The following is a 64946-nucleotide window of genomic DNA, read 5'->3' on the forward strand; positions in this document are numbered from 1 at the left end:
AAGGTATCATCTGTATTAATTTGACTACTGAAGAAAATACAGACACACAACATTGGAGACTGGTCTGTATGTTTTCAACGTATATTAAAATTTACTCCCAAGTTTTGTGGGGTGAAGATTAAATAACAAAATGTCTTATTTGTGTAGTGCTTTTCATCTTGGAGGGTTCTTACCCAGACTTCTACCTGGGAAACTGCACTTTACCACTAAAGTCGTACATTTCAATTAGAGCACATACAGACTCTTTGTGGTAAGAATTAATGAATGCTTCACAAGTAGGGCAGGAAGTAAAAGCAGAAGTACCCTCAATTGTCAGAAAAGGGCAGATTCTGATTTTTTCAGCTCTAAGTCCTTTTTTGATTTCTATGGATGTTGTGTAGATAAGAATCAAATGCAAATTGCAGTCTAAATCACAATTGCTCCAGCTGAAATTTTTGCAGTGGGGTAAGCGTACTGTTCTTACAGAAAGTGCGTCCTTATTGAGATCTATAACTGCTATGAATTTTCAAACATTTTGGGGTTTCTGACGCCTTACAGAGGTCACTTGTGTCTTCAGATCCCAAAGATGAATGTAAACCTAGACAGAAAGATACCCTTTATTAGGAATGGTTCCTAACATAGAATCTGCTCCAAGGTGTTCTCTGAAGGTCCTCTGTCCTCTACCTCGACCTTCTTAGCTGGTAGCACTATTTTTAATTTGTTAGAATCATGGGTTACCAGAAGTAACAATTTCTTCATTACTTTGGGTTGTTGGTTTTAGTCAGGGAAAACTTGAGAAATTTGTCTTGGATTAGATGAACTGCACTTTGTAAGGTAGTTGAATAACATTTGCATGACTTTCTTATTGTTTATGTAGATAAAAGACCTTAAGCAAGAAAATGATCACCTTAATCAAGTGGTCTTATCCCTGAGACAAAGATCTCAAGTGAGCAGCGAGGCAAGAGTAAAAGATATTGAAAAAGAGAACAAGATCCTTCACGAAACAGTTACAGAGGCTAGTAGCAAACTGAGCAAGGTGGAATTTGAGAAGAAGCAGTTGCAAAAGGATTTTGACCAGGTTAAAGAAAAAGTGGAAAGAAAAATGGAAAAAGAGCTCCATCGGCTGGAGAGGGAGAATGAGCAGCTCACAAAGAAGGCAGCAGCAATGAAAATAGTGACAGAAAAAGTGCAAGTTCTCGAGCAGGAGAATGGGGATCTGGAAGTAGAAAATAGGAAGCTGAGAAAATCCCTGGACACATTGCAGAATATTTCCATTCGGCTTGGGGACCTGGAAAGGGACAACAAGCAATTGGATGAAGAAAATCTGGAGCTTAGGAGAGTGGTGGAGACCATGAGATTTACCAGCACAAAAATGGCACAAATAGAAGCAGAAAATAAAGAATTGGAGAGAGAGAAAGAGGACTTAAGAAAGAATGTGGAGATGTTAAAAGCAATGAGCAAGAAATCAGAGAGGCTGGAGCTAAGCTATCAGAGTGTCAACTCTGAAAACCAGAGACTTCAGCAGATTGTGGAGAACAGCAGCAAAAAGATCCAGGAGTTAGAAAAAGAAGTACAGGGAATGGAGAGTGAAAATCGAGTCCTCCAAAGAAACCTTGAGGAGCTAAAGATTTCTGCCAAACGGCTAGAGAGGTTAGAAAAGGAGAACAAAGCCCTAGAACAAGAAATGTCTCAGCTTGAGAAAGACAGAAAAATGCTAGAGAAAGAAACAAAACGGCTTTGGCAGCAAGTAGAGCTGAAAGATGCTATTTTGGATGATAGTACGGTAAAGTTGGCAGTTGCTGAGAAAGAAAACAAGACACTAGAAAAGGAAATTGCTCGATTCAGAGATTCATCTAATAAACTGAAGGAATTTGAAAAGGACAATAAAGATCTCATAAAGCAAGTTACAATTGATAAAAGAACACTAGCTACATTGAGAGAGGTAAGCAAAATACTACTACTGGTTTGAATACGATTCTGTTTTTTATCTCAGCTCTGTGAAGTACCAAAGGGAGACATCCGTCCCATGACTTTTTAATACATGAGCTAGGAGATCTTCATAGCCTTACCACCCATCACTGAGTAGTGTTCCCTTGGAAAGTGGAACCTGCCAAAAGCTGCAATCTAACGCTTTGTGTCCACAAAGACAATGTCTCCAAACGACATCTTTTTTTCATGCAGAATAGGATTTTAACACAGCTCCCACGTGGTAGCTGTAAACTAAAGACTTTGATGCTTCTCTAACACTGTGACCACAGAATTGTTTGCTAACATGAGAGCTCTGGCAGGGGAGATTGACTCTTAAGCCTAGAAGTTAGAGCACTTGTTGAAGACACATTAATACTCCTGTTCTAAAACAGACTTAGCTAAGACAAGAACTATCCCAGATGACCAACCTAACCCTTTTAATAACAGCTCCACCAAGGTTTTGCTTTACAACTACCTACAGTTTTTTTCCCCAAAAGCTTTCCTGCAGAGTGAGAGCGTGCTAAGCAGCTCTGTTGTTAAGCAGCTGATCTCTTGCAGCACTTCTTTCCACTGCAGAATGCAGTAATGGCACTTTTCCCAGTAACGATCTTTTAAAAATACACAATTAGCATTAGGACATTGGCAAACTGATGTGTGTGCCAGAACCTGACACTCTTAAAAGTGGCCTATGAGCAGATTCACGTTATTGCATCTTGCTCTCATTGCCTGCCCCAGCTGCTCTTGTCCTGCCAGAAACAGGATTTCTTGTGAAAGAGCATTCAAAGGAAAACAGTCAATGCTGCAGTAGTAGTGAAATAAATAAGTTTAACAAGACAAATGCAGTAAGCAATTACTTGAAGATTTAGTTTTATTTTAGTTTTTGAAGCATTAGTGTAATTTTGAGGAGGAAAATAAGTTTATCAGAAACATTTGAAACAGTCTCAAGTTGTGTAGCAATCCAGCTTTCCTTAATAATGAACAAAATAATAGCATTTCAGAGAAGGCTTCTTTTTAATCTTTCCCTTCGCAGACTTCTGCAAATTTCCAGTGGTGCAGACCTGTACAGAAGTGTATCTTCTTTTCCTTAGTTCCTTTCTATAGATTCTGCAGAAAGAGTTCATGGATGTTGACACTGACCTTAACCTTACCTTTTTTTCTCTTGCCATATGAATGGATATGGCTAAATTTCTGATATTGGAGAACTATAGAATACTTACAGTTTATGTTTAACAAAGTTAAACATAACTTTTTTTAGTTATGTTTAAAGACTAAACATAGTCTTTATTATTTATTTTATTCTTGCCTCTGTTTGATATCCAGGATAATTTTTTTTTCTTACTTGAAGCACTTCAGTAACTTTGCTGTTCTTTCTTCTTGCCTTGTTTAAGAAAAGTTTTGAGCCGAAACGTGAGCAATATAGTTCTCTATGGTACATTTGCATTTCAGAGAATTTTGAATGGTAGGAATCTTTGAACTTGGCTATGCACAAAAAATGATTTGTCCTTTTTAAACATGCAGGCTGGTATTATGTCTTCTCAGACCATTTCCACACAGACCACTTTACTGGCATAACACCAAAGCATTGTCCCAATATACCTTCTAGTACAACTCCATCAAATCTCCTCCTCATGTGACTTCCTTGTCTGGTTCACTTAAGTTTTTTCCAAAGAAACCAGAATGAACCAGAATGGGCCAGTAGATACCAGAATAAGTGTCCAAACTCTCTAGTCTCCAGAACTGTCCTGTCTTTTACGCGACAATGTGATTATGCTTTTTTAATTTTGGCAGTAATTTACCATATGTTAGAAACTCAAGAGTCAATAGTGAAAATGCGCTATTACAAGTCCCTTGGTAATAACGTGTTAACCATACTATCTCAGGAACCTTTCATGCTGAAGTCTTGTCTCTCCTCTGTGTGTACGCCAGTGTTGGCTGGGCTCTTCAGCAGGGCTTTTTGTCCTAGCTGAGAGGTGGGAACTCGCTCTGCTGGTGTCCCCTGGCCTGCAGACATCCCTTCTGTGGCTCAAGGGCAGGATGTGTCCTGGCCTGCAGACATCCCTCTTTTGGCAGGCAGGCAGGATGCCAGCGTTGGCAGAAGTAATTCAGTACAGTGAGTGAGACAAAGGCCAGAAGAAGCATTCTTCAGATTTATTCCAAGTAAACTATAAATAAAAGCAATCAGTTTAATTCTGCAGTCAGCTGTCACTGATGAAGAATTTTAGCTGACCTTCTTGGAACTAGGATTTTATCCAATGACTTTTTCAGTATTTAAAAAAAAAAATCAATAGTGCTGGGTAATTATCACCACCCTTGCACAGCAACTAATCATGTTAGTGCTGTTACAGGATTTGGTCCTGGAGAAGCTGAAGAGTCAACAGTTGTCTAGTGAGCTGGACAAACTGAGCCAGGAACTGGAGAAGATAGGATTGAACAAAGAACTGCTGCTACAGGATGACAACGGCAATGGCGACATGTAAGGAAACTGAGCTCTCTTAGTCGTTCTTTTGATGCTGCAGGCTTTTTCCTCAGCCTAACTCAAGCCCTTTGCCTTTCTTTTTGGTTCTTATCTGTCTCACTCCAATTACCCTTACCGATTTTGGACATAAAGTGTATCTTTCCATAGCAAACTTGGCAGTATACTGCAAGTTCTGCAAAACTTTTTCTTGGATGGAAGGAAGAAATGCCATTTTCTCTCTCCATGCTAGCCTGTGTTACTACAGTCCCCCTCTGCTCCCCAGTAGGGTAGCTGGGCAGGTATTTCAGTCTGTATTCCTTCTCATACTCTTGTTACAAGTAAGAATAGTGTCTATTAAACAGCGTCTGTCGTTACTCCTACCACCTTTTAATATAAACATAGATGTTGCCTAAGAAATTCCTGATGGCAAGGAATTCCTTTGCAAGTCCTATAGTAATGAACAATGAAACCCCAACAGCCCATATGTATATAGGCCTCTTGGTAAGACCTAATTAGAGAAACATAGTCATCTCATAGCAGTCTTCAGAATCTTCTGCAGATTTTTCTCCTTGTCAAGAATGTGCAAAAGAGCCATGAGAAGAAATTTCTGTAGTGTAATTAGTGTAATTACTTTCTTTTAAGTTATGTGGCTCTTAGATATTTCTGTAGAATCATGCTGGCATTACCTCTATACTGGATTTTTCAAAAGCAGATTCCCCAGCTATAATGTATCAGTAGCAATCTGTGGCAGTAGGGGAAATCATTTTCCTGAAGAAACAAACACATATAGTGTAACACGTGATGAGATTTGAAATGGGTGAAGTCTCCTATATAGATGGTGGCTTGTTATCCTAGTGGCAGACATTGGAAAACTATTCACATGTCTTTCAGAAAAATCAAGATTCTGGAGAGCAAAACTGAATCGGCACTAAAAACAACACTAGCTCTGAAAGAAGAAAAGATTGTAATGCTGGAAGCTCAAGTGAAAGACTCTCTGAACTTGAACCAGCAATTACAGAATGATCTAAATATGGTAAGAGGTTAACTGAGTTTTAATTGTTCACACTGTGGTTCTCCACATTCACATTTCTTTTTTTTTACTGGACAAAAGCAAGTTATCTCTACTTCTGTGACACACCCACACCCCCCCCCCAAAAAAAAAGCAAAAAAAAACCCCAAAAAAGGGAAAAAACCAAACCAAAAAAAACCAAAAAAACCCCACAACATAGAAACAAACCCCGGCAAAAAAAAAAACACAAACTTTTTTGACTGGACTACTTTCTCTTGTCCCTTTCTATATAATGGCACCAATTTCAGAAAAATTGCTGGGTTGGGAGCACGGTGGGAGGGGTTTTTACATAACCACTATTTGCAGATCTCTGTTTTCCCATGTTTTTTTTTCATTGCCATGGTCTTGTTTTTCTGCCTTGTTTAATGAAGGCATAGGCTGAAGAAGTCTGCAATTGAAACATCTCACCTAAGAACGGCCTGTTTGTTAGGTGACAGCGAACTTGTGTCACGGGGCACCTGACTGGAGGCCAAGAGACATGGATTTCTCTGTGTCTCAGCTTCCCCATCTGTGAAGTGAGGGTAATGGTTCCTGAATCCCTTCAAGTCCCTACAGTGCAAGAGAGGAACTGCATATCCCATTGTTAATAATATAAAATCCCATTGTTAAACCAGTGTTGAAGGTTGTTGCTTGTTGGCTTTGCAGGTAAAGAAGGACTTTGATGCACTTAAGCAGACTCAACAGGATGGGCAGTATGCTCAGAAGTCACCAAGATATGCTGCAGAGAAACTCATTCCCAACCACCAAATGAATGAGAATTTGGAAACGGGGCACCGAGAAGCTACCATGGAGCTGCTGAAACTGAAGGACAGGGCGATTGAACTGGAAAGGAATGTAAGCCTTCTCCTATTTCCTGTTATCTCTTGATCTTGCCTTGCAATTGTGAGTGAGTTGCTGGGAACTGGATTTTTGATCTTATAGGAATCTGATAGGTTTTCTGGAGCACTGAAGTCTACCAAATTCATTGGGTATCTCTTAGGACCGCATGGGACTTTAATGCTACATATGTCTTGTATAACATCATTGCAGGGATTAATCCTATGTATAACATCTGTCCTACCTTCATTTAATGCTGTGAATAGTTTGCTTTTGCACATTTGCTGTAGAATGACCATCACTAATTGGTTCTCATCTTTGATAGGACTCCATGTGATCAGGACAGCTGTTTCATTTCTTCCTGTTACCCCTTCAATGCTATCTCTCTTTCAGAATGCAGCTCTGAATACTGAGAAGCAGCTGCTTAAAGAACAGCTGAAGCATTTGGAAACACAGAATATTTCCTTCAACAATCAGATTCTTACACTACAGAAGCAAAACATCTTCCTTCAGGAGCACAACACTGCCCTGCAGACGCAGACAGCCAAACTCCAGGTCAGGACAACCTTGCACCTCTGTTGCCAGGAGACTGGATTTGATTATAGTGTGGAGATGATGACAGCTAATAAGAAAATGTTTGTATTGGCAGGTCAATGTAGTGATGTAAAGATGAAGCCCATAAGGTGGAGCTTAGTTTGAGGTTGGAATTTGTCTAAGCTAGGAGGGAAATTGGCTCTGTAGCTAATGTTTGGTAGCTATCTTCATTAAGAAGGTAGTTAGTTAGAGAGAAATTTTTTTTTAAATGGCAAAATCCGTATGTGTTGTTCCAGAAGCTGCAATTCTGGAATAAAAGATTTTTACTCTTTTTTTTTCCTGTTAATGCTATGCCTGTGAAGGAGCTTGAAAGAAAGGGGAAGAGGACACAAGTCAGCTCCCAGGAGGCATTGTAGCAATGAGTTCCAATCATAATTTTCATACTTTCAGACAAAATGTTGAAGTTGCCAGTGGAAAACAGATACTCTTAAACATTACTTTAATTTTGAAAAAATAAATTTAGCTTGAGAAAGAGAACGGTTTCAAACAGGACAACATTGGATTAGCTTTAATTTTTTAATGTGAATTTCCCTTTTCAAGCTTTTCCTCTTGCATGCTCACAGATATTTTTGTTCTCTAATTATTTGTCATCTGTAATTGAAATATAGAAGCAGTATATAAAATCAGTGCACTACCTATCAACTGAACTCAGACGTGTTAGGAGTATTGTCCACATACACAGTGGTGCAGTTAATTTTGTTGGGTTTGGGTGAACTTAAGTTTTCATTACTTGCACACAAACATGGGCTAACTTTTGGCTTTGTACATGATTGTCAGAGATGCAGTTGAGTTGCAAGTATTCCAGCTCATCTTGGTCTTCAGGCTCAAGAGCTTCTGATAGTAAAACAATGTTTTTTCAGTTTGGAGGTTATCCTGATATTTTTCAGACCTTGGATAGCATCGCTTTGTATGGTGTGTACTACCAACAATAATACCAAAATGATGCCAAATTGTCCATAGATGTCTTAAGTCTACAAAGCAATGGATACATTCTTTGATAACTCTCTACAGATGTAAGCTGCTACTACACGTTTGTTGTATGTACCAGTAGGTGTAAATAAGTAATGCTTATTTTTTATTTGAGAAACTTTAGGTAGAAAATTCAACCCTCAGCTCCCAGAGTGCTTCACTCATGTCCCAGAATGCTTTACTCCAAAATCAGCAGACAGCCAAGGAGAATGAGAATGAAAATCTACTGAAACAGAAGGAGCAGCTGAAAGCTGAGTATGAGTCCTTGCTTCAGGACCATGAACACCTTGCTTCACTGCATGAACGGCAGTCTGCAGAATATGAAATGCTAATAAACCAGCACAGCTGCCTGAAAACATTACACAAAAACCTGGATCTGGAGCACAAAGGTCTAGGTGAGAGGTACGTTCACTGCTCAAGGGTATGGTGTAGTTGGAATGTGCCTGTGTAACAATTTTGGCCTTAAGTGTTGGTCTCCAATTAGAAACAGAAACTATGAAGTTGTTTCCCTGAAAAAGTGTCTTCTCATTCTTGTTGTCATTAAGAGATTAGATGGAAATATTTGCAAAACTATGAATTTTAGATCTCTAAAGGTGGCAGACCACAGATGACTGGTGATATTTAGCAAACATGGGCTTGGGTCTTGGGGATGCTTTGTCAGAAGTAGCTTAAATGCCTTTGCTACATTTAAGGATGTGTGCTAGAATAACATGCAACCTTGAAAAGATTCTCCCAATTCTACTGTGTGGGGGTATCTTTTCTAGTTAGACAGTAAGGTCTGCAAGTCACCTAGGTAATTACTTATGTGTGAGTTGTGTGTATCTTGAGAAGTTTAAATCATTGAAGATTGTGGCTAGTATCAACCTCATGACAAAGGCAGCTCTCTAAAGGAAGCCGTATTGAGCTAGCTGTGAGGTAGTGATGTATTTATTTTCCTCTAGTTCTCAAAGTCCAAGACTTTTGCTTCAGACCCTTCAATTGAATTGCGAAATCAGAGTAATCTGTTTATTGTTTGGTCTCTAGTCACTGTCACTCTCTGACAATTGTGCATGGATTGAACAATGTATATAATGTACTACTACGTAAATGCCACTCTGCCTATTCCTCAAAACTTTTCTTATACAATTCAGTGATTTTCCTCAAAATATCTGTATTTCGGTTCAGTTTTTTTACAAGACCATGAGTTGTTCAGAGCAACTCAGTGGTGATTTTGAGAGTGGACTAAAAACTGGTGCTAAACTTTTCTTTCCCAAAGACTGAGGAGCTGGCAATGCAATATGCAGTAGGTTTTGATGAAGTACAGAAATAAACCTATTGTGATTAAAATATCCATCATGGCTGTGTGACAGGACAGCTGCTTGACTGTCAACTAAATGTAAGTGATTACACGGACACTGTTCCTGCTTATCAAGTCTCTCTCAGAGTGATTAATGGTTCTTATTGATTCAGGCTTTGCTTAAGATTATCACACTGTGGTGTGTTGAGGCAGTTTGCTGGGTTCTTTCTTTTCTTGATAAGTATCAATTATTAAACAGTTCCAGCCTAAGGAAAAAGTGGTTTTCTAAAAATAGGATATCTCTAGTGATAAGTGCTCAGATCATGATTGTAAACATGAACAATTTGGGCTGTCTTATTGAGAAGTGACTGCCAGTGAAGGATGTTGCAGGGGAGCAGATGGTGGCCTTTTCTATACCCAAAGCAGGTTGATTTTGGCAGTTTTAAGAGTGCACTGTCTTCCTTGACAGATCAGTCTCAAAAGATACTTATCAAGGTCATTTGTCCAAGGACAGCCTGTGTCTCCATTTTGCTGTCAGAAAAAAGAGACGAGCCACTTTTGTGTGTGTGTGTTTTATTTTCCCTCCATCATGTGCTATGTGCAGTTCAGCTGGCTGAGGGAGCAGAGGGGAGAAAGTTAGAAATTCTAACAGCTGTAAGAAAGCTGTTTTCCTCTGCCACTCTGAGCATTTAACTGCTAAGATGAAATATCTCACTTTCAACTTCAACTAGAATGCACCACCTGCTAAATTTTCCCAGAGCAGCTCTGTGCAGCCAAGAAGTTTGCTTGTGCAGTATCTAAGAGATGGGTTTTACTTGACCCAACTCCAAGGTAATTTTTTTTCTCAGTTGGCATCAGCACTGTAGTTGTTATTTAAGGCAGGTTTGCACTCCTGCACAAACTTATGACTGCAGCTGGTCTAGAAAAATCCACAGCAACTTTAGTTAGCTTGTGAACTTGTAACACCATGTACAGCCAAGGTCCCAAAGGTTTGTGTAGCTCAACTCTGATGCATTCTAACCGCAGAATATTTTCTGCACCTGAGCAAACTTCATTAAACCTCCCTTGGCTCTGTCTGCACAGTATTAAGCACTGCAGTGGAGTTTTAGTAATGGGTTGTCTGTAACTGCAGTGAAATAGCCTGTCATAGCCCAGCAAACCACAGACATGTGGTTTTGACTTAGCAAGAAAAGGAGAGTTAGTATGTTAGGAACATTTACCATTAATAGCAGTTTCTTGATTTTTGCAGTGTTTGGCTGATCATCTTGGTGAGCACAGAAAAGCTGGACTCTTTTGCTGCATTTTTAAAATGTCTTTACATATTGTGCATTACTAAGGAGAGGTGGTAACTTACTATCTACAATTAATTAGCAGATCCTTGAGCATTGCTTTGTGGCTTTACTCTGTGGAAGTCTAATCCTGCAGAGACACTGGAAAAACAGAATCCCTGCTGTGGAGGATTACATATTGCAGGGACTCATATTACTATGTTACCAATACTGGCTGGTAATTATTTTTCTAGGTTCCTTTTGCCACATGATTTTTATCATAGCTGAGCATTTTTAAAGTTCTCTCGGTCTCAAATACCTACCCACAGTATTTCTCCTAACAAAGCAGCAGAAAGAGTGAAAGCTAAAAGGAAAAAAGAGGAATATGATTGTTCAATCCCAGGAATGGATTATGTCAGAGCCAAAATGGATTTTATTTGCATGTATAAGAAAATGTTTTTAAAATCCCTCTGTCCAAATGCCTGGTGCTTAAAGAAGTGGAGTGAACATGAGTGTTGAATAGCCTACAGGATGGGTGTCATTGCCCCTGGTGGTAGACCTTGTCAGGTTGCACAAATCCTGCTCAAATGGTAAGACTCCATGCTGAATCTGGACTAGAGGAAAATTTTGCCTGGGGGTTTCATTAGAGCTCCAGAGGTGCAGAGTCACTTGCATTTTTGCAGACAGTTTCTTCTTTCTTACCTTTCACCTAATATCTAGGGGAGCAGCTGTGTCTGCCTCAGGGGTTTTCATGCTAGAAAGCAGCATGTGGAGCTGGGCCAAGCTGGTAAAACTGGACCAGTATACTGCTTCCCTCTAAGTAGCTCTCTTTAAAAAATAGAGGGCTTGGATAAAATTGAACAGAGTAGCCCTATCATACAGAAATGGTAAAAGAAAAAGAGTTTCTGCAGAGGCAGCCATGGTGAGCTCTGCCAAGCTGACTGTGGAGTTTGTCTTCTCAGGCTCTGGACTGGCACACAGTCTGTCTTAGATCTTTCTTGGAATTGGATGCAAAACCTTCCTCTGCTTTCAGGTTCTTCCATTTGTTGTACGGACATTGAATTTGAAATGTCCTGGAGCTGAATGGAGCAAGAAAACAAATAAATAAGGTTAATTAAGCTCCACTGCTGTTACTGGGAATGAATAGCGAAAAGCAGCTTTTGTCTGGGAGACAGGTACTTTTCTGTGTGGCCCTTCAATAGACTGGAATTTGGGACAGGCTGTAATTTGACCCGGGGATGAAGGGAATGGTAACCTGAAAGAAAAACAAGTTGGCAGGAGTCAGTGTATTTGGTGCTCTCAGCTGCTTTTGTTTTTGTTTTGAAGTTTTTGTGACTGCAGCGTAACTGTGCTCTGCATTCATCTCTGTTGGGATGAGAGTCACAGATAGATGATGCTTATTCTCTCTAGTTTTTTCAAGCAATGCTGCATCTTCCACCTGGTTGATGTTTTAAAATTGCTTGGAAAGATGTTCCTCCATGACTGGCACGGGTGTACCTGCCCAGGGTTATTTTGGGGCAAAATCCTTTTACCACAGGCACAGAAAAATGTGCTGATGACTTTGACATTCACTTCAGCAGTGTCCCCAGTGGCTTCTGCTGGGGTGTGTGTGTGGGCACAGACACTGACAGAGGCTACCAGGGCGGGAGGGGAATCTTCTGAGAACAGCTTGCTGTTTTGCAAAATGGTCTCAAGCCACCTTGTTCTTTGCAGTGTTTTCTGGATGCGGGTGGTGTAGCAGCTCAGGGAGGCTGAGCCTGCCTAATCGTTGCCTGTGCCAAGTATGAGGGGAGTTGTTCCACACCTCTGTTATTTTAACATTCCAGAGATCGAAATTAAAGACATAGTAGATGGCATCTGCCCTCTATCTCTACCCATCTCCCTGCCCTGAGTGATTTATGCACAAATTGTATAAACTAAGTAACAGTGGAAGCCTGGATGTGAACACCAGTGTTGCTCTTGGGGTTCTCAGTAGTGAACAAGTAGAGCCACTCAAGCAGTTGGGTCAGGCCCTGCTTAAAGGTGTTTTGCTATCAACTCACTGATACTAACCTCATCATCTGTCTGGAATATGCAGGAGATTATTACCTATGCAGCATGCCATTACCTATGCATATAACCTGACGTGCATTAGGTTGTTACGTAATAAACTGTTGCTCATTCCTACTGCTTTTTTGTTGCTTTTTGGCTGATGCTTTCTGCTTTTATTCAGGTTTTTGAAACCTGCCACTGACAATTATTTGTGAATGGGATTCAAGTTTCATGGTGCAGTTTCTGCTCACCCTGGAGACTCACATGCTTTTTACCAAATAATCAGAATCTGGAATTGAAGTAAGGTTCTGGCAATTGCATTCCAGTTTGCTCCAAAATGCATTTTTTTCTAAAAGCCTCCCTGCTGACTTATAGTCTAAGCTGAATTTGCATGCTTAATGTGGAATTCTTCAACCTACATCAGTTAAATGTTTAACCACACAAATATGTATGAAACTAAGCAGGCAGGAAAAAAAAATTCCTTTCTGGTCATCGTGGTATTATCTTTTAAGACTCTTAAACTAGAGGAAGAAAAATATTTAAATGAAAGCTGAGAGTATGCTGTTCATCTTTTTGCAGATACAACAGTTTAATGAAACACAAGGCAGAATTGGAAGAGTTGGAAATAGTTTTAAAAACGGAGAGAGAGGTTCTGCAACAAGAGAGGAGATCTAATGCGATAACCACTGGGGAAAATCAGAAGCTGAGGGAGGAACTGGACAGGTATGGTTCCCTTGCGAAATTCTTGTATATATCATTAAAAAGTCAGTTATGCAAAACACACAGTTGTTTTGCTGTGTTGCGTTAACTGTAGCTCCAGAGTGCCTTCATTAGTATGTCTGTTAATTTTTCTCAATTTCTGTCTTATTAATTTGATTCTTTTGTTTAACTTTTTTAAGCTTATCAGTTTCATGGACACTTTTCAACACATACTGTTATTCAGTGCTTCAAACATGGTCTGATCCTGGGACTTTTGCTGAGTCAAAATAGGCTTCCACATGTGGTTCAGTTAACAAGTGTTTCTGTAATGACTTCTTTCCAAGCACTTATCTTTAAGTAGAACTACAAATACCCAAACCCACCAATAATATCTAGAGTTGTGTGAAATGGTTCCTACCCAGGTTTTTTCTCTTAAGGAGAACTGTGTTATGTTTTTACACGATATGATTTAGTTCTAGGAGTTACCATTGCTTTTTTATTTTCTCCTGCCCAGAGAAAGCTGCTATTTGTTAATACTCAAAAGAGACTTGATTCTTGTTATTAAAAGTGGGCCCAGTGATTCATATGATCACTGGATAACTGTTAACTAATGTCAAAACCCCTTTTGTGAACTAGCATCCAAATTTTACATAATGCAGCAGTAAAATGTACCCTTCCCTACAACCTTTGTCCCTGCTGGGGTTCTGTCCGTTATAACCAGTTCAGTGCCACTGTTCATACTACAAAGGCATTTTGAGAAATAGTTTGGTACAAATAAGGGTCTGAGGTCATATCAAGTTAAAGCAGTGTCAGATTGAATCATATTTTAAAATTGCATCTTAAGTTCAGTCACAAAAGTTTCATATGCTGTCCCAATTGTAATATGCTTTGGAACACTGCAGAGCTCTGCCAGGGAGGTTTCCTCAAGCTTGCTGTTTTCAACTCCATTTCTCTAGGGACAAAGGAAGATGTTGCAAAATGTTGGTTGCAATGCTGTCAGAGGGCAAGGCTTAACTGATCTGTCAGCAGATACAGAACTTAATCTTTTTTATTTATCTGTTGATTTAATTTTATACCTTTGTGATTTGTAGACATTTTTAGATTTACCAAAAGCTATAAAAGAATGTCACAGTATCGTCTTACAACATTACAATGTTTCACAGTTCAGGACACTTCAATGCTCATATTTCATGCATCATGAAAAAAATTCTGTGAGTGTTCTTTGTGCCAAATAGAGCTGCCTTTATATCCAAATGCTCTTAAGTATATTGTGCCTCAGAAATTTGTGGTGTGTTTCTTAAACATTGAAGAAATAGCAGTTTTATGTTTCATCTATTTTCCTTTCAGTTCTTTTGTAGATTTGAAATATTTTATAATGCTATTACTACTTTCTTAATAAAATTTTATTGTATGCTTAGAATAACAATGTCTTTATGAGTTAGTCTTTGGAACTTAGTGTTTAATTTAGTGACAGCTGCACACTGATGGTGTGGTCTTTGAATGTGAGGTACTTTCTATGAAATGTCCTTCATAAGCCTGCTGGCTTCTTTGTGTTTAGGGTGAATTTCTTGCACAACCAACTAAAAGCAGAATATGAAGGGCTGCATTCACACACTAAAGAGCTGAAAACTTCCTTGAACAACTCTCAGCTGGAGCTGAATCGTTGGCAGGCTCGCTACGATGAGCTGAAAGAACAGCACCAGTCCATGGATATCTCTCTGACCAAGCTGGATAACCACTGTGAGGTGCGTAGCTGTAGGTGGATATACCACTGTCATCTTGTTAGAGAGCTAACATTCATTGTGTGAAGCTTTTGGCACACTATGTGTAGAAGGTCAAGCTATGTGGTCATAATAACACCTCCATATATTTTGAAGTTTATTGATTCATATCCTAGGTTGCTATGCTGTTGTGTTAGCTTGATTATGGTACACTTCCAGGGAAGTCAGATGCAGAGGAGAGATTAATCTCTCTATCTTGTTTAATAGCTGTTGTCCCGTCTAAAGGGAAATCTGGAAGAAGAAAATCATCATCTCCTGAGTCAGATTCAGATGCTGAGCCAGCAGAATCAGATGTTACTGGAGCAGAACATGGAGAACAAGGAGCAGTATCATGAAGAACAGAAACAGTACATGTAAGAAACTAGAGATTTGAATTGTGAAACCTAAAATTGAGTCATCTAGACAAACATAGAATACAAATCGTCTATCAAGAGTAGAAGGACAGGCAGGGAATGATAGGTCTACGTTGTACCTGGCTAGAAAAGGGGATGTTTAGGAAGAGATGTATGTAATGGGGAGAAGCTACAAAATTTCTTTGCATTGCCTTACCGCAAAGTGATGTTCAGGAGATGCCTGGATAAGCATAGCTCTTTTAAAAAAATATAGATGAACCCATATGAAAAACTTAGTTATAAAAGATGGAATGCTAAACCCAGTGGTACTTCTCAAAGGTTTCTGAAGAGCTTGGGAAACAGCTGAGTTGCAACAGAAACTTAGTCTTATAGGAGTCATTTTATATTTAGATTCCTGAAGAATAGCAAATATTCATACTTCTCTAGTTTTTGTCATTTGCATTATAAGAAACACTTCTTTTGATGTTGGTTTTAAGAACGCGAGTGTCAACATACATTGCTGTATCCCCCATGCACAGGGTGACACACTTAAGTGAGATACCCTGTTTAAACATATTGTACCTTTACGAAGAATGCTGTTATCGCTGCAGTGAATTTCTCTTATAGGCATGAAAGAAGGAAGAAAAGTGTTCTTAATCCCAAGAATTTTAGTCTGAGCACCTCAGGGTGATGTGGGAGTTACTGACTGAGGTTTATTTCAGTACTGGATTATATGGTTGAGATGTTAGAAATTGTTTACTGAAATTGGCTGAATACAGTTCAGATATACTCTAAGCATGTTTATCCAGGTGTCTAACAGTTCTGTGTTAGAGGTACATTAGACCTACTACTTGAGTGAAAAAAGATTTGCTAACATCCACTGTGCAGGTTAATAAAATGAGTAAAAAAAAAAAGTGAGATTACATGGCAGTGCTGAAAGTGCTTTGACACTGCTCACAGGAGACCAAAGTAGTCTTAGAAAGATGAAACATTCTTTATTTCTCTAGTTACAACAGAGTAAGCAAAAGAGAAATAAAATACCTAGTTATCACATACACAAGAAGTTCAAACTATGTAAAGATCTTAACCCTTGAGTAATAGTCAGTGACCTGTGAATAAGATTGAACAATCAGAAAATGAATTTTCAAAAAACAAAATAAGATCAATCTTAACACCCACCAAACAAACTCTGCCTGGATCATTAGTGAGTAATCTAGCACCAATCTACTGTTGTTCTTTCACCTTTCATGCTTATTGCACAAAAATCACCCATCAGGATTTTTTTGCTTTTGTATTTGCCCTGTCTGAACAGACAGTGGATGAGCCCAGTAGGATTCTGAAGGTAATGCGATAGGAAGATAATTCGGTCTCTTTCCTCTCTTGGTGGCTTTTGGTCTTCAATTTTTTGATTATGCTTAATTTCATACAGATGGTTCAGAATGTGATTTTCCCCCTGACAGTGATAAATTGAATGCCTTAAGGAGACACAAGGAAAAACTTGAAGAGAAGATAATGGATCAGTACAAGTTTTATGATCCTACTCCAAAAAAGTAAGTCGCATATGGGTTCAGTTCTGCTAGTGTTGTACAGATTTGTGAGGGTGAGAAAGGGGTCTCCATAACTGGAGATAACAGAAATTTCATCTGAAATAAGGACAGTGTCATCTCCACTTCTCTCTTCACTCTAACTCTGCAAGCCATTTCCCTGAAGCAGCAGGTTGTGTTAATACAGAGCACAGTACCTCACATGGGGCTCTCTGTTTTAATACTAGAATCTGAAATAACATTAGTTGGAAAAGAGCCACTTTGCCTTGATGAATGTCATAGAATCATAGAATGGTTTGAATTGGAAGGGACCTTAAAGATCATCTTGTTCCAACCCCCCTGCCATGGGCAGGGACCCCTTACACTAGACCAGCTTGCTCAAAGCCCCAGCCTGGCCTTGAACACTTCCAGGGATGGGGCAGCTACAGCTTCTCTGGGCAACCTGTTCCAGTGCTTCACCAGCCTTATGGTGAAGAATTTCTTCTTTATATGTCATCTTGTCCCTAGCAGGGGAGGAGGGACCCCCAATATGGTGACTAAGCAGCGGTAGGAGCTTCCAGAGCTGCTGTTTCAAAGGGGATAAGCAGTCCATCTGAGAGAAATTACTTAAAAAATTTATATTAAAAACAACAAAAAAAGAGCCAAGCTAATTCTACCAGACGTAGTTCTGACTGATAGCCTTAGCAAAGAGAGGGATTAATCTTTAAAGCAGTTTTCATTTCTTTCCTTCTCAGTCTGTTCCTGTAGTAGAGGTTTTCACACTGTTAAAATGTCTTATGTGGGTCCATATGTGTAGTTTAGATTTCTCGCAGAGGGAATGGTTGTCTTTCTCACATTTCTCATGCTGAAGAAATATTTCTGTAAAATAATTTTTACTTTGGGAGAGAAGTGGATCTCAAGCTCTCTGAAATTCATACTGCATCTTTCCAACCAATTCATGACAGCAAACAAATAAGGATTTAGGATGACTTGATAGCTTTAGCACAGCTGTGGATTTTTTCAGGGAGTATTTCTTGTAGCGTTTTATGAATCCCATTCACAAAACCTGCTTTATCAGGAAAAACCACTGGATTGGAGCCAGAGCCTTAGTCAAACTAATCAAGCCAAAGAAGGAGACTACAAAGGAGCGGTTGAAACCAGCAGCAGAAAGCCCTCCATGGCATTCTGAATTCCCAGAAACAGTAAATTCTCCATCTGCCTCCCAAAAACTGAAACATCAACAGGAGACTCAGGATAGTACCTCTCAAGGTTCAAACTCTATGGAAGAGAGAGAGAACCCTGGGGGTTCTTCAAACAAAGGTAAGGAATGTCCAGCCTAAATTCATGAGCTTAACAGTATTTTTTAAAAGATTTTTTAAAAATTTAATATGTAGGTTATATTAATACTCTATAACATTATGTTTTATATCCCTTTTTTAAGTAAACTAAAAAGTGTTAGTAAGCAAAAAAACCCCTAAACTAAAAAGCTGGGTAAACTAGTACGTGGGAGTTTTTTGTTTAGTTTGGTTTGTTCCTTTTATCTACTTCTTCTCCCTTCAGCTTTTATATATAGTTTCTTGGTTTGTCTGAGGGTATTGCACATTACTGAATAAGTTGGTGGAAATACTTCATTTACTGGGGTTTTGCAACAAAGCAGTTTAAAGTTGGACCGCATAATATTATGGTTCATTAGCCATTATTCTTCAAATGGGTAATAGCTGGTCTTACAGCCACTGCCAGGAGATGGCGTACATGCAAAAGAAATAACATAGAAAATGCTAATTTATTTTAATCTAATTGGTTTGGAGGATGATGCCGTGTTTTGACTTTGAATCAAACTAAGATTTTCTTAATGTAAAATGATGAAATTATTTTTTTAAACACTCTGAGGTGAACATAAGAAAGATGGAATGATTTCTGTTTAGTTAGTTCATACAGTAAATCAGGTGTTCCTAATTATGGGAAATTTAAAAGAAAGCTCCTCAAAATAAATACTCTGTGACTGTTATTAAAGGTTATGTATATCCCAAGCTTTGCTTATTCTATTGAGATCACTTCTGTCAGCTTCTATATATAGATCATTATCGTCCAGAAATACTTTTTCAAGAAGTAATTTTGAAATTAATTCTTAAATGATAATTCCTGTCTTCCCACTGGGGACTGTGGGAAACAGAAGGGGAGCAGCTGAGGATTTCCCATTCTCCATTCTAATTCTTCGAGGTTGTTGATTCACTTGAAATAAAAATGCATGTCTCGGATCATCCATGTGATTCCCAGAAATGTTATGTTTAACATGCATCTAAAGTTCAACCAGGCAATTTGGGCTTGGGTTTCCACAGAACAAGGCTCTCATGGAGTGCCAGAGATAACAGAAAGTCTCTGGGGCTTCACTCGTTTTGATGTTACATGAAACATGCTTATGTTGAGACGATAAGCATCAGTATTAAAGCCTAGAAGATATCTAGGAAATTTTGAGTATGTTATCACCAAGTAACATGCACACCTATTTGATTTTACGTTGTTAAATAAAAACATTTTGGGTAATCTAACAGTAATTTCTTAATAGACTTGCTTATATTTTATCTGTATGCATTAATCTATGCATTAAACTGAGTCAGATTAACTATGCGTTAATCAGTCCTCCAAATGTGTATAAGTCTTTGAGCTTTTTTCATTTTTACTGGTTGTGTAGTCTTTAATCTGTTTTAAAACACTTTAAATTTTATTTATGAGAGTTTATTTTTACTTTTTTTTCTTCTTCTTTTTGGGATACCTGGGTGATAACAATTTAGCTGCGCAGCGCAAAAAGATTGCCTTTTTGAGAAGCAAAATCAAGGATAAAGAAAAGTCTCCTAAGTCTCCATCGAATCATCAGTCTCTCTCTAATCGGCTCCGGTTCTGGTCTTCTTCCGACATCCCATCCTCTCCTAATGAACCTCTTTCTTTCCCGGAATTGGGAGATTTCTAACACCTTCTCTTTAGCATTTATCTTCATTTATTTATGACAAATATTTTAAACCAATAAAAAAAAATCCCACGTGCCTTAAAAGAACACACACCTTGATAGAAACACTCAGCATGCCTTTACAATACTCTAAATACAAGCACAGATTAGTGAACATGGACTTAAGTTTTCCTGTAGAGGATGAATCACTATTGCACACTGTGGATCATTTCTTCAATGCAGCACACTTAGGGGACCTCATGGCATACAGTTTGCGTATGTATATTGGCTGTGGTGCATGTTATAAGTAAGTGAAGTTGCTATGCGCTTTGATATTTTCTTGCAATCACACACTTGCATCGTGTCCAGTTAAAGTGTTGAACTGATTTGCTGTTGCTATGCTTTCTACAGTGTTGTAGTCCTACTAAAATATAAATCTAATATATAAGCAGTCTCAAATCCTGGAGATTTTTCCAATATTCTGTGCTGCTAAATGCTAAAAATGGCAGGTTTTGTAACATCTTTGTCTGCTTTTAAATAGTCTAGCTTTGAGTATAGAGTGGAAGCTACTGGGAAAATTATCCCACACAAAGTGTCTGGACGTTTGCATTCAAACCTGCTGTTTAGAAAGGTTTTACACTTCCAGCTGTGAAAATTCATCTTGAATTGAGCTAAAGTTTCAGTTTCTCCTGCTTCAGTTTTGACAAATTTTTTTGGAAGAAGAAAATAGATTTGTTCTCTTAAGATTTGGAATAACCTTCATCATGGATCCATTGCCCAGCTTCTTATTGCCTGATAGTCACAACCTTGTGGCTTCTGAAACGAATGTGTGGGTCCAGTCCTCACTCTGTGTTAGAGAAACGTATGCAGCCCAGACAATGCACTACAGGGAGCTCAGCAGAGAGGCCAAAAGATCTCATCTCCCTTCTTGCTCTGAGAATTGGCCCTCTGTGGCACAACCAGGGATGCTGGCACAGCAACCTGTTGCTTCCTGTTTGGGAATTTATAGAGAACATTTGTCTCTAGGGCAATTAATAATTCTGGCATCTATGGAAGGTGTTAAGTGCATCTACAAAGTCAATTAGAAATACAGATTTGCATGCCAAACTTTAACCAGTAATTGCCTCTAGAGGCATGCCATAAAATTCAGTTCTGAGAGAAAGTGCCAGCCCTGTGCTATGAAGCCCACGCAGACTGTGGGAGAAAATAGTGTTTCTGAAGTCAACTTCCAGGAGTCATGTAGGATGACATTAACGTGGTCCATTTCTCTAATACAACTTTGCTACTGCTCTGCACTTTGAACTAACCGTCTGTCCATTGTCTTTGCAAGTTGTTTACTTTGACCGCTGCACTCTGTTTTCAGCATTTAGTTACTATTAGTTAAGCAAGTACTCCATAGAAATATATTTATAAAACTAGAATCTTGCATCTCATTAAGAGTGTTTCCTATAGTCAGTGTTTAAATTTTGTTCTATTTTATGTGTGCCTTAAAGTGTTAATTCACATTACAAGAAATCAATTAACCTACCTCATCACTAGGAAAGATGTCTTCAGCTTTCTGAATCTAAATAATATTCTAGGAGGTAGTTCTGTTGTTCTTATGCTGAGATCCCAGGAATTACACTTAAAAATCATTGCACCAGAGCATCATAAAAGCAGCAGAGTTTTAACCTTGTAGAGACTGAGCTCTTACCCCACAGCAAGGATCTAAACCTGAAAGCAATTAGCTTAGTGTGCAGATCATGCTGGATAATTTCCAAATCGGCATTATTTCTTTCTGAATAAGAGCGTGACTACTGTTACTCTTTCCTTATTCTATTCTATTACTGAAGTAAATGCTTATAAAATGTACCTGCAAGGAATAATGTTATGGGAATTTCACACCTTACTTATCTTTTCTGCATTCATGTCTTTTCTCCTTTTCTTTCTCCTTTCACAGTAATTGTTGCATGTATAATACCAGCCCTCCCACTGGCACTAAGCAGCCCTTGGCACTCCCACACTTTACAGAGAGCACACATGATTGAAAAACTGGTGGCAGAAATTTCCTATCCGATACTGAACTATTTGTGGAAGAGCTTGCAAAACTACCTCCTCTGTTGTGCAGTTTCTTTGTGCCTGCTTGTCATGTTTGTATGGGCGGATAAATACAAATCTAATGCTGTTTTTCATTGACTTGTATTTATTTACCTCTCTCTCTCAGTGCTAATGGACCTAAAGCAAAAGAGGAATTCCCATCACGGAGGCAGCAATGATAATGTTGAAATCTCAGCAGGCTCTGTGACAAAACACTGCTGTGAGGAGCTGGGTCCCAGGACTTACTCGACCTCAGCTATTCATCTGCACACTTCCACCCCGATCTCCAGGCTCCAGAGCAGACCAAAAGGTGTGCGATGCATTTGATGTACCAGCTGTTAGTACAAGTCAGGCTACTTCATAGTTCCTGCTTGGGTAAAACATGGCTTCTGCTGGTATTCAAGTACCAAAACAGAGCACTAGTATTTTCACTCCTACTTTATCTGCTTAGTGGTTTAATCAGTCAGATACAGGGTTTCCTCACTCTTGTAATGTCATCAACTTAACAAACCACATTTGGATATCAGTTCTCCCGTGGTTCACAGCAGTGGTTAGAAGATGGCTGCTTTTCCAATGTTGGCTCTATAGAAGCCTCTTGATCACCTCAGTGTTCTACACTGCTAGAATGCATTGGAGACTGACCTGAAGGATTAACTTTCCTGTGTTTAATATTGCCTTTTAAGTTTTGTGTTCCTTTCAGGCTATAATTCAGAAGATAATCTATGTGAACAGTCCCCTGAGGTAGAGTTTGCAAGCACCAGACAGCATGGTAAGGTCGTAGCCTATACAAATGTTCTGAACCTCTACATTAAGACTTGTTTCATTGCATCCACATGAACTGTCCTGGAGCATTTTAGATAAATTAACGTGATAGAATGAGATGTAATAATGCAACACCATTTTGGGAATGTGGTTCTAAGTACTTCTGGTTTTCTGTTGAGAAGCTTTTAATGGACATTTTCCTAAAAAATTTTTTCTAAAACAATGCTGACATTGAGACAAGTTGCCTTGGCCCAGCAACAGATACTTTAATGCATGTCCCACAGATTTGTTGCTGATTTTTCTGGACAGTATTCAATTCCTTCCTTAAGGGAGTGAATCAGCGATAAAATAAATTCGGGGTGGAGAGTGTGGATGTACAACAGGAACACTGGTAGAGCAGCAGCACTGCCTGCTTAGAGGTTTGTGGAAGACTTAATTTCCAGGCTGGTTACCAGCTCCTTCCAAAGAAACAAACTGAGAAAGAGACAGCAACTTGTTGTTAAACTTTTACAGTATTTACATTACTTTGTTTATAGTTGCTGTAAAAGCAAAACTCAAAACATATTTCTTTGTGCAAAAAAAGAGTGAGAAGAACAAGATGTGTCCTGAACAACTTGACTTGAAAAATGAAAATGGTTTTTACTCTGTCCAGACTTCGGCATCCTGTGTATATTACGTCGTTACGTTTTCAAAGTAACTTAGTTGCACAAGTCCTGTTTTCAGAAGGCAGGCTATAGCCAAGTCTTTTAAGAATCAGAGGAACTTAAGATCTGCTTGTTCAATGCTTATTTTGTCTTTTTCAGTGTCCAGGCCAAACAGTTTAGACAGCAGTAGAAATGCTTCCAGCAGTAGTTCACCTCTCAATTTGAAAGGTAAAGCTTTTACAACTGAGTTGTGATAAACGAAGTGAAATTCCATGAAACTGTTTGCAAAATGCTGTTTTCCTTCCAATTAAATTTGAAGACTGTTGTTTTGAAATTGTAACGATTGTGCAATCTGGATATGGCTGACTTGGGAATCAAAACTGCTGGCAAGAAGTATTTTTCTAAGATTGGTTCTGGCAAGGTGTGGCTTGTAAAGCAGGCAGTCTAGTTTTGCATCAGTCTGACTGACATCATAACCTGGGAGGTATCAGGCCACTGTTAGATTCCTTTTACAACAACAGGTCTCTGCTGTTCTTACTCTGTACACAGCTTGTGTATGGAATCAGTATGTGCTCTGGAGATTTGCTGAAATTGTGCATCCTTGAAGGATGCCAGGAGACCTGGTGCTGTGGAAAAATGTACTTCCTGCTTTCCCACTGCCAGGTTCTGGCTCTCAGATCACACACGGTAAAGGCTGGGAGATCTTCCAGTGGCACAGAGGTAGTAAAGAGGCTCTCTTACTATCTGTGTTATTCCTATTCTTTGGACAAGTAGTTGTGCTTGTTTAACACAGAGGCTCAAAGTATGTATTCTAAGACATTTACTAATCCTGATTTTCAAAGTTCTGACTGCCTTGAGTTCTGTGGAAGTAGAAAGTAAGGTCTAACATGCCACCTCTAGTCTGTGTGGAAATGGCCCTGAACAATAAAGTTCCTACCTCAGTGAGAAATCTACCGAGATGAGGGAAGAACAGTGTCTTTAATGATATTTATGCTTCTCCTCAGGTTCCTTAGATCATATCCATGGTAGAACCGAGAGTCTCAGCAGTGAAGATATGGTACCAAGCAGAGAGGCACCAGCCTTGCTCCGAGACACCTATCCCTTTCACTCTGCTTCTGCTGTCTTAAGCCCTAGCAGCAGGCATGAGTCGTCCTCCCACAGAAATGGTTTGATCTCTTATGATATACCTCAGAAGAGTGCTTCATCCCAGTCTTACGCAGGCAGGCAACGGTCTGCCTCACCTGGCAGTGAGATGGTCACTTTGGAAGAGTTCTTGGAAGAAAGCAACAGGCTGTCCCCACCAAGTGTAAGTAAATAGAGCTAGATAGCCTATCTCAGATGTCAAAAAACTGTTCAAAGCTGATTCAGGGGAATGAGGGTATAGGGAAGCAAGGAAAGGCAAGAAGATCCTTGTTCATATCTGTGGAACTTGCAGAGAACCATCAAATCTTGCAAAATGAATGAAACAGTTCCAACAATTAGGGCAAGATTAACTTTCACACAGCACTCTGCTAATTTATTTTGGTGTATCAGCTCTGGCAAGTCAGGCAGATAATTCACTGCAAGTACTATGTGTTGGACTGCTGGGGCTTTTTAGTATAAAACACTTGCAGTTAGTGTTTCGTATTATATCATCAGTTCTCAGCTCCAGTTATTTTTATTTGTGAACTGATTAAGTGTTCTGTGTAATTTTCAACTGCTAAATCTGTAATTAGAAATGAAACCTAACAGTAGTTTTCAATTGAAGTGCAAAAGATGCATTTGTTAAAACTATCTCCTAATCTGAAAATACCATCAGTGTATTTGAGAGAGAATGTTTTTCTCACCAAAGGAAGTTCTCGATGCTTTCACTGTGCTGTGGGTTTGTGTGCTGACTGGCACTGTTCTGTTGGTTCTTGGACTGCAAGAATATGCCGCACGCTGAAGTGCTTTGTCAGAAATTAAGTGTTTGTTTTCTAGATGGCATTTGTCTTTTACTGCTCAGTTATGCTGTACAGTAGTGAGCCGGTACAGTATCAAGCATGTTAATATCTTAACAATTTGCTGATAGTGTAAGTGAACAGATGTTTGTTTCATGAATGCCTTGGTAACAGTATTGAAATCAACAGAGCTGTAACATTTTATGGCATCAGTAAATTCTGGTCCTTGAATTTTCAGAGCAATATTTAAATATACCTCCTATTCCCTCATTATCCTAAATACAATTCTTGGCTTTTAGAAATGTTAAAATTTGATTTTTTTTTTGGTCTGTTGTAACTACTTGACCATGTCTCCATTTTCATTCTTTCTGTCATCCTTGTTCCTTTTCAGCGTCGGCGCAGTTTAAATGAGAGTGAAATGATTTCATTGCACCAATTTCTGTTAGAAGCTGATGCACTCTATCCCTCTTGCTACTCCCTATGTCCTTCCCTCCGTCAGGAACCTTCGCAGTCACTCGAATCCGTCCTCAGTCATTCATGTCCTGACAGCGTGAGGCACAGAACAGGCAGGGGAAATAGGAGATCTGCTTCACTGTATATCCCCAGGGTATCCGTTGTTCGTGCTCTGAAGGCAACAGCTCCCAACTTACCACAGCTTTTGCTAGCATATTAATACCTATAGAAGCATACTATAACTCTTAGCTGTTATTTTAAAAGCTGCCAGATCACTTGCATTAATTGCTCGTAAAGTATTTCCGGTGCTTGTTCATAAACGTGTGTGGTTTTGGAGGACTATTCATTCTGTAATGTTAATACGCATAACAGAAGCTTAAAGTGAAGTTAAAAGTAACCCTAACGCTTTACCGTTTAGTTGAGCATAGAAATCTTCCTGCTGTGCTATTGCCATTGATGGTGTTCACTTCTAGCAAACAAGTTTTGTGACTGGGAGAATTGTTTTGAACGCTAGTGAAATTAATATATTAAGCTTTAACATACTCCCTAGAGAAAAGAAATGAATTTCACGAGCTTGTTTCGGCACGTTTTTTGTGAAGACAGCATGTCCCGTAACTATTCTGTGCATGCCTTGTACTAATAGTCCAATGGCACCTGATTGAATATCACTATTTTTTGATTGCATGGACCATTCCCATGAAATATTCATTGTATATTTTCTTTTACTGCCAGGTTAATTGTCTGACTTGAAATTTGCAAGTTAATTGTGGGCAAGCAATAATTTCTCAATTTTTTTAATACTTTTTTGTACAGTTTGTTACTTTATACACACAGCTTTTAACACGTATAGTATATTGACTGGGAGAGGTGAGGGGGTTCAATGGCGAAGCAGTGAAACTTTCTTTTAATGCTAGCACATCTCCCCAAGGTATTCTCTCCTGTTATATCTCTGAAGTTACTGGAGAGTGTTATCCAGATGAACTGTGTTCTGAAAGATGACAGACCATTATTGATATCTGCTGATACCAATGGCTGTCATTAATATGTTACAGTGACAGTGGCTGATGTGAAAGGAAGCAAAAGAGCTGCTGCCCAGGTTGCAAGTGAGGTGAAATTTTTTAAATTTAAGACAATTAATCTGGCAAACAAGGCTGTCATGATCTAATTATGATGAGCATGTTACTCCTTGATGTGGATTTATACCCACTGTAAACATTTAATTCTTCTGTTCCCCACTTCAAAAATAAAATCTGTGGTTATATTTGGGTTGAATTAAGTGGGAAGGAAGAGTATCTGAACATGAAGCTCTGCATGATTCTTGAAACAGAAAGTGTTGTCATTAATGTGGCATGTGCATATTTTCTCACACCAGGACACCTCCAGTAACAGAGATGACGTGCTCAGTGATTATTTTAGGAAAACAAATGAACCTTCAGCTACTGGAAACCTGCTGATTCAGCCATCCAGGAAGGAGGCGGCTAAGATGTCCACTAGTCTTGTTGCTCCAACTGTAAAGATGACCATCGCCAATGAAGAAGGAACTGGAAACTACATGAAGCCAAACCTCAGACAAGTTGAACCTGAGTCTGTGGCAAACTCCCAAGGGTCGCTTAAGTTTCCTCACACACCCCAGCACCAGCCTGCCAATGGGATGCGGCAGATGGCACAGCCTCAGCAGCCTGGAACCACAAGCAGGAGAAGTACATCACTGAGCAGGGCGTATAGCTTAGCCTCTGCTGACCTCCTCAGAGCCAGTGGGCCGGAGACGTACAGGCAGGAGAGCCCTCAGAAGTCAGCAGCAGACCTGCGTGGAGGCAAAGATGCTGTCAGTCAGAGCACTAGGGCTTCTGTGCCAACAAGCTCCCAGGCAACCTTAAGAGAGAGGCCACAGTCTGCAAAAGTGGCAGGTTCCTTGCAAGGTGCCGATTCCCGCTGTCGGCAGCTTGACACAAGGCGCCTTTCCCTGGCCCCGCCAAAGGATGAGAGGCCGCTCTCCTTCCATCAGTTCTCTGCTTCACCCACTGCATCCACCAGCAATCTGAACGTGCAGCAACAGGAGCGTGTGAACCCTGGGCAACACTACTCACCTGCATCACACGCTCCCTCTAAAGTGAAACCCAAGCCAGCCCCTCGTACTGGGGAGGTGGTCACAGTGGCCCCTGCCAGAGCTGTTTCGAGCATCACTGAGGGAAATACTTCCCTAGGGCAAGGCCAGGGTGATGCCCTACTTACCAAGTGCCAGGGTAAGCTACCAGAAGGCAACTCTGGGGCTATGGAGGAGCCCATGAGAGGAGGCAGCTCCAACAGCCCTCCCAGGTCTCCAGACACCCAGGGGGATCAGCAGACGGTTTGGTATGAGTATGGGTGTGTCTAACCCACGGATGCAGCTAGTAGTATGTGTGTTTGGCATTGCTGATGTCCGGGTAGTATTTGGTTAAACACTGTGCCGGGTCTTAAAAGGCATCACATTCATGCTGCTCTGAGTGTTCTTCAGGTACTGTTTTCTAGTTGGACAAAGTATGATTTAGAGAAACGAGGAGCAAAACCCCAGCCCTTCTTTTAACACTGTTGTGCCTAAAATAAAGTGGAAGCCAGACCTAATCTCACAGCAGGCTTGGCATCTGATTCTCACAGGTGCTAAGTATTTCCCACTCCAGGAGAAGCTTAGCAGGGTCCTCTGTCATTGCTGCACTGTGCACCATTTCTACCTGCATTGAAGAAGAGAGTTTCACAGGTTGTGTGTGTGTGCTGAAACCAGCCCCACCATTGGTAAATAACTTAACCATACTGAAAAGGTCATGTAAAAGTCAAACTTTTCCCTCAAAGAAAGAACCAGACACTTGGCTTAAGTAGCTTAAAGAGAAAGCTGAAGAGCAAAAGTGTGGCTTTAGCCATGGATCTGTTAAAATCAATTGTTCTTGCCACAGCCACATTTTATAGAGGTAACGTGTAGACTTCAAGGGTCACATCTTAACCTTCCCCACTGGGACTGTGTAAACACAGAGAGGCCAGTGTAATTGCCTCACTGCCTTCACTACAGCTGTGGCTCAGTGCATCCTTGACTCTGCAAGCCAAGTGGTGCTGCCTTTTGAAACTTGTTTTATCTTTTATACAAACACTGGAACTGATGCAGCCTTTCAGGGTAGATGCCATTTCAATTGCAAAGATGGCATCTCATGTACAAAAGTGTCTTGTAAGTATGTATATAAGAAGCTCAAGTATTGTATAGGAATGCTGTGTAAATTGTATTATTACATCCTTGTGTGCATGACAGCCCACATCCTAAGTGATATGTGGGATTTTGTCTCTTAGAAATCCTTGTTTATGTCTCCAAGAACTTTGCTCAGTATAGAAAGCAAAATAATTTTGTATACATGTGAAAGAAATACACTTTAAAAAAATCTATTTATGTGCAAAGAAGTTCCTTCTATGTTTCTGTCCGGAGTATCATCAGCTGCTTATGTGTATATGATCAAATGCATACCTTTAATTCTATTTCATGTTTGTAAAGCTGTTTTTCTTGCAATAGACTAAATCCTTAAAAAAAAATACTTGTTTTGCTGGTTCTGATTTTATCTAGTAAAAGCTAAAACTGATTCAGCTGAGCATGTTTTTGTTATCTAGTATGTAGTAATCCTGTTCTGGAAACTACAAAATTGTTTATAATAAAGATCAAAAGAAAATAGAGGCATGTTGTACTTCTTTTTTTTTTTTTTCCTTGGGAAAAAAAATAAACATGCTTCTTGGTACTGGAATGGAGATCTGTCTGCAATAGCTTTGTGTAAGCCTTGGTATTGTTTTCCATCTCTGTGTGGCAGACTTGAGTTTGTTTTTGTAATGTTGCCACAGAAGGCATATCAGAAATTTTTCTGTTTGATTGTAACCTCCTTACTGAAGACTTTTTAAGAGGATTGATCATGCAAATTAAGTGACTTCCAGGTCACTGTAGAATCAGACCATCAGGATTTTATGCTTCTCTGACCACTTCAGACAGTGCAGAGCATGCTGTCAATTTTGACCAAGCTTGCATCTTACAGATTCTACTTCATGCTTAACTCTCAGGATGCCTTGCAAAAGTGAGAAATTATTCATCTTTAAACATGAAGAGAACATCAAAAGGAGCTTTCTACCTTTTCTGCTATTTTAATTGCAAACTCTTGTTTCAGCTCCTTTTTGGAGGCATGTGCTTGATTGTCCTGCAGGCTGGGCTGCCAAGGAGTTGATCTGTGTGTTGTCAGTTACTGTAGATCCGCTTTTGCTATAAGTACTTGCCCAGTCACACCATAGCTGTAATTTTCTGAGTTATTTACAATTATTTACTTTCTCAGGTCTAGTGAGTTTGAATAAAAGTGTACTTAATACTTACATAGTACCTTTCAAGTATGAGATAATTTTAAATACAGATGTTATAACATGGAACAACTGTTGAAGCACACAATGCTGTAGCGCTCGGGCCTTCCTGAGAACATTAAGGAAAATGTTGGTACAGGTGCCTGTCGTGCTGCGGCAGGTGCAGTCATTTTGCAGTCTGCTCAATTCATTGTTTTCAGCTCTTCTTTGATAGATGTGGTGGCTCCCAGGTCGGCATGCTCCCACCATGTGCTGCACCACTAGGTAAGAAACGAGGTGGGCGGGAGAACAAGGCCTGCGCACAGCAAAGGTGCTACTACTCTTAGCTTTTCGGAGGTGCCCAGAACAGTCTCTGGTAGGATAAACAGGTGTTACGGTGTGTCAGAGCTAGCACAGGGAGAGAAGTAAATTGGTTTTAGAGAGAGAGAGAGAGAGTAATAAGCAAATCCTCCCACCTTTGTGCTGGTGGAGCTGAGCAGGTAGAGCTGCCGTGAGGCGCCGGCTTGAGTTGAGGTGGCAGGAGCTGTGGGGAGAGGTTTTTCCGTGAGGGAAAAGTGGAGGGGCCAGAGCAGCCAGACCATTTCAGGCCTCGTGATTCCTTCCAAGAAGAAAATGGGAACTGTGATGAAGTACCGGCTGTTTCCATTTACACAACTTTGAAGGCTACTGCGACCCATCATGCAGGGCTGTGTGTGGGCAGGTGGCCCAGCCCGGCTGTTGAGAGTGCTGGCAGCAAGATGGCGAGCTGCCGGCTGCAGCTGTGCACCAGTACCTGTTGAGCAGCAGGGAAAAGGGACCGCTCTCTGTAGGAGCCCTAGGCTTCAGCACACCGGCTTTTCTTAGTTCTACATGGCAAAGGGCTGTAGGGTACTGATATTTCCTGATATGGGGGGAAGTACATGCTCTCTGAAGATTGCTAATTATGTGTGCTGAATAATGCTGTGTAAGGTTCTGGACATAACACTTCAAGTGACTTTCGGTAATGGAATGCTTCAGTATATGTGCTCATTAATTCTCTAGATCATGTTTTCTATTAAGGGACAGATTTTTGAATGGGATCCCATCCCAAGGAGGCAGCTAAGTTGCTGATAGTTTTCTGAGAAAGCCAAGTGGCTGTGTCTGGCAACAACCATCTCTGCAGCGTGCTCAAACTCTGAAGTCAGTGAAGCTGTTTGACATGAGGAAACAAATTTTGCCTGAAATTGCATGCACTACATGGTGATGGTATTTGCTTGAAGTAAAAGAAATGGCTGCTGTGGAAATTGCTTGCAGGGAGTTGCGTGCTCTGCGTGACAGAGTAACTCCTTACCAAGAAAACTGAAGCTCAGGACCTTTACAGAAGCGCTGTGTCATGGAAACCTTTTTCCTATTAGATATTCTTCAGCTGTTCCTCAAACTTGTGGTTTTGCATTTTTAGATAAAAGGAGGGGGGAAAAAAAGAATCAGTTGTGGTAAGCTTCACCAAAAAATTTTATCCTAACAGTTGCTTCTCCAGAGTTGTTGAATATCAGATCCTGGCAGCACTGGACATGTTCAAGGCAAGGTGGAAAACTTGGGAATGTTTTTACAAATCCCCAGTGCCAGGCAGAATTAACCTGACCTAACAGTGCAGAGTGAAATAGTTTAGTTACTAAAACTAAAGTGAAGTTATCATTATGAAGAGTTGCTAGACTGAAGAAATATAGATCTGCATGGCTGAGTCTCTTGAAAGCTGGTACTAGAGGCTGCCATAAGAACTAAGAGAGAATGGCATCAGCTGGAAAGTGGTGAAAAAAAATTACGATTTAAGAAAGTACTGGCAGGAGTTTAAGGTGACTGGGAGAAGCTATGGCAAGTTTTAGAAAACTAAATGCTGTTTTTCCAGTCACAACAATTTGTTGAAAAGTATGAAGAGAACAGTAGACAACAGAGCTGCTGTTTAGAAGCTTCTCAAGTGGGAAAGTCCTTAAAAGGCTAACTTGGGTCCTAAAGACAGTGAAATGTGGGTTGATGAAGTGTGACACGCAGCTGCGGTTAGTTCAGATTTGGAGGATTGTGAAGAATCCATTAAAGAGTAACATGGATGAATGGGCACTCCAGTGACAGACTACCTGTGCTTACCCCTGCTGAAGCTGTGGAAGGGACAGTTTATTGACTGTTGGGGTTTTTTTGGAGGGTAGTGGTGGGGGAGTGGAATTGGTTTTTACTGAGAACAGAACAATGAAAACATGGTTATTCCACAGAAACTAGGAACCTAAAACATGTCCAAAACAAAACACAGAGTGCCATGGAAACTAATGTCAGCTCTCTCATTCCCAGATGCTGTTCTGATCAGCTGTAGTTAAAATACTTGCATGTTTTTAACCAAAGATATCATAACTGAGGAGTGTGTAGCTCTGATGGTGAAGCTATGGCAAGGTACGCAATGTGCGTCTTGCATACCGGAATGAGGAAAAGCAATAGATCGAAGCATTGGCATTAGCCTGTGAAAAGCTGGTATTGCACAAAGGCAAAACTTGGATCTGTTGGAGGGAGTCCAGAGGAGGCCACGAAGATGATCAGAGGGCTGGAGCACCTCTCCTATGAAGACAGGCTGAGAGAGTCAGAGTTGTTCAGCCTGGAGAAGAGGAGGCTCCAGGGAGACCTTACAGCAGTCTTCCAGTACCTAAAAGGGACCCACAAGAAAGCTGGGGAGGGACTTTTTACAAGGATATGGAGTGATAGGACAAAGGGCAATGGCTTTAACCTGGAAGAGGGAAGATTTAGATTATATATAAGGGAGAAGTTCTTCACTGTGAGGGTGGTGAGGCACTGGACCAGGTTGCCCAGAGAAGCTGTGGATGCCCCTTCCCTTGAAGTGTTCAAGGTTGGATGGGGCTTTGAGCAACCTGGTCTAGTGGAAGGTGGCCCTGCCCATGGCAGCGGAGGATTGGAACTAGATGGTCTTTAAGGTCCCTTCCAGCCAAACCATTCTATGAAAACAGGAGGAGCCCAGCTCCCTCTTCAGCGACTGACACCCTATGGTGTGATCTGAAAGTCATGCTAAAGGAGAGAGTGCTTAGGAAAGGAAAAATTAAGTTATTGATGAGACTCATTGCACCAGGCTCTTATGGAATCAAATAGATTAATATCACAGTGTTTTAATGCTTTTGATTTATGGTATGAGATAATTTATGGGAGAGCTAAACAGCTTCTGCTTTAAGAAAACATCATCAGGTAAAATAGGAGAGGCTCCCCCTCGTCTCCAACATCAGGTGTTGGCTGCCTTTGGATTCAGGATGGAGCTGGGCTACCACACTAGGAACAGTGTGCACCTTTTCCATGTGAAAATCCCTGAAATTTGTGAGTCAAAGATCACTTCACTCACTTGTTCAATAGTTGACATGCTCTGGAAGCATGAGACACATTAATGGCAAATGAAGCACAGTTTGTGTTTGGGAACACACTGCTAAGGACATTAGAGCTTGAGATGGATATTCCAGCTGGAGAAGCACAACTGCCCAGTGGACTGCTCAGGCATCTCTAGAGACTTGTGTTGGAGGGAAGAGGGACTTTTCTGCAAGAAGTAAGAGGGAAAGTATGTATGTGAAGGACCAAAGTGAGCATTTTGTAGTGCTTCTAGTCTGTTTTACCATTCAGCAGGGTATTTTAAAGGTTATGGGATGTAGAAGTCTATGTTCCCTTACTGCTTTAAATATTTCTGGCCAAAATTATCCCGTACTTGTTAAACCCATGGAAAATGCTTCCCTACAAAAAAAAAGATAATTTTTTTCCCTAGTTGTCCAAAACTTGGAAGTTGCATGTGTGTGCATTGTGAGCCCGTAAAATACCTAATCCACAGATTTCTGTGTTTCAGAGCCACTGGTTACCTGAGAATGTTCAGCTGCAGCATCTCGGCCTTCTGCGGAGACGGAAAACTCCCAATCAGTTTGAGAGTGCTCCTGTAGGACCCTTTTGGCTATTTGTGAGTGAAACGAGAAGCAATACTGAGAATTGGGGAAATGTCTGTGAAGGGAAAATCTTGCGGACTTTTTTAAGAACTGGAGTCCTCTGAACAAGGACTGCTTGCTTATAGCAGTGCAAAAGCCTGTCAGAGTTCAAGGAGCATCTGGACGATGCTCTTAGTCCTGTGGTTTAGTGTTAGTCCTACGAGGAGCAGGGAGTTGGACTCGATGATCCTTGTGGGTCCTTCCAACCCAAGACTTTCTATGATTCTGTGAAAAGACAAATGGACAAAACAGGCAGTCACAAGCTGTGGGAGATAGACTTTGTATGGATTTAGTTGGGATTTAACTAAAATTAAGCTGAGGTTGGTAATCTTCAATTTCCTCAGTCTCTTGAGCTTACTTACAGCTTTTTTGGTCCATAAGTAAATAAGACAAAGGGGTAGAATGTTTTAGAGAACTGTATTTACAGCATTGTGTAAGCAGAAGGACTGTACAGCTTAGGTACTCCGTTTCCATTAGACCTTCCAGGTATCTGGTAAAGTTGTTCCTCCTCCATGTAGACTGGTTTTAGATCAGTTAGGGCACAAAAGGTTTAAATCAGCATCTGATGATGGCACCAGTATGTACACTCCAGAATGCAGCTTTGGTGTCTTTGTTGACACAAGGATATCTCTGCTGTTGCTACTTTCTCTTACTTATGTTTCCACATAGTAGTATCTTGCTTCTGGATAGCTGAGTCTTAAAGGAGGTGGGTAACATATGTTTGATGAGGAACAGTGTATTTTTAATGTTTTGGTATACCCTTAAAACCACTTCTTCCAGGAACAACCACACGATGTATTAGCAGAAAACTGCGTGAAATCTGCAAAGGAGCCTTCTTGCTACATCCTGTCCTACAGCTCAGATAGTGCGACCAGCTACCGCCGTCTGGCCAAGCCCACTTTATCTCTAGCATCTTTCCTTCCTTCATGACTTCTCCTCCCCTGCACTAGAGACCTTTCTGTTCTTTAACCCAGAGTGTTATCTTTAACTATTTCCTACCCTTGAGTTCACCTTTTGTACCCTGTTTCCCTCCATGTCTAGTTCCAGCTTTCTCTGCTCTTTCTATGCCCGCTTCCATTGCTGAAGGTTTTAGTCATCTATCAGCCAACTCTCACATTTTGGCCATTTTTTCTTGCTGTTGTCATGTCTTTGTACCTCTCCACCCTTACCAGACTCTCTGCTACGCAGTCACATTCTCAAGTCTTGAGGTCAGTTTGTAGTCCTGATCTCAGTATCTGTTCTCAGTGCCTTCTGATACTTCTTAGCTCTTCATCCACTGTTGTCTCAAACATTCCCCACACTCCCTCGCCTCATCCTTGCTCATCCTGCTTGAACACTTTGCCCAAATACACCAGTGCCATCAGTTCAGTGGGCCTTTCCTCCCTCACATCCCTCCATACTGACACTGCAGTCTGTCTTCTCATTGTGTCTCTTCCCCACATCCTCCTTTAGCTCATTTGTATTTCTCCATTTTACTCTATGTTGATGACAAGTGATGGGCAAGCCTTGAGGCAGGAAATACACTGTGTGCTACAAGCCACTGCAGTTATTTGTGCAGAAGATGCATGTTCACATGAAGTCTAGAGCCAGTCTTGTTTTCAAATTTCAAAATCTACTTGCTAGTTTATGAGATGTCTTTCAAATATTTATTCATCACAAATACAGAATTCTACTATCTGTTGCAGGTTTCTAATACAAGATCGTATAACAATTTCTAAGCTTGTTTGTTGTACATTTTAGGACCAGCAGATATCTTTGATGGTTAAAGTTCTATGAGAATTTGTTAGCCCTTAAAAATACTAATAGGATGATACATGCATTTAAGAAGGTCCATATCACTTTTTGCATATTGAGTCAATATTGTTTGTATTTAGTCCTAAGTATTTTTAACAATATGAGTTTCCACATCATTCTCATTGTTTTAGAATTTCCTTCCTTGCTTGTTTTGGCTGCTTTGTTTGAAAAAAAAAAACTTGAATTCCTCAAACCCAGTGCTATTACCCACATGCAGCTTCCCTGAACACAGATCCTTTTCCTTGTTTATTTAACCAGCCATATCAATGGTAACAGAATCCCATTTGGCAGATCCTGAATTCCCTTCAGTCTCCCACCCTGTCCGATATGAACATGTGCTTGTTTTCTTCTTATGTAATCAGGCAAATGAATGAAAACAGATACTAACAAGACTTTATTGGATCAAATTTCACCCACAAAGTTTTGTGATTAAAATCAAAAGAAATGTTCCTTTCATGTGTTAAATTCTTAACAGCTTGTATGTGTTTAACAGACAGTGTTTATTGGGAAAAAAAAGAGTATACTTACAAGTGAACCTAAGTCTGAAAGTGAGAAGAAAAGCAGAAAGTCAACGAAAGACCCCAGTCTATTGTTTTTAGCACGATATCTTTGTAGCAGTTTTTTACAGGAAAGATCAGTACCTGGAGAACTAAGTACATTCATACATTGACTGACTGTCTACTGTGGTTACTGAAGACCAGGGGCTTTTTTTACCCTTGCAGTATTGGTTCAAGGGCATTTACGCCCTGTCTTCCCCACTGCATCAGGACACTGGCATATGGACCACCTTATGACCACAGTTCTTCTCAAACTGAAATTCCCAGGTCCATGCTAATAGGATGAAGAGCAGCAGCACAGATGTTCAAGTCCACATGGCTAATCATCTTGAAGAGCTCCACTTCCCTGTGACCAACCTTCTTTTCCGTATCTTAATGGAAGTCCATGTATGCGTTCATAGTGGGTCCAGCTGGTTACTTCCAACACATCCATAATCATCCATGGGTATTTCACACAACCAGTAGTTGCAAGACCACACATCAAAACCAGTGTCTCTTTAGTGGCATAATAGCTGGGGAAAGGATTAATTCAGTCTGTTGTTCTGCAGATAGCAAGAACAGAGATATTTTAGCCTGGACTCTGGACTAGCTGTGATTACTACCAATGATTTCACTGCCCCCGCCTCCTAGATTTTGACAAAATTTTTATTCATTCTGGTAGTCTTTGCATAGAAATTCTTGCATTCTCAACTTTCTTTGTGTCTGTGTCTTCATTGTTCAGTACTGTGAATAGAAACAGGCAGGGCTCCTGGACAGCTTTGTAATACTCATATCGTGAGGCCTTTCTCCCTTTATAGGCAAAGGGAAGAGCCAGGTACCTGCAGTTGTATCACAGGGGCTCACTGTAGGACAAGCCAACTCACCCTCTACAGGTCATTAATCCTCTGCAGATGACAACTGCTAATCCACATGTAGAAACTGTACAGTATTAGTAGAGCCCCAAGTTGAGATACATGAAGCCCATTTCTAGTGTGCAAAATGAAGTCTTTGTGCTGAATGTTTGCAGTCTAGGTGCAAAAGATAGTTAAATTTCACTTTCATTATAAATGAAATGTGTTCCCTGCCTCAGGGTGAAGCTGGAGAGTTATATGCTATCTGGCAAAAAAACCCCAAACCGTGGGGATGGCTTGCTGTCCACATCTAGTTTGCTGAGTCTTTGCTGCCCTTCCAGGTTCCTTCCTCTGCTGAGGTGGGCAGAAGTAGGAAATTATGAGCACTTCTTATGAATGTTTTGAAGGAGCTTGGGGAATACCAGCATGGTGAGGACAGAGAATTTCTTGCTGGTTACAAGGTGTGGAAACATTCCTGTGACGAGCTGAGATGGTCTCAGCCTGTGTCACCATGCCAAACTCTAATTTGTGGCAGAAGTTCCCCAGTTTCTCTGAGTTCCCAAAGCTGTTGCCTATCGTTTTTCCACCTTCCAGAAAGTAGCTGCTGAAGGTGCCAACTGAGAGCCAGTTTGGTAACCTCTGAGCTGGGAGAGAGTTTATACCTGCTGAAGGACGGTCTCACAAGGAAGATACCTGGAAAGGAATAAGGTAAGTTGAATTATGAAAGCATCAGTACCCCAAGCTAAATTACCTGGCCCCAGATTGCATTTCTAGTCCTGCCGAGCCTGGCTGACACCCAGCCAGAGTTGTGCTAGTCAATGTGAGATAGAGCTGAGGCACTAACCCACCCTGTCAGCTGAAAGGTGCTGCTCACTGGCAGCAGAGGCTGTGGAAGGGGTCCCCTGCATGTCCTGACTCCATCTCTTCCTCTGTGGGGCGTAACAGTGAATGGGATAAAAGTCTGGTCAAAAGACATTGCTAGCAGAAATGAAAATGAAAGTCTTTTAAATAGTTAAGGAAAGGGTACATCTTCAGAGATTCACCATTTGGAAGGATGGAAGCTCCCAAATAGCCAGCATCACACGTGAGAGACCTCAGGAAGATAATCAAGGTGCTGCCTGTGTGTGACCACAGCCACAGGCCTTGCATATTGTCATGGTATCAGCAGCACTTCTTCAGGCCGGTGCTTTTCATCAGTGCTGGCTTTGTCAAAGCCCTCTCCCGCTGCTGGCTCTTCACCTTTTTTTGTTTCTTGGGGATATGGGCTTCATGCTTTTCTGTTGGCTTGGGAGACAAAGCTGAGTTGTAGGTCTTGTGCTGAGTTTGGGGCAATGGGAACCCTGCAGGGTCTGAAGGGAAGCTGGGAAATCCCATAAAGTCAGACACTGAGAGGGAGGAGAGCAGTTCTAACCCGACAGCTGTCAGCACAGCGGCAAGGGCAGAGACTTCAAGTTTCTTCTGGAGGCGGAAGGGTGGACTGGGTGATCCAGCTTGTTTGTGAGATGTGTGCTAGGCAATGGCATTTTCCACTGGGAACTCTTGAAGCCAAGCTCACTATTTGGGGCACATTCTGGGCATAAATTCTAGGACATTGGTCTATGCATCTTCCCAAAACACCTGGAGCGCAGATCTGAGGACTGTGCTTGTGCCCTGCAGAGTGAAAACTGAGACCTGTGGAAAAGGTTGAAAATAACACATGATACAGTGCAGACCAGGGCAAGAACAGAAACAAGAGAAAATGGTCAGAGAACAGATAAAGCAAGATGCCTGGGCTGCAGTGAAATCTGCAGCAGTGTTCCCTCTTGCACTAGCAGCTGAAACAAGTGAAGCCTTGTGTTGCATATCCACCCATCAGTGCAGTGTAAGAGCTCGATCTGCAAGGGCTCTAGAGATGGTACCAAGATGGAAGGAAGAGCAGTAGCAAGTCCTTGTTTCTCAGCTACGCAAAATGGAAACGTGTGTGTGGATTATCACAGCAAAATAGAGAGAGAGGTTATGTATTTTCCCCCTATCCTCACAAAAATGTGTGCTTGAAAGGATTTAAATCAAACTTCGTAGGAAAGTTGACCCTTATAGGCAAAGCATAGATCAAGTAATTGGAATTAAACGGAGCTATCACTGCTAGAAATCGCCTCCTTTAGAATAGGCTTAGAGAAGGATGCTGATGATAGAAATGAGACCAACATGAGTGAGCAGAGGTCTGGAAAACATGGTCTGTGAAGAAGACTGAAAAAATGGGGTGGTTTAGTCAACAAAAGAAAAGTCTAAGAGGAACAGTATGATTAATCCTCAGACATTTAAATTATTAACATTGAGAAAGGTAGCGATAGAGTGTTTTTCATGTCTATTCACAGAAGGACAAGAAAAAAATAAATTAATTGGAAAGATGGAAGATTAAGATTTTTATATTAATGCAACCTTTTTAAGAACAAGCCTAGCCAGGGGAGGGACACTTTGCTGGAGGAGGGGAAGAACCTTCCTCGATGGCAATTTAACAGAAGAAGCTAAAGCTCTGGAGGAGGTAGTCTAGCTTTCTTTATTGGGCCTCAGAGTAAGGACACAGTCTAGATGACCTCCTTCCTGCTGCATTTCTGTGACATCTGTGACATTCACAGCACCAGTTTAGCTCCATTCGTTTTGAAGCTTGCTGCTCTGGTTCTGACACATGCGAGCCAGGAGCTATTTGATTCAGTGGAGTTACTTAATCATCACACACACTAAAATGATTTGACCAAAGCGAGCGAAAAGCAAGGATTGCCACTTGCACTGAATAATAGCTATTTGCTTTAATAGCTGCTGTATAATTCATGGAGATAAAAGGCTACAAAACCCGTCACTTCTTTTCATTTTTAGAGTTTTAAATACAGCCCAACGTGCAGTTACTGAGTGTGTGTGATAGAGGCTGCGGTGTGCAACAGACACTGTTCTGCCTCCTTGGAAGTGACGAGGCAGGTGACTCAAGCCACCAAATTCCTTTATTTTAGCAACCTGCTTTACAGAATCTGCATGCTGAGACAAGCAAAATAGAATGGCTGGGTGGAAGTAAAGCAAACCAGGATTTTCTAGAGTTTATTTAGCTCTGTAATTTCTTGAAAAGGAGGTTTGTGAAAGTGACTGTTTCTACTCCACTTGCCAGGCCTCATTTACCTGCACCACTGGTCAAGCTCTGACTTTTTAGCACACTATGATAGGCGTATATTGTGTCTGATGACCAAGGCTCTGGCTCTGCTTTCTGGATATTCTGGTCACCTGTATCTAACATCTGTCTTACACACCTTTCAGCACATTTGCAGTTCAGCATGACAGAGAATTGCAGCCAAGGTGGGAACTAGGAAAGGTACTGCCCATGATGTTACTTCCACTGGTGTCTCTGCTTTCCCTGGCATCCAAAGGGGTAATCACTGTCTGTGGATCTTCTCAGGACTTCTTCCCCAACTACAGCCTAGGCCCTGCAGGAGGGGGAATTGCTTTCCCTGCAGCCACAAATGAGACCTGGATACCAAAGCGATCTCTGCCCCGGCAGGCTCTCAGGGAAGGCAAGTAGTCCAATATAATGTCCTGTTGCTCCTTATTAAAGAGTATAAAAGTACATGTAAATACTAAACAAATAATAAATACTAAATGAGCACTAAATTAAACAAACAAACAAAAAAACCCGAACACAACACAAACAACAAAACAGAGGAGGAAGCATTCCAAGTAGCCCTGATAAATTTGATACCAACCCTTTATGTTCTTTAGTATTGCACAGGGTGTTCAGCCGCTGGCTGTGCTCCTGGGAGCCTGTGCCTTGCCTCTTCAGCCAGGTATGATGTCTGCATCTCTGCCATCCTCCAAGCAGCACAGTGAGCCTGCAAAAGACCGTTCTGTGCTTTTTTGCAGCCTTTTCTGGCCATGTTCAAGAATTTCCTATTTTTTTCTGCTGCATCCCTCCCCAGAAACTCAGAGAGGTCCCTTAACCTCAGATAATTTTAGATCTCTGATCTGCCAGAGGCCCTGGCAGAGGAAGGGCTCTGCCATCTGGTAGCCTGTCATACCTGAAAAGCCCTTTGCCTGTGTTTGGAATGAGGAGTTATTTTTGATGCCTGTTCTGACGTTAGCCATGAGTACTTCTGGAGTGTTTCCAGGTTTTGTAAATGTCATTGTATCTTCTCCCTGTTGGGTTTTTTTCCTGTTTTGTTCTGTGCTTATGTCACTCTATTTTCCACCAGGTTGGAAATGGAGAACATGTCTCCGAGTACCCTGCACAAGACTCCTGTTTCCAGATTTACTATCTCTGGCCACCCTTGGAGCACCGTCGCCCCATTACAGTGAGGAGACAAGAACTCTCGTTGGGCAATGTACTGAGCGTGCCGTGTCACTGGTGTCCCTACAGCAGCACAGCAGAGCGCTACATCAGGTGAGTTATGTACCAGTTCAGAGCCTGAACTGGTAACAGCTTTTTTTTCCAGCATCAGTGGTGTAATTTGTGTCTATCTGTTTTTTTAAGAGTGGTGCATTTCAATTTGAATGACAGACACTTTAATACGTATACCATGGTGCACCTTTCACTCCTGTGGGAATACGACTAGTGGCGTGTGTTAGTGGGAGGTCAGCTTTTACATCTGCTACAGTGTTCCTGAATGACCTTGGACAAGGCCTTTGATCTGTTTATGCCTCGGTGGGTCTTGTTGTGTAGACGAGAGAGGAAGGAAACCCTCCCTCACAGCCCTTGCTCTTGCACAGTCAGAGAAAATGCTCCCTTGTGCAGACATTAGCTTCTGCTGTGTTTGGATATAATGAGGATCTGATCTCAGCAAGCACAAGAAACAAGTTACTGTAAATAATACTAATAACAACACTAACATTCTGTATACTTTGTAATACTCCTGCATGAGGCAACATCTGTGTGTGTTTAGCTAAGCTGTAAGCGGCAGTATTTGGGCTTTGCACGAGCTGCTGGGATCATAGTGCAGTTATCTGCTGGTTCGTGTCTGTGACAGTAGGTATGGGTGTGAACACTGCTCTGTGTGCATTGCAATCTCCATATTTAGTGTCTGCTTTTGGCACTCTCATCTCTTTCATTTATGAATGAGTGGGTGAGGGAGTAGAGGGCTGGGCTGACTCCTTCGCAGTTGAACCATAAACAGCACAGGAGCTGAAACACAATCTCCTCCTCCTCCTCCGTCGCTGTGCTGTTTCACCAACAGCCTCACTCACAGCTGGGAGGAGGACAGCCTAACCCAGCAGCCTGAGCAGGAGCTGGGAGAAGGGAAGTTTTGTGCTGTTCACACTACAGGGAACACTTCTTTGCATAAACTCTGCTTACAGGTGAGTTTCATTTTTATCTATTCATTCTTAAAAGCAAGTTAATTTTCCATCATTGAGCCAGGTTATACAAGGTTATGACCCCTGGAAAGGTGGCAGGACAGTTTTTTGGCTAAGTTGTTAAAGCAAAACAATGAGGCAGTCCAAGGACTCAATCAAAGCAATGTGTCTAAAAAAATTCACAACTTCAAAATTAATTTCCTTGGCAAGTTCTTCCAAAAAAGCTTTCTTGAGTTCCACTTCGATGCAAGGAGAGATGAATGTTGATGTTGTATTGATGAAAGGGAGTTGTTAAGATAAACTGAGAAACCATTTCGTGTTTGCAGAGGGGAACCAGAGCAATAGACAGTAGATAAATTCCAGTAGTTATTTTCAGAGAATTTAGTAAGGCTGTAAAAGTTGACTAGGTATTTTGAATGACTAATAAGTGATTTAAATACTTTATTTCCCCTGAGAACAGAAGCCAAAAGTTACACCTAACAGGAAACTGCTAAACCACATACCTTGGTGTGTGTGGGTGCCCCATGTACACCTATATGGATTTGTCTTTGTATCTCGAAAGTATGTCATTGCTATATTTTGCAAACAATAAGCCACTTTTCTTGCTGCTGTTCAGAACCTGACTTGGGAAACTTGAAATGTGAAGGTTTGTTTAGTGAAATTAAATCTATTTTGTCAGAAATGAATCTTTTTTTTTTTAATAGGATTAAAAACCTTTGTTCATTATTGTAGATTGCCTGTGTTACAGGTACATTTTTCTGGTTCTTTACAGTCTTTGTAAAGAAATAAGAAATCATTGAGCGGTGACCTTCATGTGTGCATGGGGAAGGGAGCTAAGAAATAGAGAATTTAGAAGAATATAACAACCTTGTCCTGGTTTTTTCTGTTCAGAACACATGCAGGTATTTCTTAATAAAAATTTAAGGAAACCTAACACTAAGGAAAAATGGCTACGCGTAGGCTCATAAGACATGACACTGTCATTGCGAACATTACGGGACTTTCTGAGCAGTCTGTTAATCAGCTCACTCTGTGACTTTTTCCACATTAGCATCCTGTGTTCACACTGGCTCCAGAAGAGTACAGTGTCTGACCACTTCTTCTTTCAAGTTTGCTTAGTCAAGAAGCCAGTAAAAGTGAGTCAATGCTGTATATTTAACACTCAGCCTTCCGTTCCTTTTCTGAGGAAACAAAATTTTTTACTGTCCTCACCCCTATCCTTCCTGCCTCTTCATCTTATTGCTAGTCTGTTCTTGTTCCCTCGTATCATGTCGCTTCTACACAGGCAATTGTAAGGTCCTTCTGTTATATGAGGGAAGAGGCAGAAGGTAGCTGTTTCCAGCTCATTTTATGCTTGATGCTATACAGCTGTAATTTAGATAATAATACAGAAGGTACATCCCCAAAGTTTTAGCAGTCTTTCCAGGGTCTGGGGAGCACACCGTGAGAAAATGTTGGGTTTGGTTTATAGGATCAGACCAGTATGTTGTTCTGTGATAGCGGGGCACAGCCAGGGGGGTGACAATGTCTACATCACAGCATTGTGATTTGAAGATCACAGTTTTAAATGAAGAAAGATGTGGCAGTTCCAAAATATCATTAAAAAAATCTCATCTCACTTGACATCTTCAGTGAGATATATTTATCTCACTTTGTGGCTGGCGAACAGAAATTGACTCCCTTTGTTCTGGGACCTGAGGAGTGTAAGCAATCCTAGACAGTGTGAAAAGAGAGAAGGGGGATACAGGGAAAGGGAAGACAAGGGAGGAAAATGAGTGCCAGCCAAACTAAGTGTACATAGGCATCATCACACTAGATGTCATCCAATAGAGTGAGCCTGGGGGATGGCTAGTTTCTCAGGTCAAACAGACTGGAAACTTCTTATCTGTGGCTGGGCACAGTTGCATGGGGCCAGGTGTACAAAGATGTAAGCATTAATGTAAGTTTTCCTGCCCTAACCAGCCCTGTGGATGTTGTCGCTCAGATTAACCAGCTGATGCTGTAACTGCAAGTTTTCTTGGCATCCCATTGAACAGTGCATGGAGAAGAAAATTTTTTCCCTGCCAGTTTTTCTAGACCTGACCTGAGGGTGCCTTTGTGTGGCCCTGAGGCTTCACTCTCACCTACTATTCCTGTGTCAGTGTGCTGATAAGCAAGAAAAAGTTATTGTGGACTCATGAGGACATTTACACAACTTGCTAACTATTTTTAAGTGAAGAACTGTGGAAAAAGAACTCCAGATGTGGCTGCCTTGTGAAGCTCATTACCTTATAATTAGCTGAATGCCTCCTCTAAGAGGTTTATTTTTCCCATAAATCTTATTCTGAGTGGCTTTTAATGCTTGTTATGAATTATTCTGCCAGCGGAAGCATTTGCAGAGCTGCTGTCCCTGACAGCTGATGGCAATTGGTTTTGAAAAGACACAGAACAGCTTTAATGTTTAGAAGAAACTGGCCAATAATTTTAAGTAAAGGTATTAGTAATCATCAGCAGCTAAGAACAACATTGCAGTTTATTCTCTGAGGGATGCATCCACTGTATTTCCTTTTTCTCTGCTGGAAACCACACTCTGAACTCTGTTAATCTACTGGGTAGCAAAAGGAGAACTTTTTAGGTGCTTCATCTGGAAGCTGTAGCTAATCTGTCTGAAAAAGAAAGAAAGATTAAATAATAGGTTTAAAACACTGTTAGAAGGAGATTGTCAAATGGGCTCACCTGAAAGTATAGTGTGTTCTTCTCCATGGAACCCCTTTGCCAGAAATTGTTTCTGTGGCAACAAATTTGTTTCCAGCTGCGTTGTCTTGGAGTTTGATCTGGGATTGTTTAGGCTCAGACCTATCACCATGCCAGAGGCAAATAGAAATGCAAAACTGATCTGGTCTACAGGTAATGGAGAGTGCAGTCTGCTGCTGTTACTGTCGCTCCACAAGAGATGTCCTCCTGACATTCTCCACTCAAAAATTGCTGCGGACAGATACTGCTGCTAGGATGAGCCTAGTTTCGTTTCTGAACATTGTTGCTTTATTCCACAAGCTTTCAAGCTTCCTTTCTCTCACATTGTTTGCTATGGGTTGACAGAAAAGACACATAGCTTTGAAGAGAGGTTAGATAGTTAACAGAGGAAGGGTAGATCAAAACTGAATGCATTACAAAAGCAAATGCAATGAAACTATCAAACTTAAGTCACTTTAATGACACCTGAATAAAGTGCTAAAATGGGCAACATCAGTAGAGAAGAATGGAAATGTTATTACAGATATCTCTTGGTTTGGCTTTCTTATAACTCAATATTTTAGTAACAATTAGAATTTGATCATTTTATATCTGGAAACATTTTTTCTTCCATCTGGCAAAGGAAGAAGGAGAATTTTTACTCTCTGATGGATAATGATTTAGTGTCTGTGCACATATCTAATTAGAGGATGTATCTGTTTTATGCTCTGCATTTAAGAAGTGATCAGACATAACTTTCAAAATAGAAATTGTATTTTGATCTTGCAAGAGACTTAAACTAAAATCCCTTAGCTTATCAGGTCAGGACATTATTACTTGGAATTCGAACTTGTGTCCAAATTTCAGAGACGGTTTTACACCTACGCCCCAGAGCAGGACCTGGATTTCTGAACAGGTCTCAAGTCTGGAATCCCACATCTCCTGTGCCAGCTTTTCCATCTGCCACCCAAGAGCTTGTCAGAACTCCCCTGTAAGGAGCATTTGATTCTCTCCTTTTTCTCTAGTCTGTTGCATGTTGGGAAGCATGAATGTTTTACAGTAAGGTTGCTGCTTTAGCTGTGAGTTGCTTCTCTGAAGCAACTATTAAGAAGGTGGGGTTTTTTATTTCTGTGAGGTCATGGTTCTTCAACTACTTTTTTCAATTTTTGCGTTGAACCTCCTTTATCCAGATTAATACCATTATTATGGGCAGGTTGTTCCTCCCAATTTTCTTTAAAAGTAGACTAGAGAAGGGTCAGTCAGTTTTCAAGCATATGGATGGCTGAGTTTGTGTCTCCAGGCAGGATGCTGGGATTTGTCTCCCAGGAGAGAGGTGGCAAACCTGATAGGGCTCTGACACAGGGGAAGTGGGGAGTCACTGCTTGTGCAGATGCCAGTGTCATCCAAGGGGTGGGACGGAGAGGTGCTGGAAAGAACATTTAGGTTCTTAGGCAAGACACTGAAGTACAGGAATTCAGCAGCACTGTGCTGAGGAAGACTTCTTGCACCATATGCAAGGCCAGACAGAGGTATAGAGAGAGGCAGTTTCAAGGTATGACTAAGAAAATGAAGGAGGGAAGATGAATTCATGTACATCGGGAAATCAGGGTACTCGGGAGTAAGGGAAGGCCAGACTTAATTTAAATCTTGATGAAAGAAAGGCACTAGCACTTAAAATCATGTGAGTAGTAAAAGAATTTTTTTTTAATTAAGAGAATTGAGGAAATGAAATTTCAGGAAATTAAAATGTAAGCAAACCTGCAGACACAGATGCCAGCACTTTGTTTAGAATAATTCATGCTTTGGGAACTAGGTTATTGGTGTCCTGTATCCTCAAGTTAAAAAAAGAAAAAAGAAAGGACCGAAGTTTTCAATAGTCATCTAGGGAGCAAGAGCAACAATGAGGGAAAAAAGGAAAACCTTCTGCAAGGCGTGCTACTTCTACGTAATCATGAGAATTCTGAGAAATAACATTGGAGAACACGCCTTACGTGCGACTATTGACTTAGGTCTACAGGAAACTAACCATCTCCAAAAGGGAAGCTGGAAAAAGGGAGGAAGCTTAATTAAAGGCAGCAAATAAGGGATAGCTTAGAAGAGTTAAATCTCTACAGGCTAGATGGAGACTCTTTGAAGACATGTACAAATGCACGTGTACACACACACACGCACGCGTGCGCGCGCGCGCACACACACACACACACTCCGATGCTGGATCCAAGGAATAAATAGAGATATACAGAGCAGAAGCCAAAAAAGACTCAACCGAGTCTGAAAGGAAATGAGCACGGCTAAACAGCAGTGCATGGAAGGGCAGATGGTATGCTAGACTAGAAAGAATTGGATCTAGAACAGAAACATGTTTGAAACGCACAATGGGAATCAGTGTAAGCCAGAAACACAAACATAGTACAAAGGCACAAAAGAATTATTCCCATTTTGAATGGTGACAGTGTACACGATGTTAGGTGCTTCAGTTAAACAGGCTCCTATCCTATGACGAATTTCATCTCTGATTAAAATAAAACCAAAGAGAAGAAAAATAATAAAGTCAAAGAAAAATGAGGGGAGAAAGAGAAAAATCTCCAAATACTGTAAACAGCTTTTCACTTTAACATGTCTTAAAACTTTTACTGTACAAAATGAATCATATACTGAATCATATATGCAGAAAATAGCATTTAAAACAGAGATTACTTTACTGAATGTATCATTATTTGCTGATGCGTGGAACAATGAAAATGTTAACCTTCTCCTTGAACAGGAGATGTGCTCAATCTCTTTAAACACAGTGGAGTTTCAACCACATTTCAGTTAGACCTAGCAATCAAAATTTTTCTCTCAAACAGCCTTTGCTATTTGTCAAATATTATTAGTCAAACATTGATTATTGGTGTCCCAAGCTACTGCTTGTCAGCAGCACTGCAAAATCAGTTCTCTCAGTAAAGGAGGAGAAAAAATTGTACAGATGGATGTTTATTGCTTTCCGAACTACTGTTGGTTAATGAGATAGGTATGAGGGTATGATGTGCTGATACTTGGGTTTAATTATACCTTGTTCTGTCTGGAGGCAGTGGCATTATAAAAGATGCAAGCAGAAATATAATTTGGTCCCTGCTTTGGTCTCCAACTTGCTAATTTTTGAACAAAACTTTTCCCTTGTAACCAGCAAGTGATACTGGGAAGGCTTGACAGAGGGACTGCCTTGCACATTGTTGGCACTCCCTCCGTGTTCTGTGAGTGCAGATGGCTACAGAGAGTAAGTTGCTCTCAATATACACATTGGCTTTGTATAGTGCCATAAGTATCTGGGCGAAGGTACAGGCTAAGAGCTGACTGACTTTGCTCAGCCTTGGTGTGTGCATGCTGACCAGTATGGGATGCCGGCAGTGTGCTATGGCCCATGTGCTGTAAATGGGGGGCCCATGCTCAGGCTGCTGAGAAATCTGTGGGGTGACTCCCATGGGGCCATGACTCCCTTTGGGCAATCGCTCTGTGAAGCAAGGGCTATATGGCAGTGCCAGGGTTAGAAGGGCATGCTGACAAACGAAGGCAGGCAAAAATCATTGAAATGCAATATAGATATGACCTAAACCTCTAAGTCACTGATTTCTCTGTAAGACATCCGGCGTTGCCTGATGGAGCACAGTGCTGGTATCAGAGCAGACTGCATCATCAAAGGAGGCAGTAATACAGAGTTCAGGAAAATGAATCAGAAAAGTGATTTTTCCCTAAGGCTGTAGATGGTAAAATGAGTCAGAACTCATTTAGTTCAGAAGGGTAAAGTTCCTATTTCTCAATCCCAGGCTGCAACACAGTTGTTCCAGTCCTTGTTCCTTACTGATAATATTGCATGTTGATCATGGCTTGTGTGGCTTCTAATCAGTATGATGTGCATAATCTTGGCTTTTCTTGCATTGTCATTTTAAATGAGGATCAGCGCACAGATTTGGGATTATAAACAGTTCTGTTGTCTATGATTGATCCTTACTTACTTGCCTGTTGCTTGTGCAAAGGAGACAGGATGGTGCTTTGGCTTTCGTGTCGAGGAGGGTTGTTGGGGAGAGGGAGTTTGACTTGGCTGAGGTTTTAGTTGAGAGGAAAGGAAGATTTGGAGTTGATCTCTGAGGAATACAGGGGTTTAATATTTCTGCAGAAAGTGGTGTGATGTGTTTTCCTCCACCCACTGTCCTGTACTGAAGCAAGTCATCCACAAAGCCTCAAGGAGATGTCCCCTGTGGGTAGGAGCTAGTCACAATAGCTCAGCGGTGAAATACTTGGAGGGTCATGTTGTCCACCTGGCTGATCTTTAACAGCAGGAAGGAGGGGGCAGATGAGGGTCATTTTTAAAAGCTTTGAGGCAGCTATGGCATGACTAATTCCTGTTATGTGATTCACCTCCCTGATACCACTTGGACTGCTTGCTTGAAATGACACATTATATGAAATTCTTATTACTATACATAGGTATTTTCCAAAGTGGTGTTTCTTTTCAGCAGTTCCTTGTGCTTAGCCAGTTGTTCAGACCTTGCATTTGGAAAAAAGCCCTAATCCTAGATAAAGAATAAGTAGTCTGAGATATTGGACTGATTATGCTTTATTATCCTATCTGCCTTCCTTACCTTTCATGTCAAGTTGTCCTTCATATATGCAGGCCTCATCTAAGAGGTCCAAAGTCATAAAAACCTGAAATGAAATGGTACAGCAGCAGAACATGGGTTTTTTGTATTAGTTTTTGTGCATGTGATGTCATACAGATTTCACTTCGATATAGCTTTAATTTCCAGGAAAAAACTTTCAAAATGAAAAACACTTCATAAAAAAATCATTGGAAAATGATGATTTGTTTCAAAACAAAATTCCTTTGTGGAAATTATTTTACTTCATGTTAGATTTTTGCAGTTTGTTTCCATGCTATTGCCTGTCGCTAAGAGGGATGGGTTGTGTCATGTCACCTGGCAAACAACAGCGGAGAACAGAATGGGAAGGTCCTGAGAGCTCCCCATACATTTCTTTACCTTCAAGGTGCATCAGCTGAACCATTCTCAAGTTGTTTACCAAACTTTAAGACCTTCTGTGATGACAGCCCTACATCCCATCCACCATCTATCCCAGTGCTCCACTTGCATTTGTTAGTGGAAAGTTTTTCATGGTGTTTAACCCAGCCTCTCTCATCTTTGCAACAATCTTTAACGTGTTTGAAGGTTGTTGCTGTGTTTGCCCTCAATCTGGTCTTCTTTAGACTAAACAAGCCTGACTTCCTCAGTCTTCAGCTTTGCTAGACCTCTGACCTTTCCCCTGCAATTCTGACCACAGCCAGCAGATCCCAGAGGATCTGTTCACCTCTGTAGAGCCTTAAAGATGTGCACAGGACTGAGGGGTAGTACCTATAGCCTGCTGAGACATCCCAATGTGATGGGGGGGGTGTGTTCTATATAAGTGTATTGTTGACTTCAGTTCAGTATGTGACCACTGGAACCCGCACATCCTTCCCAATGTTCTACTGTAGAATAGAGTATACTTTATTACTGACTTCTCATATCATATAGAAATACGTAATATGTCACATACAGTTTGCACATCAGGTAAGAAAGAAGCTGGATACTCAGTACTCTAATTAAAATGACAAATGTGAGCCTAGGATGATAACCTCTTGGGTTATTCAGAGCATTTTTTTCTGAAATATTGATATTTTCTAGGAATGTAAATTTTGTCCTTCAACAATTCCTCCCAGTGACCTCTCCCAGTGTAGCCTACAGAGTACTGTGTTATTACAAGTGACTGGTGTGTGGTACCTTAGCTCTTTTATGGCCATTCGGAAGTGCTCAGCTGCTTCTTTTCTAGGTGGCTTCCTGCTTAATTGAGAGTTTGTTTGTTTGGCTGACTTACGAAGTGGATTGAATATAGAACATTTAGGTTTGTGATCCATACTGATTCAGCTATTCCTTACAGAGTTTCATGATCTGCAGGCCAGGGCACTTGTAAGATTAAACTGCATTACTATGTCATTACTGATGGGAAACGAACATTGGAACTAGATTTAGAGGTCGTGAAATTATTTTAATTAATTATGTGGCTAATATACGTGGGCTATCTTCATTGGCTTCTAGCTGCATTGCATTCATCAGCCCCTTATGTTAGGCTGCACAGGTCAAATTTCTCGGTTTACGGTGATGTCCAATTTAGTGCTTTCAATAAGCATCAAATTCACTATGAGAAAAAAAAAAGATTCACGATTCAAGTATTTTGACAGGAACCTGCTACTCAGATCCACATGATCAACTCCTAATGACAAATTTACAAGCTGAGGGCATGAAAACCTCAACTACCCTACCGCTGTGGGCCAGATAGCATCTGAAGTTTTAGCGATGAAATATTTAATGTAACTAGTTTACTTCAGACTTTGGAGAAATTTGGTAAGCAGGAATTAAGAAGTTGGGACAAATTCCCAGGATATCAGAGTCTAAGCAAATGGAGTGATTTACCCAATGCTGTGAATAATTGCATGTCAGTGTTAGGGAAAATTGGACATCGGTGACTAATTAGTCTTTTGTTTATGTGGGTTCTGAAAAAATGTTGTTGACTTCCTTCTTTGACAATAGGTTTATAAATGGAGTCATACAATAATGACAAAAGTAAAATGATTCATAATTTACAGAATAATGTTATGGTTTCCTCGCACTGAAACAGATACACAGAATAATAATTATTGTACACAGAGGTTCATGTCAGAAGGGTCCACTCTCAAGTTAACAACACTGAATGGGTTGTGTATAGACCTACATTAACTTTAGAAAAGAATTCAGTCTAAGGAGGAGTTGAGTTTTTGCCTTTTTTTTTCCGATTTACATAAGATGGTTTCAGAGGTTTAAAAAGATCAAGTCTCTTTTTTACTGTATGCCTATGGTAAGACTCTCTTGCAAAGAGAAGGACATACAGAGTTCTTCTGATGCAAAAAAGCAGACAGAAAAAAAATGGAAAGTAAGTACAGCAGAGAGGTAGCCTTTCTGCTTTACCAACAACAAAACCAGCAGAAGACAGAAACAAAACTCCTTGCAGCCAACTGCTCTTAACACAGAGTTTTGACAAAACCCAAATTTCTGTGTGTTTTTTGTTGTAGTGACTTATAATTTATAATCTTAGGGTTGATGTGTCTGTCTTTGAAATGGTATATGTTTAATTCCAGATCCACTGAGAATGGTTTAGAAACTGATCCAATTAAAAAATACACGGTACGGTCAGTAGAGATCCAAATATTACACTTGTTGCTTCCTGTCTAGCTGTTCAGCCGCACACCTCATCAAGCAAGGAAACGAGATTGGTGAGACACTACTGTTTCTTGTTGAATCATGCGTCTCTTATTGCAGCAGCATCTCTAAAGCAGCCTTCCAAGCTGTTTGACTGCTGCGCTGCTGCCCTTGCTACCTCTGTGTCTTCCTCTCTGTTCTCCCTGGCTTTCACCAGCCCTGATATGCAGCTACTGACTCTATTCCCTCTCAAGTCCTGCCTTCCTCCTGTGCATCAATAGCCCTGGTGCGTGGGGGGCTCTGTGTGAGAAAGGAATTGCTAGGGTATCACCAGAGCTGAAAGCTGTTGAGGAGGTGACTGTAGTGTCTGAAATCAGCCTGAAGAGGCTATGCAGACACGGGTGGCACTGAGCTGTGGCAGGTGGTTTCTGGGGGCTGGGGTACTGACATGACTGGGATGATATTTGGGTGTGATGCTGTGTGGCGCAGGACTGTCCATTGGCAGAGAGAGGAGGCAACAGGTTCATGGATTAATCGGGAGATGAGACCAGTTTCCACTACTGTTCTTTATAATTTCCAACTCTCCTTTGCTTTCTGCTCACTGGAGCAGCAACATGATCTGCAGCCTGGCAAGTCTGCACGTTGCAGGGAAAGCAGGGCCCACCCATGCCTGCGCTGGTCCTCCTACAGAAAGCAGGTAGGACTAAGGCTGGAACTTCTCCCATCTTTCTGAGGTAGATTGTGAAGTAAGTGCAGTTACCAACCACAGCCCAACTTCGTCTTCTCCTGGAGTATGGCAGGACTCACTTCGGGTGAGTCGCCACAGCTGTGAGTCACTTCTGTAAATGCATAGATATGTATATTGATTGTCTGATGACTTGCTCTGGTTGAAGCTGAGCTGACTTGTGTATAATTCTTCAACTATTCTTTTTCACAAGATAGGTGTTATGTTTGTTTTACCCCAATCCACTATAATTTCTGAAACATCTTCAGCAATAGTTCACAAATTGCTTTAGCTAATTCCCTCAGAGCACACACAGACTTTCAAAATATCTGTTAGCCTTTGCTTATCTATTTTTTTCTTTGCCCCCATCCTACTGTTAAAAAACAATTTTGTTAGATGCTGGGTCACAAGTTTGTTTTTAACATTGGAATAAAAAATAACAGGAAATATTTCAGCTATCTTTAGCTCTATAATTTGTGCTTGTGCCTCGTATGTACTTGTCTTTCTTTTGCTTTACTTTTCTTGTGTGTTAATAGAAACATCCTTCATTGCCTTTTATGGCTCTTTCTACTTGTCACCCTTTTAGAATCATAGAATGGTTTGAGTTCTAAGGGACGTTTAAGGGTCATCTAGTCCAAGCTTCCTGCAATAAGCAGGGACATCTTCAACTAGATCAGATTGCTCAGAGCCCCATCCAACCTGACCTTGAATATATCCAGGAATGGGGCATCTATCACCTCTCTGAGCAACCTGTGACAGTGTTTCACCGCTCTCATCGTAAAAAATTTCTTCCTTGTATGTAGTCTGAATCTACCCTCTTTTAGTTTAAAACCATTACCCCTTGTCCTATCACTACAGGCCCTATTAAAAAGTCTGTCCCCATCCTTCTTATAAGCCCCCTTTAAGTACTGAAAAGCCACAGTGAGGTGTCTCTGGAGCCTTCTCTTCCCCAGACTGAACAACCCCAACTCTCTCAGCCTGTCTTAATAGGAGAGGTGCTCCAGCCCTCTGAACGTTTTTGTGGCCCTCCTCTGGACCCACTCCAACAGGTCAGTCTTTTACATAATAATTCTTTTGATTGAATCCAAACATTGTTGTGCCATTTCCTCATACTCAGTCACGCACCCCGATTTCCACTTTCTTCCATGTTGTTTGGCTTTTTTTTTTTTCAAACTTGCTTTCAGCATATTAGCCAGTTTTTGCCCATTTTATGTTGTTTGACCAGTCCCTAGTCTCTTCTGCTGATCATTGCTTCCCAACCACTTTACCTGACCTTATTCTTCCAGGCTTTGTGAACCAGGATCAAATCAAGCTGACAAGTGTTGGAGGAAGCTTAGCTTGTGAATTTAAGGGCTGGTGTTTGTGGACATAATGATCTGAATCAAATCCTAGACTGAAACAACCTCAGGTTTCTGATTCCAAAATATGCAGCACAGTTCAAGTCCTGCTATGACAGCCAAGTGACTCAGGCCTCTATGTGGTGTATGACAGGTGCAGGGACAGATTAAACAGCAAGAGAGCTACTGTCACATCAAGGCACACAACCACGTTATGGGCCTTGTTCATGGAAACAAGTGTTTTGCGGATGAGACAAGCAGTTTGCACAACTTCTGAAATTCCTACAAGGAAGTCCTTTGGTGCAGTCCCATTTGTCTCTGCTAAAAATATGTAGGTCTAATTGCAGACAGATTTCTTATGAAGAAAATTATAGCAATGTTCACAGAAACTGAAAAAACCCAGCCAGGCTCCGTGCTAGTACCTGGTCCAAGCTGAAGAGGCTGTGTTGTAAGTGGCTCTGAGTTACTTCCTGTGCCGTCACCAGCAGACAGTGCTTAACACGCAAGCTGCTCCATGGTTCAGGGTGCAGGAGGGAGTCACGATTTTGTCAACAGTTAAGGCACAAAGGAGGTGGGAAAGAAAAGAACCTGTTGTTGAACTGTCCAGTAAGTAATGAAAGTTCGCTCATTTGAACCAAGAAAAAATGAGGCTCTCTGAAGCCCAGGGATCCTTGGCTTTATTTTTAATCCAGGAACAAGAGAATAGTTTGGAGCTTATGTAGATGGCGAGAGTCTTCCCATTGTTTCCAAGAGCTGAGGTTAGATAGGTATCATCCAAAAGATGTGGGCATATGTGAGAGAGAAATATTGCCTGGAAATGTCTGCAGACTTGTGATACTGAAGGTATTACATAAATTGTGCTCCAAAAAATCACACAGCTGCACTATTTCCATATTAAAGTTGTCTAAAAGGAATGCCTGTGTGTTCCTGTTCATAACTGCTTTCAGCTTCATGATTATCTGCACCCCAGATGTTTTTCATCCAGCAACTTTCTTCATTTTTATCTCCCCCCTATCTAGACGAGGTCAGTAAGTAATGGGGGAGCTATTCGTCTTTTTTCTACCATACCCTGCATCACCTTTCATTCAATTTCCACTTTTCCAGACAGCCTGATAGGTATTGTGTATTATGTTCTTAATAACAGGGTGGGCTTTTCCACACCCGTTTGTTTAACACTGCCATTGCAGTACTTCGACGCCAAGTTTGTAGAAAAATCATAGTTTAGCTCCCTGGGTGGTGCAGAGCTATGTTTAGTATATTTGGTGCTGGGGGAAAGGTGAACTACCTTTATATTTCCCATTTGGCTACTGAGCCTGTCCCTAGCCAGGCATGAGGGGTCAGAGGGCACAAAGGTGTCCCAGGGCCCACGCACTGAGGAGGCTGAAACAGGGGAAGGATTTCCTGGCCCACTGCTGCCACTAACCAGAAGAGCAGTATAAGACACAAGCAAGAATCTGGACCTTCGTTTTTCAACCCCATTTTTGAAATCAAGAAAGGTTTGTTAGCACAAGGCAAAGAGATCCATAGCAGCCAGCCTTCTCTTCCCGCCTGCTGAAGCAGCCCACTCCAGCACTTCCTCTGGGAGCAGGAAATGTTGCTGTCATCAGAAGTGTACATCATGTTAGCATAATGCCATATCAATAAGATTTTTCTGTCTCCTTCACATTCTGCATTCTGGCAAGACTTTTAAGCTAAACAGAAGTGATTTTTACAATCATGTTCTCCATGACATAGACATAATTTAATAAAAATATTTTGAGTTCTTAGAAGAAAAGAAACACTTTCAAAAAACAGTGCAACTGTAGAGTACATCTGCTTTTTCTCATACTGTGATCCAGATTGACTCACTGGGTAACACTGAAAGAAACTCAGCACTGTTGAACTATGCTAGACATATAAAGACAGTTCTGATTTTTCAAAATTGTCGACAGCATTTGAGTTACTATTTGGCCGCATCAACAGGAGCTGGACACCGAGTGGACACTTTTCGTTGGTAGACTAGATGATAGGTCCCAGATTTTCAGGCATTTTAGACTATAACTAGATGTGCCAATCATCCCATGCAGGCAAACTCTTACTTGTAAAAGTCACCAAATTATTATACAGAACTGAAATGTTATCAAAGATAAACTCAAACACAATTGTACTTGGCCTGGATCTCTGGGTTGGAAAAGGTGGGATGGGGTAAATAGGTTATCAAACCTGCCTCAGCAAAAATTCTGTGCACTGTCCTTGCGAGTGTGGAGCTAGGTCTCCTGTAGAGAGAAGAGCTACATGATGGTTATGAAGCCATTGAGAAACTGGATAGTGTTACAGGAGAGCTAATGGCCCCTAAGTAACAGTCTTTTGGGAAATTTGTACATAACTTCAGTGATTATTTTCGGCTGTACACGTCTGTGTTGCTAACATTGATATCATTATTGTTTGGGAAGGTTACGGCAATCTCTTGGAGCAAACTTCAAACTGAACCGTAAGCATCTGTGACTGGTTCCCTTAAGCAGCATTTCTCCTGCTGTGCTTGATTTATCTGTTACAACTATTGTGCCACCCACAGTGGAGGGGGTGAGAATCTTAACTCCCAAAGGACCTGTGTGAGAGTGAGAGGAGGAGAGTGGAGCTTGTGCTATGCTAGACTTGAGCAGTCTTTTACACAAGTTGCGTTGGACAATCAAGTTAGAAGTTTTGAGAGAGAGGAGCTGATGTTGGCCTGTTGTTTCACGACTGAAGGTATTTGAGATCCCCAAGAATACTTCCACCAAAACCAGGGCTGATGTTCTGTCTGTTGGTAAGAAAAAAGGAAAAGCAAAGGAATGAAAAACACGTTCTAATTCTTAAATATTTACATGTGTCCTTAAGTTTGCTGTGATTTCCGTGGGACTGTGCTACACTGGTTGAAGCTAAACACTGAAAATCTTTGCAGGTTTGCTCATTTATTTCAGGCAGACAATTCTTTTCTGGCCTAAAGGAAGCGATTTTCTTTTCAATTTCTACAGGAGTAAAGCCTACCACTATTTAAAAAAACATTTATTAAAAAAAATATTTAACAGTAACATCATCAAATGCTGCAGCTGACAATTTTAGTGTAGTGTGGTCATGTTTTCATAAGGGTTGCCTTGAAAAAAATTGTATATTCCTAAACAGGACAGAAGATGATGACAAAAATACAAATTAGGATAGTAAACAGGAAAAAGCAACAATGCGTTATCTTTGTCCCTGGATAGTGCTGTCACCTTTTGAATCCATATTAACTGAAGCTCTAGGAAGAATACACAAACTGTTAACCTTACAAAAGTATACACTACAACTGTGCGTTTTCTAGGAAGAGGATGGAAGAAACACAGTCTTGCTGTTCTGCATCATCAGGTAAAACATCATGCTCTTCAGACTGGGCACAGTTTGCTCTGGTGTTTTCCAGTCCTGAGCATTTGTGCCAATATGAATATATCACATGAGGTGAGAAAATGCTGAATATGATACTTTGTTTAATTTAGGGTTTAATCACTGTGAGCTGGCTCAAGGCTGAACACTTGTCCTAGCTGAACTGAATGCTTACCCATTGTCAGCAGTGATTTTTTTATAGTATAGTATAGGAATGGTTTGTGTGGGTATGTGCTTGGATTATAGAAGATTTCTTCAAGTGAAAACAATTATATCCATATTCAATGAAAATGAAAAGGAAAGATACAAATGTATAAGTAGTAGCAGTAAAAGAGTGGTTTTGAGAGTTGATGTCAAATAAGGAATCTGTAATAGCATATCCTGTAGAACTGAGACCATGGGGATACACTACACCAGATTTTTAGTGTCCTTCTGACAGCGAAAGACAGCCTGCTTTGAGGATTGTTTTTACAAATAACTGTAAGAGAAACTGCTAAAAATTCCATTTTTTTTCCATCCTGATCGATTGAACTGCAGATTCCATGGTATCTTGTATCTAAAGGGAAATTTAAGAAATAGAAATTAAAAATCAACTATTTTGTGCACCCTGCATCCTCTAAGGAAGTCTGAGTGGACTGCTGGTTTGCCAGAGACATTTTTTCCATTGTGGACAAATCAGATTACTGCTTTTGTGCCTCACCTGCAAAACAGAGATGATACTACTTCGCCTTTTAGATTCTTGCAAAGTTAAAGCCACAAATGTTTGTAATTTGCTTTGGGATTCTTGGACAAAACATTTTCTTGTACTTTTCTGGTAAGTACTAGGACTTACTCACATGAATCATGATTTCTCAGACGGGCTTTATCTTCTATCAAAGACTATAGGAAATCTAGGACTAGAAAAAAGCGTCTTAGTGAAAACCGTACTATATATTTGACAATGGTATCCCTTCTGAAGATTTTCATGTGTTTTACCTTCAGGTTATTAACATCCTGCAGCAAGTCATCGCTTCAGCCTAAACGTTTGTGGAAGAAATAAGTGATACATGGAACTGGATTAAATTAAATTTTACATCTGTTCATTCAGGACCCTGATGAATGATACATGGGAAGAGGTAGAAGATGATGAATTTCACAGAGAATGCAACTGAGAAGTGCACTATTAATCATGATATCCACCAGACATTATCCCCTGTTGTATACATATTTGTATTTATATTAGGCTTGCCAGCTAACTGCCTGTCACTGTACTATGGGTATTTACAGATCAAGGCTAAAAATGAATTGGGTATCTACCTTTGCAATTTGACTGTAGCAGACCTGCTCTATGTATTTTCTTTGCCTTTTTGGCTTCAGTATGTTTTACAGCATGACAACTGGACATATGATGAGCTGCTGTGCAAAATTTGTGGCATCCTTTTGTACGAGAACATCTATATCAGTGTGGGCTTCCTCTGCTGTATCTCCATTGACCGCTATCTCGCAGTAGTGCACCCTTTTCGGTTTCAACAGTTTCGGACAATGAAGGCTGCTGCGATTGTAAGCCTTGTTATCTGGACCAAAGAAATAATGACATGCTGCTTTGTCTTTACGCACGGGGAGATCAGTATGGATGCCGAGAGCCACGTGGTGTGCTTTGAGCATTACCCCATCAAAGAATGGGAGCACAATGTCAACTACTACCGCTTCTCTGCTGGCTTCCTTTTCCCCTTCTTTCTGCTGGCCTTCTCTTACTGTGGGATTTTACGAGTTGTCCACAAGAGTCACGGCACTCAAAAGAAGAAGAAAATCCAAATTAAACGACTGGTTTCAAGCACTGTTTTAATTTTTTTAGTTTGCTTTGGACCATACCACATCCTACTTGTGGTTCGCAGCTTGTTGGAGAACAACTGCTCATTTGCTGAGAAAATATTTAATATTTACCATGTTTCTCTCCTGTTGACTACTTTTAACTGTGTTGCTGATCCAGTATTGTACTGTTTTTCCAGTGAAAGCACTTACCAGAACTTTGCCAAGATGCGAGACTCTTGTTTAACATGTTTAGGGTGTCTGAGGACTGAGACGAAGGAATCCTATCCGCTGAATGCTCCAGAAACTCCCAACAGGCCACAGCATGAGCAACAACCCGGGTTATTACAAATATCACATGATGGTGCTAGAATGAAGGACTCCTCCAGAACTATCATGGGCAGCCTATAGCATTCATCATTGATCTAAAATCTGCAGCTATGGCCATGTTTGTGTATCCATCTGATTTATCTGTGTATTACAACAGTGTTACCTCCCAAAGGCTTATTAGCAATGCAGTACAGTGAAGTAATTTCTGGAGGTGCTTGTACCTTGGCAATAGTGAGGAAAGCACACGCTAAGTCAGTTCAGTTACAATCATGTGTCTGTTGTCATTGTGGTAACCTGTTGTCTTGCTGACTGCATTGACTAGAATAAGCTAGTACTCATGGTGTGTGGTCCTGTTGAATTTATCTTTAACTGCTTCCTGTTTGCCCCTATAACACCTAGAGAAAATAATTCTCTACAAGATGTCATCATCCATTGAAGAGATTGGAGACAGAACAAAGCAAATGTCCCCATACGTACTTTTAAAAAGAAAAAAAAGAAAAAAAATTGCACTTCTGCAACATTTCTGTAACTCTCTGAAATAACTTCTCCTTCAGCCAGTTTTGAGGCCTGCAGAGACCCTGCCAGAACCAGCCTCCTAAAACAACCAATCCAATAATGTGAGATGTTCCAGGAGAACATGCACAAGGAACTCAGCATCTGCCTGAGACCTTCAGTCTGTTGATTGACTGTTGAATCTCAGACTGTTGAACCTCATCGTAAGGCTCCTATTGACTTTCAGAGGTATGAGAACTCTTGGCTCCAATGGGGATAAATAATTTGGTCTGTTGACTCGGAAAAGAATAGAAGGTTGGTAGTATGTGAGGCACTTTGAACCCATGTGCTTCTCTGAGTCACTGTGGTCAAAGGCCACATAGTTATATCTAAATTCTAAGGTTTTGAGTGTGTCCTTTGCAATTTGTGTGTGTTGTGCAGTATAGACCATGCTGGCAATTAAATATCAATGCATTTGTCAGGGAAACTTTTAAATAGATTCTGTTTAAACTGTGCTTTGTCCCACAGATACTATAGCATACAGTTTGGTCATTGTTAGTAAATACAATATCAGAAATATAATGTATGAATGATCTATGTTTCCTGGTTTAGACAGAAAAAACCGCACAGGAATAAGTGGAGCTAATGTCAGTTAAAGATGTGGGAGTTGTGCTCTATAGAATTGTTTCTACCACCATCTCCTCTCTAGGGCTTTTTTTTTTTTTCTTTATTATACTAATGAATCCTGTATGATTCTTCTTTGTGATCTGCTCATCATACCTTCTTGTATCTGTAACTGTTCCACCATGAATACTGCCTTGCCTTTTCACTTCTCTGGTTTCAAACCTTTCCTGAAACACCTGTCTCTCTGCAACCTGGAGCTGATAACTTCCAGCAGTATAATCAGTTTTGTTTCTTTTTTTTTTTTTTTAAATTAAATGTCAAAAGGTTCTCTAGACAGATGGTCTGCTCCTGGTACCTGAAGTGTGTCATTGTAACACAGCCTTGCTTGTCATCAGTTTCTAAAAGGAATATATTCTAACAGTTTTCTGGAAACCACCTTGAGACTGCAATATTAGAAATAATTAGGGGATGTGTTTAATAAAGAAAGGTTTTATTATTTTCTTCCTACATGTGTTCACCCTGTGTTTGAAATAACTATCTTACGGCTTTGGCACACAGTTTCTATTTGTGAGACTAGAGATCCTCTCCTCCCTTGTCTTGCAGAAAGGACTTACGTCCCCACTCCCAGGAGGGGATTAGGTTTGCTTAGGTTAACATTTGGTTTGTTTAATTATTTTACATTTCTTTATACTTAGACCACTCACCAAGCTAGATTAATTACCTTATACATGCATTTTTTTCTTCTGACTATTAGTGCTGTTTAGCTTTATTTTTCTCTAATCTTTCCTCTAATCTCCTGTCTGTATCAACGGGGTTGTAAGGCAGGGACTCCCGACTGCCGTAATGCCGTGCTTGTATCTTGTTAAGCACCCAGCCAACTACTTGTACTCCCATGACCTGGCAGGCTGTAAGACACACACGTGGTTTGTTCTAGGATGAAATATTTGTTATCCTGTTTATGCTTTACTTCTTTACAGTTACCCATGTTGTTTAAATTAGACAAAAAAAAGCCATATTACACTGAATGATCATCTGAGGGATTAAGGCTTATTTGAGTTCGTACTTTGATGTGGTCAGCTTTTGGTCAGCTGCTGCAGCTGAAAATCAGATGGAAACTTGTGTAACAGAGTCCAGCATTCTGCTACAGTTCTCAACATTTAACCTGCTAACCTGCAAGAGAAGCGGGGGATTTTTATCAACTCTTTCTATATTGTAACTGTAAGGTTGAGGCTGCAGAACTGTAACCAACATGGGAGGAAGGTAACTCTCACTCAGAGCTTTTCTTTCCATCTCAGTGGGAACATAGTCAATCCAGGGTCCTACTATGGTTGCTAGAGATACGCTACACATTGCTATTGGATTAAATACAGCGCTTGGGACTGCACACAAGAAGGGCTTTTAAAAACACACATTAGAGAAAAAGACAAATTATTACATTTTATATTTCTTAATGAAATCTGACTATTGAAACTTGTACTTTGGGGGAAAAAAGAGCAAAAGCTTACTAAATGAAGTTTTATTTGTCGGAAGTTAGTGTTTGGAAAGAATAATATAGATTATACCTGTTAGTGTAACACATCAGTAAGCTACTGAGCACATAGCACACAGAGAAGGAAATCAGCTGCCTCTTTTCCCAAACAGACATTTTTAAATTATGCCAATTTCATTTTGTGGGTTCTGTGCAGCAGTGAAAATATGCCATGCTGTGGGGTTACTGGCTTGGGCAAAAAGCTGAAGCATTCATATGAAATATTTTACATATGAAATAGTTACAGTTTGGAGAGTTTGGAGACTTCTAAAGGAGCTATTTTCTAATTGTGAAATTTTAAAAATAGTTTCACTGCAATACCCTTCAAGAAGGCTTTAAATAAAATGAATCTAAAAAAATGACTGATCTATAAATTAAATGTTGGGAGCTTTAGTGAATCTGAATGTCTAGCAGCAAGTCTGTTATTAAGATTTCTTTCTCTTACATGTGTTCAACCATTTTAAGTCTTAAAAGGCTGTGTATCCTCAAGGACTTCAGAAGATTAATGTTCAAAGTATTCTGGTGTTTGTGGTATGAACTGATTTTTCTCCTTCTCAAAAAGTTATGTGCTTGTCTTGCATAAGAGAAGGAAAATAAAACACACTCACTAGAAAGAAAAGTAGATACAAAGTGTTGCTGGCTGCTGAAAGTCCACTGTCCTTTGGAAAAAGCAGTGGCTAAACACAGCTGCCATTCTCATCCTGTTAAAGCACAATGGTTTGATGCTTGCCTTTTGTACCATTATAATCATTTTATGACAGCTACAGCATCAGTGCCCGAGGGGTGCAGTGTCAAACATACCTTGTCTTCTCTGCTGCGAGGGTTGACAACTAGCAGAACTTCAGCCCCAACACTCATCTGGAGCTAAATTAAAATCATAGCTTTAAATAACAAAAGTCAGGCACAAATCACAACCATTTGTCTTGTACTGGTTCGGCATTAGTTAGGCCTTTGAGATATAATTTAATTTTCATTCACTTAGTCTTGTCAGGAGCGGAATTTTTATAACTGGAGTTCATCTAAATGCTCATTTACATAATTTTATTTCATACTGAATGCAAAAGGTCTTTTAATTTCTAATCATGCTCTAATTTCTAAGCATTATTTTTAATCACTATTTATGTATTTAATTAATTTCTTCTTAATAACAGGATACTCTGAAATGTCTACAGCCTTTCTGTATCACCCAGAAAGGGACAAAATACATAAATGGCAAACTACCAATACGAAGGAGGCAAATGGTATAGCCTACCCTTTACACGGAAGGTCTGCAACACTGCCCTTATTTTCCTTAGCTCAGTTAAAGGTCTCCCCTTATCTCCTCACACTTCCACAAACTATCCACCACCATAAAAGGACAGTGTTAGAAAGGCTACAGGAAATGTGCAAGGGTGCTGTATTTAACAACTTTCACTACTCTAACATTTACTGGGGTTTTTTGTTTTGAACTTCCCCTCTCCACTGCAGCTGTTTTCCCCACCACAAGGTATTTTTAAATCCAAGTTACTACAAGAGTTACTTCCCGTTGCAGTTATGAAGTTAGTGAAACAGGAACAGCAATGCAATAATATTTCATTTTAATGACAAGCTTTCTTTGTAAAAGCCAGATCACCTCTGAGTATATACTAACATTTAATATCTGTTATTCATTATAAAATTACAGAAAAGAAAGGTAGACCAAATCATCATGATGATAAGCCCTTCTTGCTTCACAGAGATGTTGTAAGGGTAACAATGAAAGGCTGTGCACGGCCAAGACACCAGAGATGAAAACTCATCTTTTTCTGATCTTTTATACCTTGTGAGAGCCTAGGGAATAAGGAAATAACATGGGAGCAACTCTTGACATAGAAATCATTAAGGGCAGTCACTGCCGTACTTCTTGCAGCAGCTTTTCAATCATAAGTGAATGGGTGTTGTAGAAGGGCAGCCCGTCCACTTCCATTTCTAGACTGGCAGTTTTTCCACTGCGGACCCCATGCCGCACAAGTGTTTTCAGAAGCTTTTCTTCCTTAAAAAACAAAGAAATAGAATATAATTAAAATCCTGAATCAGACAAGAGCATTCATCAAGATATTTATTTTACTTCTAGGGGAGACTGACCACATCCTCCATATTTATTTTGACAGCAATTTGCTAGCATCTTTTTTTCCCTTGTCCCAAAGAATATGTCTACCATCTGGAACTTAGGGAGTGTCAAAAGGCTTATATTCTTGACTGCTATTTAATTACTGAATGATATGGTTCCCCGCACTCCCTCATTGTCAATTCAGAAACAGGAATCCTTTTTTGCCTGGTTTCAAGTTCCTACGTTGCATAAATCAGAATCAGAGGAACCCAAGTATCTCAAAAAAGTACCTGTCATTTCCCCAGTGTAGCAGCTGGCTGCAAATGCATTTTTAAAGAAAAAGAACAGAAGGGA

The 64946-nt window shown here is 40.6% G+C and overlaps 3 protein-coding genes across 3 annotated transcripts in view; 2 read left to right on the forward strand and 1 right to left on the reverse strand.

Moving 5' to 3' along the window:
• The window catches only part of CCDC88C (coiled-coil domain containing 88C), a gene marked incomplete at its 5' end in the record, with an annotated part of 60029 nt that extends 32097 nt beyond the window's left edge, over positions 1–27932 (forward strand). The window contains 16 exons of the mRNA XM_009699761.1: positions 857–1921; positions 4293–4420; positions 5294–5435; positions 6117–6305; positions 6681–6842; positions 7975–8252; positions 13005–13148; positions 14683–14869; positions 15113–15258; positions 16698–16787; positions 17839–18080; positions 21908–22090; positions 22481–22549; positions 23346–23414; positions 24191–24492; positions 26931–27932. Of these exons, the coding sequence (XP_009698063.1) occupies positions 857–1921; positions 4293–4420; positions 5294–5435; positions 6117–6305; positions 6681–6842; positions 7975–8252; positions 13005–13148; positions 14683–14869; positions 15113–15258; positions 16698–16787; positions 17839–18080; positions 21908–22090; positions 22481–22549; positions 23346–23414; positions 24191–24492; positions 26931–27932 (4398 nt within the window). The remainder of the gene's footprint in view (positions 1–856; positions 1922–4292; positions 4421–5293; positions 5436–6116; positions 6306–6680; positions 6843–7974; positions 8253–13004; positions 13149–14682; positions 14870–15112; positions 15259–16697; positions 16788–17838; positions 18081–21907; positions 22091–22480; positions 22550–23345; positions 23415–24190; positions 24493–26930) is intronic.
• Positions 27933–42279: 14347 nt separating this feature from the next.
• GPR68 (G protein-coupled receptor 68) lies at positions 42280–59961 on the forward strand. Its single transcript, XM_009699878.1, has 2 exons — positions 42280–42367; positions 58744–59961. The coding sequence occupies exon 2, from the start codon at positions 58885–58887 to the stop codon at positions 59959–59961; it is 1077 nt and encodes a 358-aa protein (XP_009698180.1). The 5' UTR covers positions 42280–42367; positions 58744–58884.
• Positions 59962–64296: 4335 nt separating this feature from the next.
• The window catches only part of LOC104161490 (chromosome unknown open reading frame, human C14orf159), a gene marked incomplete at its 5' end in the record, with an annotated part of 16678 nt that continues 16028 nt past the window's right edge, over positions 64297–64946 (reverse strand). The window contains one exon of the mRNA XM_009699989.1: positions 64297–64535. Within this exon, the coding sequence (XP_009698291.1) occupies positions 64392–64535 (144 nt within the window). The remainder of the gene's footprint in view (positions 64536–64946) is intronic.

The sequence above is a fragment of the Cariama cristata genome, unplaced genomic scaffold, assembly GCF_000690535.1.
Source record: "Cariama cristata isolate BGI_N322 unplaced genomic scaffold, ASM69053v1 scaffold5890, whole genome shotgun sequence".
NCBI lineage: Eukaryota > Metazoa > Chordata > Aves > Cariamiformes > Cariamidae > Cariama > Cariama cristata.

Bases quoted from the DNA above. Each gene is read 5' to 3' on its own strand.
- GPR68 (XM_009699878.1), top strand. From the start codon at position 58,885: ATGATGAATTTCACAGAGAATGCAACTGAGAAGTGCACTATTAATCAT.